Raw genomic sequence first — 67,141 nt, 5'->3', positions numbered from 1 at the left:
AAAAATGCTTTTTTTCAGTTATGATACAAAACCAAACAAAAAAGATGAAAGTTCAAATCCCATTAATTCTGAAACCATAAAATTGAAAAAAAAAAAAAAAAAAAAAAAACCATTCATGAGCCAGCTACTTGTGATTGCTTGATTACTGATCCTTATAATGATCATTTATAATTTAAAAGGGAGGCTACAGATTGGAAATTAAACTTTAAATGTACCCTAGTCTTTATAGTTTCTACATATAATTACTGACATTTGTATGATTTTGCTTTTTGTATGCAATTATTTTAATGGGTGATAATATGTGATATCCTATTAATTCACAAGTATGGTAGATAATTATATATGCATCATGGTGAAAAGTTAACATTAATGTTTCTATCTCTATGTCCCAAGTTTGTTTTGTTATTTTTATGTCATTAGTTTGTTTTATTTTTATGTAGCATTTGTTTAAAGTAGTTTCAATGATTATAAATTATATATATATTTTTTCCATTTGCTTGATAGTATATGGAAGTATATTGTGTAATATTGAAATTCTAAAAGTAGTGGTTAAATCTTTGATAGTAGCAGCAAAGAAATTTTAAAATAATGAAGTTTTATTTTTGTATGCCATCTCTAATCATCTAACTGAGTTATCTGACTTTGAGTGAATATTTTTGGATAATATTCTATTTTTTTATATGAATAACTATAAGTCTTTCTGAATTATGTATTGAATAATGTTCTTGTTATCATTTCAATTATCTGAAATCAGTTTATAAGTGACTGAAATGTAATTTTTACTCATTAATATGCATGGTTATCTTCAATTTTTCCATAAACTAATAAGTACTGAGAAAGAGTAGCAAATTGCTTGAGTTTAAAAACTATAAATAAAACTGATAGTTTAAGAAAATATCAGAATTTACTATTCAAAGTAATTGCGAAACATCATGTGAATGTAGTTCACTTTATATTCACCATACAAAAGGTTGTGATTCATCTTTATAACCTCAATATTATAACAGCTATTCTAGAAATATCTGCCTTGGGCAGCAATATTTTTAGAATTTTGAGAAGCACTAAGTAGCAAAATTTTCAGGAGGAGACAATGGGCTGCAGAATTTAGGATTGCATCGGGCAACGGAATTTAAAACTGGCAGCAAAATGCCTAGTTCCAGCCCATTTTACAACTAATGTAGTTACTAAGGATACTGGGTTTCATATATGCCAGATGAATAATGCATGTCTTATAAATACTGTTTTAATAATGGAATAAATTGCATACAACATTATTAAAATAATTAAAATCTAATTTCATATTAAAAAATTCATATTATTAAAATCTAAATTCATTACTGAAATTAAACTGAAGATTTCATTCAACTTTCAGTCTTGTACTGAAACATTTTGAAGTGTTGAAAATATTTCATCATGCTATCCTTTAGCTTTTCTGATATCTAACTTTAGAGAACATTGTAAATATAAACATCCACTTTCTAATAAAGAAATGTCCTACTTTGATTGTTCTTTCCTAGAATTCAGCAACAGAAAGTATCCTGGTCTTGCCTCAGGGAGTTCATGTAACTATACAAATAAAAGACCACTTGACATAGGTAAAAAAAAATTAATGCTCCATTTTTACTTAACATGTCATTTTTTCCAGAGTTGCAGTTTTCAAATTATAGAGGCATTTTTTAATCTACACTAGCAAAGACTGATACTAAAATTTCTATAGTGAAATATAAGCTTACGTGAAAAATAAGCATAATAAAATTTTAAACTTAATCAGCATGCAATTTTCATAATAGAAAAGGAAAATTATATTCAATTTCATAAGTAATTTTACCTTTTATTTATTTAACAGTAACTTTTCTCCAAATAAGTTATACATTAAAGAGACTATTAAATTTCTCACAATTCTAATTGCACATTTTTTTTTTTTTTTTGGCAAGAATTCAATATTGTAAAAATCTTCATTAAGAGGAAAAATTAATCAAATAATAATAAAATTTCATTTTACATTTATTCATCTTATGTATGAATTTTACTTACATGGTGATAGCTTCATATCCACAGATTCAGTATGACTGGGGGTGGGGAGGGGATTACTAAATGGTTTCATAAATTACAAGTTTCAAAATGTTATCAGAGTAACAATTCATACCATAGCTGAAGTACAGAACTGTAATTTTTACTCATTAATATGCATAGACATGTACACTACTGTCTTCCCATACATCCGCATAATTTTTTGGGACTGATGTAGCTAAAATATAGGAAATTAACATGTTCACTGCCAAACTGTACCTGCATTCTCAGTTTACAGGAAACCTTTGTATTAACATTCCCCCCCCCCAAAAAAAAACCATAAATATGTTAGTAGGCAATTTCAGTTATATGTATTCATTCAAGAGAAAGAAAGTACTTATCTTTATTTGATGACTCATACTTTTTTTACACTCTTCCATTCTTGCTTCTAGTACTCAACCTGCACATAATAGAAATACGCTATTGCAACTGTCTTGTTTTCTAAATTCTAAAAGCCAATGGCTTGAAAACTACTAGCATATTAGAACATGCAAAATAAAATGTTTCTTCTTTTAACACTTTTGCCATGATGGATGAGATGTTTCATCTTCCAAGATTATCCGTTGTGCACTAGAGACAAGATATCTCACCCTCTACCCAATAATTTTTTTTACAAGATGGCACTAATCACAACGTTTTGAGAGCTTTGGCACAATTTTCATATCTGCAGAACTTGTTATGTTTGATACACATTTTACACAATTTTTGCATTTTTTGAAATGAAAAATGAATAAACAAAATCTTCTTTTGATTGACAAGCCAATAAAATATCTCAATTTATTTGATGAAGAGCTTGTTGATGAAATCGATTAAAATGGGAAAAGCAGTTGTAAACTTACTGACTTGTTTCCTTATTCAAGCACCAAAGCTCTATCTTCGAAGCCATGGTGATGACTTTGAAGATAGAGCTTAGACATCGCCTTACACACAAAAATAGTAATGGTGGCTATCCACATTATTGGTCATGTGAACAGTACATCACTGAGATATGTATCCAATGGCATTCTATACTACCAAACCAGATGCTGGGCCCATATGACAAATGCAAGCTATCTACGTTCATTCTCCTCAGTGCTTCCATGTACCATCATGATGCTGTATGCATAACTGTGATTTATCTGACAAGACGATGTGGTACAACTCCTGTATCCAGCGTTGTCATTCACCATACCATTGCAGATGAACCTGTGTCTGCTGTAAGCAACAGCAATGGTTGCTGTGCTGACAGTCCCTGATGCTTCAGATTTCAGCGTGAACACTTGTCATCCTACATAGAAACCACATTCCTTTCCTAGGAAACATGATGTTGCTGTACAATCCTGAAATGCTGAGATGATATATCTGTTCTCATGGGTGCTAGTGGATTAGAGCCACTGAAATCCTGCATGACATTTAGTCTAGCCCTCCTGGACCCATCAATTCCATATTAGCTTAATAATCATAGCATCTCAACCAGTACTATCATGGAACAATAAACCACAATTCTGTGGCAGTCGAAATTTAACAGATGCTGATAGAAGTTTCTTTTTTTTACGTGAGGCATAACATAACCTTAACACAAACCAACCACCAACATTAAAATGAAATTTCTGAATGAGAAACTCACCATGCAGTCTTTCTATTCACACATAATTCCCACACAAGTCTTTCTATTCACATACACACAATGTAGATTACTCATACCTACTTTATGTACATGCACTGGAACGCTTATCATTTGCACCTCCCAGCATACAGTATTTTTCATGCAAATCTCTCATTGGTACATGCAACCTTCATGGTGCAGCAATCTTAATGGCCGCTGTGTATGTGTGTGTGTATATAGAATATATATAAGTAATTCAAAATGTTCAAATCAGACATAAAATTCATAATTTGCACTAATGCTGCAAATTAACTAAATAACATATTTATAAAGATTAAAAATAAGATTAAAGAAAATTATCTCTGAGGAATTAAAGAAAATGAGAATCTTATGCAAAATTTAATATATATAAGCAAAATACATAAAATACATCAATTGTTATTACAATATTATATAATACTGACAATTATTTATTCATTCATTCTTTCATAACAGTGACAACTTTTTTGGCTAATCTTTATTGTATGGCAAATTCTTTAATTCTTTATTGTATTATTAATTTAATTCTTTATTGTATTATATAATACTGACAATTATTCATTCATTCTTTCATAACAGTGACAACTTTTTTGGCTACTCTTTATTGTACGGCACTCCCTGGTTTTTCTTAAAAAATCACCAAGGGTTTGGTTTTTTACCAAATCTGGAAGCTTTGCTGTACCAAACATATTTTTGGAAGCCCTAATGTTGATAATGCTGTGTTAATTTGTTCTGGGTACCATCATTTGAGTATGTGTGCTAACGTTAAGTATGGCTGAAGTAAGTACAAGGATGAATGTTGACGGGTTATAGTATGATGAAATTGTAAATTTGAGATTTTTGTATAGGTTAGATGATGGATGAAAGACATTTTATTTTTGCATGAAAGCTGGTTTAATTGCTGAGAGATATGAATGTCCTATGTGTAGCATGATATGAAATTGTGTGAAAGGAAATATGTTGTTTGAGTTATCGAAACGAAATTTACAGCGCTGTTCCTAGGCCATTGGCTGCCTGTGTACTTTCCTAAGATTGTCGCCCCTCAAATTAAAAAAGTGCTCAATACTTAATAAAATTTTAGAGTCCAGCTGCCCGTCAGGAACGGCCCAGAAAATTTATGTTACAAAAATTAAAATTGTTATTTTATTATCATTCAAAATTTATATTTTTGGTTATTTATTCCTCTCTATCTGTTAAGACAGCATTTTGATGCCATCTTGGATTTGGCAAGTTTTTTTAAAAAATTGCCAAGGGTACAGTACAAGTAAATTTTTAACACTTTTTTTAGAGGAGGTATTTTATAAGCATCATTGCCAAAACAAGTTTATTATTGGTGCCTTTCATTCTAGGTCACACAAAACTAAACTTGATTTAGCAAATTTCTGAAAATGATTCAACCTTGAAAGATCATTAGAAATAAATACAGGCATTTCCTCTGCACTTTTCTTTATACAATTCAGAACTCTTTTTTTTTTTTTTTTTGCTAATATTTAATTTATATGTGAATTCCTTGTAAAATACATTTTAAAGATTTTTTAAGAGATGCTTTAAAATTATCATCAAATGTTAAATCTTATCAGAACAGTCATTACCAACAGAAAGATCTGCTTATCATAAATAGTCATACTGTGGTTTAGAGAAATAGTTGATCATGAAACATGTTACAAATAAGTGAATCATAGCAATATTGGAAAAAAAATACTACACGGTAAATAGCATTTACCTAACTTAAAATATGCAAGCTGTCTGTATATCCAGTCATAAATATTCCAAAATATATAATTAATGTAGATACACTGAAAAAACACACAAAAATGTTTGTCTTCTTAACTTTCAGCATTAATTTCTTGTTTATAACTCTGCTTGAAAAGGAAACATTCAATTTTATTTCTGAGAAGCATAACAGAATGAGAAAAAATTAATATGCAGAATTCAAAATATTCATTTACTTATTTACATTTGACAGAAAATTGCAAATACGTGTCGAAACTGGCTAATACTCAGTCTTTTCATTTTTATTTATTTCCTAAATTATTATTATTAAATCAAACATTAATTATTTATCAGGAAGCAAATTTAAAATAATAAATGCTAGAACAAAAGCATAATAAAATCATTTAAATTATAGTTTAGCTTTACAGATGATGAAAGAAAAATTTCTTATATTATATTGATGAAGGGTGTACAATGTGGTGTGCATTACTCTAATGTAAGTATACCTAACCTAATTTAATTATGCAATATCAAATTTCAATCAAATATAGATTTCTGCAATCTAGATTAAAAACAACTGCTGAACAAAAGACTGAGTGAGTACATTGCAAACCTACACAGCAGTAATAAAATAAAACATTACCCTCTATATCAGGGGTCTCCAAACTACAGCCCGTGGTCCAAATTTGGCCCACGAGCCTTATCAATTCAGCCAACCAATTTGTAAATAGTTTTATAAAATTTAAAAGAAGCAAGATACCATACACAATAACTATTTTATATAACAAATAATCGATAAATATATTTACAGTCATGCATGTTCTTTCTAAAGCATATTATAAATATTATACTACTGTTTCTAAATTTACAATGAGTAAAATACAGCCAACACTCTATTATAAAATTTGTCATATTTTTTTTTATGAGAAAAAAGGTTCCATACCCACTTTCATAGTAGTATTCTAGATTTGTTCATAAAAATTTTTAGCAACAATTTTGTTTAAATATTCAAAAATTTTTTTTTAATGTATATGTTAAAATTTGTCATCGCATTTTGAGCCCCCCACAAATATGAAATGCCTATGAGCGAGTTTTCATCTGATAAAAATGTGATGCTAAATTGTTACAACAAGCAAGGAAATCCACTTATAAGTAAAATTACATCGCAAACCAAAGAAATCTTTGATATGCTGCGACAAGATTGTTTTTGCAAACGTTTAAACAATTTTAAGAAATTCATGTTAGGTGAAACAACATGAAAGTCTAAAAACCTCATTTCTTCGGATTATCATAGCAATATAGATTCAAATTCATTGTATTACATCACCACGGAGTGATGAATTAACTACGTATTGGCCGTCAAAAGATAGTAAAAGAGGTAATATGTCCTGCAGGCTAAAGAAGTTTGGAGACCCCTGCTATATATGAAGCAAATTCATAACATATAGAATGCTTTCATATTATGTAAAAATTACTAAACTGACAGTGCTGATTAATGATAGCTTTCATTTTAATTTTAAATGCTATTTCTGAAAACAAACGTACATTGTGTGCATAGAATAAACACATTTTATAAGAAATAAAAGTTAACAAAAGAACACAAAAAAAATCATGATCTCTCTAATTGATAAATGTCAAATAAACTATGTTATTAAGTGCTTTAAAAATATCGCATCAGTTTACCTAATTTTTAACTATAAATGAACAGAAATTAATGCCTACACATAGCAAGTAAAAATTAATCTGATTATCAAATAATACTGATTACAACCAATCACTACATAACAATGAATTAACAAATAGAAAGAAATATTGTCCAGTTAACAAACAGTTTATGAATAACTAGCTTTTACATTTACATCGCTTTTAAATAGCATTTTTGTAAAACAAACTGCTAGTTTACGAAAACTGCTGGAGACAAGATAATTCTTAAATGCTATAATGATAAAACTTAAATATTCAACAGATAGCATTAACTTCTTGCATGTTAAGAGGCAAATCTTGTTTAATGTCTCCTCCTATATGAAATTATGTAATTTCCTAATTTCAAAATATTCGGTAACTGAAAATGTTTCAACCAAAAATTAAATAACACGTCTAAATATCAGTATAGCGTGAGCACTTTCACTACTAATTGCATTGAACACACATGCTAGGCCAAACGATCTTTACTCACCATAAAAGTTTTATTTATTCGAATTAATATGATTAAAAAATTTTGATGAAAAGTACGTAATATGGACAATATAAAAATACTAACCCCGAATAAAAAGAATCCTTACTTACCAGAATGCGTTTCTTATACTGTCACGTTTGTTTTACTTGCAAATATTTTGTTACATTGCACAAATTCATAATAAAATATGGCGCCAAGAGCTTGTATTTTAACATGAGCGAAAACTTCGCCAAAGATAGCAACACATAATTCTGACGTCAGAAATCCAGGGCAACGGTCAGCGCCATCTATTGTCAAAAAGCAGCATTCGTAATTCTCAAAACTTACTCTTAAATCAAGATATGTGCCGAATACAGAAAGTTAGTTAATATAATCAGTAAGAGAAACTACGTAAAATGCCTTAAATTTCCAGTTTCTTTAAGGAATTGCTTCGATAATGGTGAAAAATTAATCTTGCATTTTTTTATCCTTATTTTCTGAGGAAATACTTTTTAATATACAAAGGGAATTTGTGAGAATTTTTTTCTCTGGTGTTCCAATTTTTCGAATACAAATTATTCGCAACTTATTTTAAATAACGTCATGAATGAAATAGAATGTTAAAAGAGAAATATAAGTATTCATGTTACTTGTCATTTAATTGTGTAACATTTCATTAAACTAGATTTCCTTCCAGATCTCTGGAAGGAACCAGATTTCAACTAAGAAACTCCTGTTTAGATGCAGTACAAATGAAAAATCTTGTCCATGGAGTTGATAATGTAAAAACTACTTTTTTAATTTCTAGTTTCTAGTGAGAAATGTTTGTAAAAGATTGGCCTCGCGTTAGATTCTAGAGCTAAAAGTTTTCAACAAGGTCGTTTTAGACCTCAGTTTCAAACTAATTAACTCTGGCGGGAAGTATGCAAGGATCCTAAGTTTTACTAACGTTTATTTTATTTTAAATCTTTACTATCACTTCTTATTTTCTACTTCCGGCCAGAATTAAAAGCTTTTAACTTATTTATGCAAATTTGTCTTGCTAACGCCAAGTACTTAAGTTGTGGCTTTTTGCCAAGCAAGAGAGAGGAAGGAGTTATTAGAAGCAGGCCGCTTGCCATAGTAGTTTTACTCGGTTGCTGGTTGCCTTCAAGGCCAGAGGTTTAATCCTCTTGATAATTTTAAACGTATCGTAGTTTTAGCAGCTCTCTGTACTACATACGGCTTTTTTGTTAATTTACGGCCAATCTTAAAGTAGGCACTTGTATATTAATCCAAAGTTAGTTTAGTTAGAGTTTTAGTTAGTATTTTTATATTCTTACGTTCAGAGCACAAGTGGTTGGTCTCTGTATTCCGAAGTTCCGGAAAGCTCTGTAAAGATAGAAAAATAAAGGGTTTCGTATACCCTTCCTGTGTGTATTGTCTACTTCACAATTTATCGAACATAGCTTGAGTAAGCTCCCTGTTCCGAGTCAGGACAGTTAATGTTTCCAAAGCAAGTAAAGAGGAATACCAGTCCTGATACAAGTATTGATAAATAATTTTGCGGAAATAAAGGTTAGGAGACGCAAATTTTAAAAGAAGGATTTTTTTTTCTTTATGATGAATTTTGGTCAAAATGTTATCATTACACTTATTGAGGGAGGAAAAAATTAGAGAAAAAGAGCAGTACGGACTGAGGAAAATTAAAATTAAACAGCAAAATACTTTAGCATTTTTTATAAAAATCATGTTTTCAAGTAGTTTAGTGTACCAAAAGGTTTTTTTTGAAAAGACAGAAAAAAACTTTACGATACATATTTTCTACAAAAATTGTATGTTCAAATAGTTTTCTTTATGAAGTTTATGATAAATATGTTTTATATTCAACAAATGTATCATTTACATTATAAAAGTTCTTATTTATTACTTGTATATTATTGCGTGAATCATTTTCGTAAGCTGAGTAAATCACAGAGTACTATACATTAGTGTAATAGCTTTTCTGTATGTTTATCAATTATCTTGTCTATCAGTTTATAATATAACTAATTATTTACAAGTTTGCTAACTTAAGCGAAAAAACTTAGATAGGCGCAGATTTTATATAAAATTTTAAAACATTATTATGTAAAACTTCTTGGATTTTATATAAAAATCTCCTCAAATCTAGGCTTTCTTCCTTTTCTTAATGCTATACGTCGACATGTTCCATTTTTTATATAGATTTATTCATTTATTATCAGTATGCATCTCAGTGAAAGGAGAGAAAATCTGTCTCTCGCACTCACACAAAAAGTCTTATGCAACTGAATTAAAATCACCTGACGTCAAATACCCAAACTAAAGCAAATTTTCATTTCACCAGTTGGTCAAGGGAAATTATTTTCTTTTTTATTCTTTCTTCATGTTACGTACCTTTCAACTGGTTTTCTAAGAACGTGCTTTTATTTTTTAACAATTAATCCAGATGTGATAAACATCATCATGAAAACATTGGCTTCTGGAATCCTTGATTATTTTTTATACTTTTCGCGGTTTTTTTTTTTTTTTTCTAAATTTTTTTATTTTTAAGCACATTAAATTTATTGGGAAAGGGGCCCAGGAAAATTTTTTGCATAGGGGCCCAAGATTTCTAGTTACGCCACTGCATGTTTGGCGGATACTTTGGCTCAGGGTGTTTTACTTATTTACATATTTTCTTGGAACTTTTTACCCTAGTCACATAGTCACTTACAGGTCTGTTTCTAGGATATACCATTCAGAAAAAGTACTTTTTTGATGGATCAGGTACTCTGGTGTTACACTACCTGCATTAATTCCCTTGAAAGTTTCAGTTTTCATGTTGGAAGTTTAACTACACATACAAGTTTACTAATAGATCCAAATAGATGGAACACGGTTTAGCTCAATTTTTAGCAGTGGAATTTTATCTAGGTAATAAAATCGCCAACTCTGAGCATGTAGCTATCTTTTTCCGTAATTCATAGAAGGGTCAACAGTAGATTTTGCGTATCTGGAATATTTGTCCCTGAGAAAGACCTTTCAATTGTTTCCAAGGGTATCGGCTGAATTTCCGATGCGAAATTTCTTGTCCCTGTAAAGGTCGTTTTATTATTTCAGAAGATACGTTAATACATTTTTCGTACAGCGATACGCGATATAAACAACGCTATGGTCTAAAATTCCCTATACTCAAAATTCCTTTTCCCTTTCTCATATCCCAGAGAAGGAAAAAACCGGTTATGAGCAAAAGTGAGGTTTGGGGTCTAGACACTTGTTTTGCGACGAACAGATAAAATAGACAGATGTCATAAATCGACTGAAAATAGAAACGTATCAGGTCGTAAATGTAATTAATTTTTGTTTTATCATTTGCTAATTTTTTGTTGGCTTTAACTGAGTGCATTAGAAATAATCTCTAAAATTAAAAGTTTCCGAGCCCTCTAAAGCGCGCACTGTACAATCAACAGAAATTTATAAGAAATAAAGAATAATTAATGCAACAATAAATAAAGAGTTATTTAATGCATGGGAAAGAGATGAAGTATTAATTAATTAATGATAATTGGGTAAATAATGAATGAACTTACAATTGTTATATAAGTTTACGTTAACTAAAATTGAATAATTAAACATATGATAAAATAGTGTATTTTTGCATAAAAGGAGGGTAAATATTTTAAACGTGTAATCAAATGAAACTTCCATTTTGTTTTGCGTTTTAATCCATTTAAAGTCTAATCAATTGGTTAAATTCAGACAGTACATCCTCATCTTCTGAAACATAATAACATATTGCATTTCAGCTTGGGGTACATTTCCCAAATGTTCCTCTTTACCATATATACTTTGTCTTTTCCTGGAACAGTGACATGTTTAGTAGCTATTATTAATATTAGTTTTACTGATTTCTAAGAAAATGTATTTGTGAAAAAATTTTCTGTTAATACTGTGACTTCCAGACTCATGTTTTGACTGAATTAAGACTTCACTCAAAATATCAGAAGTACTGAAGACTGGCTTCAGCTGCATTTAAAGCCTGAGTTCTACTTTCGTTATCTTGTTAAAAATTAGAATTTGTGCATGAATTAAATATTTCTAATTTGGTAATCTATTTTCTCAGAAAGAATGACTTGATCTCCTTATTGATGACTGTTAGAAATTTAACGCTATTTTTTTTGTGAGAATTTAGATTCAATTCAGTGTATATAATGTAGCTCATTCAAAAATTAATATGTCAGTTTGAATTTTTTTTTTTGGTGTGTGTGTGTGTTTGTAAATCTTTTGTTAAAGTGAACAAATTGTGTGTGCTTTTGTTTTGATATTTTATCAGTGTAGCTTTTATTAGTAATGAATGTATTTATTAGAGATGATATAACAAAAGTTTTGTATTTATTTAACAGAAGTTATGTTATATAGTAATGGTTGATACATAGCTCTTCGATTCATTTTGTTTACTTGAAGCTGTGTACACTATGAAATTTTTTAGATCCTAAAAGTGTTTTGAAACTGATTAACATAATTTTAATAAATTGTATATTTTCAAAGTTAACTTTGAATCTAAGAAATTTAATTTTCTCATTATTTACACCACTGCATACATAACTTCTCATTTCATTAACTTAACCTTTTTGTGTGCTTGATGGATGAAATTCCTGAGATTAGAAGCATTATTTTTGTGATTAACTTCTTTTATTCTCTTTTGGAATGCTAAGCTGATTTGCTTAAGGTATTTTCTGCGGGAAAAGTGCAGAATCGGCCACTGCTTGGCGCGCTTTTAAGAATTGCACATACTCGATATCTATGTACACATCGACCTATTTTCACTTAAAAAAAATCCCAGAATTGCACAAAAATGGTTATTATGCACTCCGTTGACTTTATCCATGTACATATCGACTTATTTTCACTTAAAAAGTCAAAGAAAATTGACAAAAATCCAATTCTTCTTACTCTTGTAAAAAGCGCCAAACAAATAAGTGGGCGATTCTGCTTTTTACCCTTCTCTATTTGTTTTTTCACATTTGCAATGGACATATTTCAACACGATAAAGCCTTGGGTGAATCTTTACATTATGGTAACTTGGCGATTTTTTGGCGAAAATTTGGCGACCAACCCTGCTACAGCAACCTGCTAGTTTTGTTTTGGACGCCATTTTGTTTTCACGAAGTAAAGGCATTTTTTTTTTTAACTCATCATTTTTTTCCAGCAATCTGCTAGCCGAATTACGTTTATACTAGAACTTTTATGGACCATAAATGCTTAATCATGATGAAGATTAGGAGCAAAATTGGGAGAAAGTGCGGAATCGCAAACCGATTGCCGCGTTTTTAAGAATCGCACGTACACGGTATCCATGTACACGTCCACCTATTTTCACTTAAAAAAAATATCCCAGAATTGCACAAAAATGGCATTGCGCACACTCTTGACTTTATCTATGTACACATCGACCTATTTTCACAAAAGAAAATTGACAAAAATCTAATTCTTCTTACTCTTGTAAAAAGCGCCAAACAAATAAGTGGGCGATTCTGCACTTTAGCAGCGAAATTGTTTCTAAGTGCTTATTAGCTACAATCACGATCGGAATTTTCCGGAAAATGTCACATTACATGTCTCATGATCTCTTATTTCTCTAAGACAAAATAATCTGGGATTCGAACTGTGTACTTCTCAGATTATTGCTAAAGTCCTAGCTAGTAACCTTTATCGCCTTACCAAAATGTCACCAAACTACCTGTTACCATGTTCTAAAGATTAGCCGGGCCTTGGAGATGTTTTGTGTCTCCAAGCAAAAACATTTGCAAAGGATATTTTAACACATTACCTGAAAGATTATAAAATAGTATCTTTATGTACTCATACTTTCTCTCATACTATTGCCACTACTATACTGTATGCTGTCTATTGGGGTCTTTTAAAATTTTGCTGTATATTGGCAAATTATACTTTGTTATACTTTAACTTTGTTTGATGTAACATATTGCTGTTAAATTGATAATACACATTAACTTTCAATTAAACATACATATTAAATTTGTATGAACCTTGTATTGAACCCTTTGTTTGTACACTAAGAACACATCCTGAAACTGAAAACTACTTAATTAAACTTGGGTATGCTAATGATATAAATTTTGTCTAATGCATAATGGTTTAAAATAATGATGATGCATTATAAGCCTAAAAGAAACGTTGAAATATTATTGCACATTTTGATTATTAGCAATTTAAGATGCACAACAAATCATTCACTATTCTAAGTATTTTTAAGTGTTCATGAGTCCTTGACATTTATCACATATAGGCATACATGAAGTTCTTACCTCAGTCAGTGTGAAATTTACAATCATTAGTCCTTACACTCAGATCTTTGGAGAAGGTCGTCAAGGAATTGATCATGGTAACTTAGTTCAATCTTGGTAACTTGGTTTATCTTGGTTGTTATTCTCCTCTTCCTGTTTCAAATCAGAACTTGTTCACATTTCCATGATTTTAGGTAACTCACATAAGCTGCAATAGTGAAGTAGCATGCTCACTTTTTTGCTTCTAGTGTGTTACGTTGTAGGTATCATAGGGCAATATTTTTTGGTACTTTTCGTTTTGCTGGCGCAGACGATAAAGTCACCTGTAATGGTACAACTGATGCCAAACAGAATATCTTCGCTGGTAACTTTTTACACCTGATCTTCAAAACAAGTCTCATATTGATTGCTTATCAGATTTTTTTTTTTTTTTTCAATACAACAGAATTTTTACCAGATAGTTAAATTTCATGCCCTAAGACCATTCAGAAAAGTCAATTAGGGTGTAATCACACCAAAGGCAAAAATATAGAAAAGGCAAAGGGTTAAATTCGTGAATTCTAATGAGAATGCACTAGCGAAGTAAAGCACTGCGGTTTTACATAATTTCTGAGTAAGCTATTTGTACGAATTGAAATAATTCTTGCATTTAAACTTGTATTCCAAATTAAGATTTAACTTGAAATTAATGTAGATAATTACTGAGAGAATTATATTTTTGTAGCGTAGTTTACGTGAGATGAGATCACTTGGGATCACGTGATACGAACCAGCGAATCAGGATGTTGAACCATGATAGCATAGAAAAGTCTTAAATTAATGTCTTTTTACAAATTTATTATCTTTATTTATTGCTTTTTACAAAATTTTTAATCATATTAAAATATTTATGCCTTCAAAATAAAAAATTCTTAGAACTAACATTTGTTAAAATTTTTTACGTGTATCTGTATATTGTCGCCAACAAAGTCTGCTTGGTAAGATTTGCGGCGGTGAAACGGAAAAGTACCTATTTTTTTTAACTTTAAATAATTCTTAATTTTTCGGTTGTGTTTTGTTAGATTGGCTTGCAGCTTTTTGAGCATATTTCATCACAGCAATTTCTCCTTGTTCAAATATTACTGTGCAACATCACTTTCTGTTGAATCTTTCCTTCTTCTTCTTTCTTTCTTTCTTAATTATTTTTTTTTATGTTCTGTTCTTGCTTGCATTTGTTCTTGAGTTTCTCGTGGGTTATTCCATGTTTCTGCATCTTCATCTGCTAGCTTGCAAAGGATACCTTTATTAAATCTGAGCAAATAACCAAGTAGCATTTCAAACTAGTATTCTAGTAAGTGTTTTTTTATCATGTTTTTTAAGTTTTTTCTTTAATTTCAGAGTTTCAAACCTTATGCAGTTTATCTGAAAGACTTTTCATTATGTTCCTAAAATTGTTCTGTTCCTCTAGAGTTGGAGCCAGAATGTCTGCAATCAGTGCGGTTACACCGGGAAAGAAAATTTTTAGATTTAATAAGGAACCGGGCAGCAGAATTTTGGTGTCACCAAATTTGCATTGGGCAGCAAAAATCTAGCACTAGGCCTGCCTCTACTATACTATTGGCTTTGGGATGTTTGGTAACATTCAAGATATCATCAGTTCTATCATTTGTACAATATTGCTTAAATTGAAGTAAATTAAAACATGATCCTCTGCTACTTGTTATTTTTTTCCTGTAAACTAAATCATTAACAGAATCATTCAGGCATTTTAAAACATGCTTAGCACTTGTAATTTCCACTGCGAAAAATTCACACAAAGATGTCCTGTCATGGCAGACTCACATGTGCTTATTGCTCTGTGGAAGGTCATTGACAGTGAGAATTGCAAAGGGGCACATGCAGCATTCTCAGGACTATGTTCAAAGTGGAAATTAGAATAAGAGGTATGAACTGTACAAATAAAAAAAAAAAAAAGTGTTTCAAAGGCTAGACAATCAGCAGCAGAGAGAGATCCCTGTAAAAATTTATCTTATGCGGAAGCAGGAAAATTGCTAAAATCCGTGTGCATCCAAACTACTTCAAGCATACTAAAAAATCGGGCAAACAAAATTTACTGGTAGAAAACACGCCAAATAAAAATAAATGTAAAACATCAAAACAGAATATAGAAACCCAAAGAAGAAAATCACAAAATCTTTCATAAGCTTATTTGGTAGCTTTAGTTCTTAAAGTATAGGTTTTATGAATGAAGTGGAACTGAGGATAAATATTCCGAAACATTTATTTCCACACAAAACAAACAAACAACAAAAAAAAAAAAAAGTACTGGAAAATAAACATCATACATAATGGCTACTCTTATTTCATGGAATTGTCATGGTTTCCACCAAAATCTCGTTGGTATCAACAATATCAGTAACTTATGTTGCCCTCTGTGCTAAGCAGTGTAGGAAATTTTACTGAAACCCAAACAAAAAAGGAAGATTCAGAGGTTATCATTTACAAGGAAAAAAAATCTTGTAGATAAGCATGTCTGTAGAGGTGCTGCTCTCCTCACCTCGCCTGACTATTCCTCTAGTTTCTTTAACAATGGACCTCCAAGCTGTTGCTGTATAAGTAAATCTCAGAGCATTAGTTTCAATTTGTTTCCTCTGTTTGCCTCCATATATTCAAATTCATCAATGAGATTTATATAATCTTACAGAGCAGCTGCCAGAACCTTTTTTCATAAAGGGGGACCTTAATGGCCGCACTCTTCTGTGAGGAAGTAAGCCTACAAACCCTCGAGATATGCAAATTGAGCAGCTGGTTGATAATCATTGTTCTCAATAATGGACAGAATATCTGCTTCCATAAGCCCTGCAGGTATCTTACAGTAGTGATCGTTTTACTATTTCTTTATCTCTTGCATGAGAAGGATCAATTTTTATCTCGAGATCCTGTGTTTTATATTTGATAGGGCAGACTGCAAAATTTTCTCACCTGTTGTATAGTTCACAGAGGAAATGGTAAAGATGTGCATATGAATGTTGTAGTGAAACCTCTTATTAATGCTTATATTCAGGCAGTTACACTCCCTATACATTTGATATCAAGAAAGCTGCCAAACTATTCCAAACCAGGGTGGAATCATGAATGCCAAGATATTCTGAAACAGCAGAGAAAAGCTTGGGGAGTTTTTTGCAGCTATCCCACTTTTGTCAAACCTTATTGCCTTAAAAAAAGCCAGACAAAATGCAAGAAGAGTGAGGTGCAAAGGCCAGAGGGATTCTTTTCTCTGTTAAACATACCAAGGGCCGGCACTAGGTAACTGCCTATGGCAGCAAAATTTAGTGGTGGGGAAACCAACTGAGCTAAAAAACTCATATATTCTGATTGCCTGAATCTAGAAAATAAGGGAATAGTAAAATAAGATTAAATACAGCAGGAATTGATAGGTTTCCGGTCATTCTTTTATTTTGAAATGCACAGCAGACAACGATAGACAAGCTTCAAAGTTCTGGATAGTGTGTACTTGTATACTCGACCTTGTGACATGAAGTAAGAGATGCATGTCCACCGCTGACGGGATTTGCACAAACTTTTTTTACCTTCTAATAAAAGAAGGTCAGATTTAAAACAATGTCTTATTTATGCAATAACGTGCACTGGGTCCATTTAGATTGTGGTAGTGATACAGTTTATGCTACACTTACAGTGTAGTGGATGCGAAAAGTACTTTTTAGAGGTTTTTAAGTTAGTACTATTTGTTGTACCTGCACCTTTAATATTCTAAGTTCACTCAGCGATTTTTTCAACTGCTTATCCTTTTTATGTATTTATGTTAAATTTCCATGTTCTAGGGAGCTGTTAAACCGATTTCAATGCAACTTTCTGCTATATTTATTGTTATTAATTTTGAAATTTTAAATAGGACAACTTTCTGGATGGTTGCTGCATAGTGTATCCAAAACGTATAAAATTTTTTTAAATCTATATATTTAGATCCAAGACATCTTAGGTTATATTATACTATTCTTTAGAAGATACCCCCGTATACTCAATGAAGAAAAAGACTGGTAGTTGGTATAAAAGAGAAGAGGATGGAGAAGCAATCAGGAGCATTGCATGTCATATTAAGAAATGCAAGTAGTTCCAAGCAAAACAAAGAACTAAGATCCCAACACTACTATAAATTCAGATTTGGATTATCGACGACAACAACATTAATGATTAAATTGAGTTTTTGCACACAGGAACAGAGCTCAACAGGTTTTAAGGCAACCTGTTACTACCACTGGCAATGAAGAAGGCCTCAAAGAAACTCTTGTCATTAGACCCAGGGTTATGGGCCAATGGTGTAAGTGACTCAGATTGAACATTTCAAAGTAAAAAAGATCCATTACCTCCTTTGTTTGGCTACAATTTTTTGTTGGCCAATCAGATTCCAAATCGAAGATTTAGTGCAAAAATATAAATTTAAAAAATGGAGAACAAGTCAAGAGATTGTAGAGTCATTAGGTTAATTGAAAGCAGAAAAGATGAAAAATATGCAACCGCCCTTGCTGGGAATCGAACCACAGACCTCTGGAATACCGGCCCAGCATGCTACCGTTACACCATGAAGGCACGCTAGGGAAGTGGGAGAAATACCTTATATACTACCCTTTTTAAAGGGCGACTAGTATTTTAGGGAACCTAGTTGCCAAATCCTGGGTGCGGAGAATCATCATCCACAACCCTTTTAGTTTGGGCGCCACTGTAGAGACATTAGGTTAATTGGAAGCAGGCAAGATGAAAAATTAACAACCGCCTTCGCCGGGAATCGAACCACGGACCTCTGGAATACCAGCCCAGCGTGCTACCATTACACCATGAAGGCACGCTAGGGAAGTGGGAGAAATACCTTATAAGATTGGCTGGTAGGTTCAGTGTCTTATTTTTGTTGCAGACATTATAGTAATTCAAAACTGTGTTTGCATATAAAGGAGGGTTTTAGAAACTGGAAAATATTGGTGAGATATTAAGAAAGCATGAAGAATCGAAAACTCGTGTAAATAATTTGGAATCGTGGGTAGAGCTGAAACGAAGGTTAGAAACTTGTCAGACAGTAGATTTAGCTGTGCAAAGATTAACTGAATTAAATATTGGCATGAGGTAATTTTATGCATAATGTCAGTTATTAAATTGCTCGGTGAAAGTTCTCTACTCTTTTGGGGTACAAATGACAAGAGTTTTAAGCATAATAATGAAAATTTTCTGAAGTTAATTTAATTGCAAAATGAATTTGACCAAATAATAGAGGAAGATGTTCGTAGCATAATCAGTAATAAAGAAAAGACGGCAACTTATTCAGTAAAAAACATTCAGAACGAACGAAATTTCTGGGCTTCATAAAGTCTTATACTATAAAACAAGTTCAAAAAGCGAAATATTGTTTGCTTATCCTTGACTGTACTTCTGATGCCAGTAAGGTTAAACAAACGACACTTGTACTAATATATGTTTCCACTGATCGGTTGGAAGCAGGATTCGAATGGAATATTAATGAGAATTTTCTGGCTTTTCTTCTTATTGAAAGTTCTATCGGTAAGGAATTATATCAAGTTTTATTAGAAGAGTTGTAGGAAAATGGATTAAAATTAGAAAATGTGAGGGGTCAAAGTTATGACAATGTTTCAAGTATGAAAGGTGCCTACTTGGGAGTACAATCAAGAATTAAAACTTTAAATGCCAGAGCATTTTACATACCTTGCAACAGCCATTCATTAAATTTAATATTTAACGTTATGGCACAACTTTCCTTTGTGAAAGTGAATTTTTTTAATATGGTTCAAAAGCTGTATGCATTTTTTGCATCGTCAAGTTTTAGGTGGGCCATATTAAGAAAATGCTGTAAAAATCATTAAGCGACACTCGTTGGGAAAGTCATATAGATTCCCTAAAACCTTTGCGCTTTAAAATAGAAAACATCCAGTATTTTTGAATTGTACAGGTACTGTGTTCTGTCATGACAGTTACAAGCCACAAAAATATTTAGTGGTTTGTCAGAAACTAGCGGAGCAGGGATGGGTTAATTAAGACACAATAACACGCCGAATAAATACTAATTCAGAAGTCAAACAACAAAAATCAGCGTTATATTTACAAAATTTTCACAGATTTCACAGATACAAATTTTGTAAATATAATGCTGATTTTTGTTGTTTGACTTCTGAATTAGGGTTGGGTTAACTTACGACATTTACGATAACTTTGGCATTGTATCATCAGACTAGCATTTGTTTTGCATGCTAAGTCAGGTAAAAACCTTCATTTTCGATTACACTGTCAATTCCCAATTTGAAGTTTCTTTTGATAAAATACCGGAAGCTGTTTGAAAGTGGCATCATAAAAGTTCCTGGAAATATTTATCAATTTATTTTGAAATGATTGATAACTGATGATGGTAAATGGAATGTTTACAGCAACAACTGAATGGAAAATCTCATAGTCCAAGCTTGCTGAGACAGCTCAAACACCATCAAAAGCGAATATGCTTCCAAGAACTAAAAAGGGAGTCAAGTTTAATGCAGTTCTTCACAAACTTTTTCCATTAATGAACCTCTTCACATCATTGAGATTGTTTTGTATATTAAGTAATTTCTTTGGTAAAGAGCATATATAAGAAAAGAAGTAGTTATAAGATTTATTTCACGTATAAGAAAATTAATGAAAGAAAATCTTGTTTTAATGATATCGATGCTCTCGTTTTTTGCTGTATAACAAATTAAATCTTGGTGCAATATTTAACACTGCTAAGCATAAATCAAGCATCTTTATTGTTTTTCAGCATTGAAGGACATTTGGATTAAATCAGTGTTAAAACTGGAAAAGTTGTTTCATGTAAGTATGTTGCACTGAATGATAGAAATGGGATATCAGAAATTGTGGGAATTTCAGTTTTAGCTACAATAAAGAATTCAGTCAAGTATTTTTGCAGAAACTCAGGTTTTTAGCCACTCTGTAGCTTAACAAATTCCTTTTGAATTTTATATGGCAGCAATTAATGTCAGTTAATGTAGTTTCTTTTAAAGTCTGCTTAAAGTAATTTCGTTAAATTCATTTATGTAGCTAAATGAAATTTTCGCAGCACCCAATATTTTGTTTTGCGTCACCATCTGGGGGGGGGTCATGATCCACAGTTTAAGAAATGTTGGTTTATGGGGAATTATATTGGTATTTGGGCTGGAATTTGTTCTTATAATCAGAATTTGCTAATTAGGAAGAAACTTTGCCATAATTTGTTTAATATTTCTGAAATGTAACTTTCCAAAAATAGCAAGTGATATGTTTCAAGTAAGTAGTTATCTATGGTCTTAGTATTATCCATGCCCCCTTCCCTTAAAAAAAAAAAAAAAAAAAAAAAAAAAAAAAAAAAAAGATATTATAACATGAAAAAAGCTTGACATCATCTCTCCCAAGAAAGCATTATGCAGCTTCTTTTAAGTTGTAAATTTAGTTTATTTATATTCAAGTACTAGTTGTGTGTTTTATTTTCAGTTTGCAAGTTATAATTTTATTTCTTTTATCATATTTCACTGAAATAATTCTTATTTTCAGTGTAATGTATATAAATTACATTCAGTGTAAATAATGGAATTTTCAGTTTTAGAAAAGGAATCAGAATAAAACATCCTTTTAGTAAAAGAAGTATGAAACTACCACAATCTTTAAATTTTCAAGATGATGCTATATTGAAGAAATATCGTTTAATGGAATTGTACAGTGGAATTGGAGGGATGAGATATGCAATAGAAGGTGAATTTTGTACAGTTTTTCATTTTTGTTCTCCTTTTTGTTTCCACTAGCTTAAGTCTGTAACTGCTCATCTATTAATTTTTTTTTTAAAATTTTGACAAAGAACTGTCTATTGTCTTACTAGAATTTTTCTATCTACTTCTGAATGTCATTAGACGTCTTATATAAGTATAGGCTCATCTTTTGCCAATTTATTGCTGCACAATATGCTTGAAAATAAATTCCTTATATTAACCAGAAACTCATCAAAGCATGTATGTGACTTATTTTGGCTGAATCTCATTTATATATGTCTTTTCTGAATGTATAACTTGCTTTTATGTAAGTTAAAACAAATTTAGAAAATGTATTTAAAACTTGAGTTATTTTTTATAATTGTATTTTTTCTTATAAAGCTGCTGGGATTCCTTTTGAAATTGTAGCTGCTTTTGATATAAATCCCTTCGTTAACAAAATATATTGTCATAACTTTGGATTTCATCATTTGTCAAGAAATATACTGTCTCTCACAGCAGCTGAAGTGGAATGCTTAAAGGTGGATATTATTACTTTAAGTCCACCATGTCAGCCTTTTACTAGGTAAAAGTTATTAATATTTTCTGAATAGATATGTATATTTATGTACATAAACATACAGGTTTATGTAATATATATGCTTATATTTTAGAATCCTGTATTTGATTTAGGAAATGTGAATTGAACCCATGGTAATTATTTACGAATATAAATAACACAATTAAGGAGGCATTTACATTAAATACTTAAAAACAGAAGACTAGATAAATTACTGAAATAGCAATGTAAGAGGTTTCTTAAAATGAATGTATCAGAATTTAGAAAAATTTCTTGATAAAGTGAATTGGGTATGTATTTTTGATAGTCAGGAATTGCCAAATGAATTTGTTGAAAAATTTCAAAATAAGAGTGATTGGGAAATATTTCTGAATATCATGAATTACCAGAAGAATTTTTATAGAAAAATTTCAAGGTAAGGTTTATTGGAAACATATTTTGAAAAATCAAGAATTAACAGAAGAATTCATTGAAAAATTTCAAAATAAGGTCCATTGGAATGATGCCTATAGGAATAAAAAATTCTTAGAAGAATTTAATAGAAAAATTTCAGGATGAAAGTTTGTTAAACATGTATTTGTGAATTTTATGATTTGTCTGTTGATTTACATGATTTGTCTGGATGTTTTATGAAAATTTCAAGATAGGATTAACTGGTAATAAATCTTTACAAAATTTATTAAATGGCAGAAAGTTTTCAGATTAAGGTTTCTAAACATCGAGAGTTATCAAAAAATTTATTAAAAATTTCAAGATAAAGTTGATTGGAAAAGTATGTCTGAATATCAGATATTACCAGAAAAATTTATTGAAAACTTTTAAGGTAGGGTTGATCGGAAATGTATTTGTAAATATAAAGATCTATCAAATGAATTTATGGATAAATTTTATATTTCTAAGATCAGAAATTAGAAGAATCTTTGACAAAAGTTTAAGGAAACTGTACCTTTGGGCTATTTTTGGGGGATTTCTAAGAAATAATTCTAAATGAATGGATGAATCATTAAACTTTACAAATTGTGAAAAAATGTACTCTCTTTGTAATGATTTGTATGAAATATATATTTCTGAAGTTTCTGAAAAAGTATTATCAAAGAATGCTCAAACAATGACTGAAATAATTGAAAAGGAAGAAAATGAAGGTATTAAATTGAAAGGGTTATGAATTTTATATGATATTCAAAAGAATTATTATAAATTTATTACAAAATAAGTGGAACTAATAGATACAGTAATTTACTCACAAAATATAATATTAAATATTTAGAATATTCTAGATCTGTAGATAATGAACATTTTATTTTAAAATATAAAATTAAGAATTTTATTAAAGATCGTTTCTTATTATTTAGAAAAGGATTTAATAATATTAAAAATTATGGTGGATGAGAATACACTTTTGTAGAAGGTAACCACACTGTACCTTTGTTATATTAAATCATATTTCTAAATTCTCGTTTTATATTAATGAACGAAGGTGTGTAGTGTGGGAACAGAAAAGCCTTTAAAAATATCTACCAATAAATGGAAGAAGTCAATAGACTCGGATATTATCCTAAAACTCTAAAATTGAAATATTTAGAGCCTTGGAAATGTAATATGATCTTATTGAAAAAAATTTAAGCTTAATACAGAGATGTATGTATTGTAAAAATAGAAGTAGGTGATGAATAAAAAAAGCATTTTCTTTAAAAAAAGTCCCAGAAGGCTTTCTGATAATCCAGTCAAAAAATTAATAAAGGAAATAGCATATTTAACTATAAAGGTATGATAGATGAAGAATAGTATGATTTGGAAAAGCTTTAGAATATCTTAAATTTCATTCCAAAAACTTAAGATCATTACATTTTTATTTCATTTTTAATACTTATATTTTATTCCTCCCAAAATTAAAGATTTTCATATTTAAAAACATACATTTTTATGTAAATTATTGTATTTTTTAATACTTATACACTACCTGACATTGAAAATGCAGCACCAAGAAGGAGTGGCCTGAAAATTATGCAAATTTCAGAGTAGATGCACATCACCGTGTTATCTAAATGATCTGAAATGTGCAGCTTTCCAGTGAACCTTGAAGAAGATATAAGGAAAGGAACCTGCAGAATGTTAAATTTTAATGCCGTTATTTCTGCTAGGGAAGTTGTAGAAAATTTGTTCTTGTTTCAGAGGACGCATGTAATACCAAAAATGCCAGGCCGTCGTCAACGGAGGCCATTTCAGCATGTAGGCAGTTTTCTGAGGGGTATGGTGATCGGACTGAGAGGGCAGGTTGGTTCATACAGCAAATCTCAGCTGACACATACCTGGATGCATCCACAGTGCATCAGCTGTTGCGACGATGGTCGCAGTTCAAGGGGTGTCAGTGTAGACAGAATGACATCAGCATGCATGGATTGATGCATCTGCTGACAAGCCACTTCTACCTCCAGTCTGCACAATGTTCAAGACCCCCTGGATTTCCCATATTGACCAGAACCATTTGTCATCGATTGGTATCTAGTAACCTGCACTCATGGCATCCATTAAGAAGACTGCCATTGACTCCACATCATGGATGCCAATGTCTGTAATGGTGTCTGGCTGGAGCAATCTGGACGACAAAATGGCACAGGGTTGAGTTCTCAGAGGAGTCGTGCTTCAGTTTCTCCAGTGATAGTCGCTGCATATGAGTGTGGCATCTGTGTGGAGACAGGTGCAATCCTATAGCATTTGTGGAATGCTCCTACGCGTAACAAAGTGGCATCATGGTTTGGGATGCAATTACGTAAGATTCGAAGTCACCTCTAGTTCGTATTCAGGGCACTTCGACATCCCAACGATACATGGATGATGTGCTGCAGCCTTGGACACTCCCCTACTTTCAGGGAGTGCCCAATGCCCATTATCAGCAGGATGACGCCCAACCACACACTTCTCACATCAGCCATTTTGCTCTGCAAGGTGTACAGATGCTTCCGTGATGACGGTTTTCTTCTGATCTCTCACCAAATGAACACATTTGGAATGTGATTAGACGCCAGTGCCATATTCAGAAGATGAACTGTGGAAAATGGTTGACTGTGAATGGAGAGACATTTCTCAGGACACCATCCATAGTCTCATTGACTCTGTACGTAGACGTGTTGCTTCCTGTATCACCATCCAAGATTGTCCTACAACCTACTGAGCTGAAGTTGTTCCCCCTGTGTATTACGTATATAATTTCAAAATAAAGATCACTTATTGTTTGTTGCTGTCTCTGTTTGTTTGGTGAATTTCATCAGTTTCTGGCCACTTCATCTTGGTGTTGCATTTTCAGTGTCGGGTAGTGTATTTTATTCCCAAAACTTAAGATTTATGTATTTTTTAGGATTTTTTCATAAAAATATGTAAAAGACTTACGTTTTATTATAAAAACTTAACATAAGATAGAGTCATTCAGATTTAAGTTATACTGAGCCAGATCGGTCATTATGACGCTAACTTTCTCTCATAATATAATCTTCTCTTTCTTTAACAGAGTTTTGTTCCCTCTTAATCTTATTTTGTGACTTTTTAAATGTTTTCTAACATATATATTGTTCATAAATATCTGGTCTCATTAAAATGAATTTCTTTTTTACTGAACGTAGTCATGCATACTTTGTAGATTATTTTCTCTCTATATTTATGTGAATATTATCTTACTAATATTTCTTATAATATGCCTAAAGTCTACTGTATTAGGTTAATATTTGTCATTCCAGAGTTGGTTTGAAGAGAGACATCGAGGACGAAAGAACAAACTCTTTCCTGCATGTTTTGAATGTAATTTCTGAGTGAGTGTTTTAAAATATAATTTCCAGTTGTATATATATATGCATAAAATGTTAGCGAAAGAAGTATATCATTTAACCCCTTCGCGCCGACTGTCACGTCTACGTGCCAGCAACGAACACACTCTCTTCCAGGCCGACACACAGGCGTGCCAGAGCATTTTCTCATTCAGCCTCGACTGTCACGTATTTGTGCCAATGTCCTGGAACGTTTTAAAAACTATAATTTCTGCCACAAGATGGCACTGTATGTCCATATAGTTTCAGATACATGTACATTAGACCTTCTACTCGAAATGATCGCTAAAGCGTTGGGTATTTCGGTTTGCAGTTCAGTTTTTAGAAAATAATTAGATCTTGTTAGACGTGAATTCTTTCTGTTTTTACTGTTGCAATGTCGAAGCGTCGAAAATGTTTAACAGAGCATGAAATAGCAGAAATGACCCAAAATATTTCAGATATTGATTCTGAAACAGATTCTGATAGTAGTGATAGTGATACTATGATATATTCTGATCATAAAGAATCTGGCGAATCTAATGATGATGAGGACATTTCGGACATCTGTATGCCGAATATGTCGACATACAGATGTCCTCATCCTCATTAATCCTTAATTAATTAATGTCCTCATCGTCAATGTCGTTATTACGAGTGAAAGGAATGTAACGCAGGACTGTGTGTATATCCCTGTTTTCAAATTTTTCATACAAAAAGAGAATTTTAAGTAATATATTTAGTTTTCAGATGTATAATGTTAAAAGTCATAAAATGGTGAGTATTGAAAATAAAATGTGTAAAATATGCATTTAAACAAGAAATAAGGTAATTAAAGTATATATAAAAATATCTATAAAGCATAAGCCGTTTAAATACTCTATAGAGCATTATTAAACAATAAATCGGAAATTTCATGGATTTAGGCTTAATAGCAAAAACGCTCCCAGCCCTGGACAGACGCTCGCGTAAGACTCTGCCGGCCGCCGCGATAAGCGTGCGTTTGCGCTACCCGGCGCGAAGGGGTTAAAATCGCCCCATCAATCTTAGGACTGATGTAAAAGGCAAGCATTGATTTTCTGAGCAGTTAACATATAGTTTGTTTTGAAAAGATAGTTACAGGCTTTATCTCCTTAATCCGAAATATGCATTTCTACTTGCAGAGCCTCAAAAATAAATTTCAAAATTTTATGAGAACAGTGTTAACACTATTGGTGTGGGGGGTTGATCACTACTGTGGGAGTGACTGTCAGGTTACCACTGTGTTGAGTGGCAACAGGTAGCGCATCTGACTCCACATTGGAAGGTTGTGTGCTCTAATAATGTCTGGATCACTGCAGGGTCTTGATCACTACTATGGGAGTGACTGTCAGGTTACCACTGTGTTGAGTGGCGACAGGTAGAGTGCATCTGATTCGTTATAATGATTGCATACGTTTGTGAGGTTGCGTAATTCTTACTGCATTGTTGAACTTAAAACATATTTATTACAATTACAAGAAGATCTTTATAAATATATGTATAATTCATGGATAACATAGACAGTTACTGAAATGAATTATAGTCCTCGTGGTGTGAGGAGTCTGCTAGTGAAGGTCTCTCTAGTCGAGAGTTCAGGAGCCTTCTGATGTGTTACTCCGATGAAAAAAATCTTCAGACTGAATTTTAGCCACTCCTCCTTAATTTTTCAGTAGTATTTTACACCCTGTGATTTGTTATATTTGGAACGATATCAGAGGAAAGGTCAGATCATTGGTTCATCTCCCCTCCTGAAATCTAGAGGATTTGACGAGAGACATGGGGCAGAACACTAAAATCTCCTGACACTAGCTGTGAAGTTATTTCTCTTCCACTGTCAACTGGGACGAATTATTGCATCTGCGATAGTCAGAAACATGTTGTGTGACACATTGTAAAAACTTGGAAACAGTGACTTGTAGAGGCCACACACATGATTTTTCTTATATCTGTATAGGCTGCCGCATGTGGAGGTGTTTGTTAAACACTTAAATTTGTGTGTGGTCCCTGTAAAATAGAAAGTCCAATTAATAAAATAACCATTATGCTTCAAGTTAATTACAAAATGCTATATGTATTAATGTTCAAAATTGGACCACGTGTTAGTAATAAACTGGCTATAAAGTTAAGAACAAGGTTCTGTTTTTGGAACTGTAAACACCAAAATTAAAAAATGTTCTATTTTGTAGTTTTCACTGAAACTCTTTAGTTAATCGGCTCTGAGTGGCTGTGTAAATCAATAAAGTTGTTCTATGTAAGTTTTTTCATGTAAAGGTATAAAATTTTTTAACTTGTTAATGTATCACAAATAACTTACCAATTCCAATTTTTGCTTGTTTTGAAATATTTTTATAAAACATCTTTGAAAAACTGGAATTTTTTCTCTAGGATAAGTATTGAGAAAGTAAAGTGTGCAGCAACATTCTTTAAACAATTTAATTATATTTTTATACTGAAATGCTGGATGTGTTCTTACATGGCTGCATTTGTTATTCCTCTAAATGTATCCTAATTATTTCATAATGTATTTTGACTATTATTTTTAATGCTTAGTCAAATGTTTTAAAATTTCGAATATAACTCTTGTTAAAACAATTGCTAAAATAATTAGTATATTATGTATATTTCCAGTTGAAAAGTTTGTCTTCTTATTTTTCATAATTTTCTTATAAACTCTAGCCGGCAAAGCTGTATATTTACAACTCAAAATCTTTTTCCTATCATCTTTTACATGAGCACATATACATGCTCTAAAATAAAGAGGGTTCACCTGTTTAAACTATTTATTTATGAGCCTAGAATATTATTACAGATCACTGCAACACTAACATAGTTCTATTTCTGTGTATATCCAGACTGTTGCCATTTACAAATTACTAAATGCTTAATTACTAAATACTTACACATGCATCTAGTATTGTGTGCAAACATTTAAGGCAGTACGTCCAAAGACCCAGAACCTCTAGATGTAACTGCTGCTACTACTGATTGTATTTCCAAAAGTGCCTGCAAGGAATGTTATTGAAAAAGTCGCTACAAAGAATTTAGATGTTATAAAAAATATGTATGTTTTTTTTATTTAGGAAATAACAAACATAACTGTTTGCATAAAATTGAACATAGAATTCTGAATAGTTTTTCTAGAAATTATCAAATGTTAATTTTAAATTTTTGTTCACTAATACAGAGTATATTATTTTATATATAAATCATAGTATACGTTATTTTGATTCTTTTCCTTTGTGTGAAATCTTTGGAATACAATTTTAGTTTTTGATGAAGGTTATTGTGCATTTTATTTTGCTTTGTTTAGGTAAAGGACAAAGTTGGTGCAATTTTACTCACTTGTACCAAAAAGGGGCCTAGACTTCCAGTTTACAAGTTATTCTGGATAATAGGCAATTTCCTGTTGGTCTTGAGGGGGGCATTCTCTTAACAAGGTTTGAAAATATTTAGTTTAATAACTGTTTATTTTAAATTCTTAAGTATCAGCTTGTTGTTCTTGGTAAAAATGTTGCCTGTTTTTTGAGACCTTCAACATTCTTTTGTGCCAGAAGCTGGATTGTATACATAGCATTCTGAATAACAGAATGTAACATGTCAGCAGGGATGTTTCTCATAATTCGTGTTAGGTTATCCTTCAAGGCTGAAATTCTGATATTTGAGCTAATATTTTCTATCCACCCAGCTCCCAAATTGACTTCTTAACTCTCTTGTATTTTTTATAATTCATCAAGATCATTAATATTGTAAGTAATTATTCTCAACTAAATATATTTAAGTGTCACCTGATATCAATATCAAATTTTAGTATTTATTCAAATGATAATCATGGATGTACCTGTTAATAATGCTGGATTATACCTGTTAATAAAATATCTTGATGGATAGCAATAAATTTTGATTACTGTCTTAAGTTTGACTGCTGCTCTTCTTATAGTCAAATCATGTCAACTTTTATCCTTCAAGTATTTTTTTTTGGCTATCTATTTTCATCGCAAAGTTATAGACAAACAAAATGCATTGATATCAAAATACCATTGAAGAAGTAAACAAATAATTTTTCTTTACATAAGTGAATACAGTCAAAAGTCGTTAATTCGGACACCCATAATCCGGAATGATCTATAATCTGGACCTCAAAGCTACAAACTTTCTGCGCATGCGTCGTGTTGACGTAAGACCTTTACCGCTATGAATTTGCGTGTGCGCGTGCGCAAAATATGTTTACGAATGCGCGTTTAATGTATAACGGACGGTATAAGCTAAGCTAAAATTATCTAATTCAGTTAATGTTGCAGATTGCGTTGTTCCTTAATCTTTGAATTGGATCCGGCTTATTATTTTTTGCAGATTGTTAGAGCAATTTTATAAAAGTAAGCTTGAACTTTCGATTATGTCAAATAGAATTTCCGATATTTATTTATTAATATGTGAAGGATATACAAAGCGAAAGTATCTTTCGGAGTCCATTAAACAAAAAGTGGAATTGCTGCAAAAAATGGATAAAGGCATATCCTTTGTTTATCTAAACTTTAACGTTTGTTTATCTAAACTTTGTTTATCTTTAACGCCGCGGCGGCGTGCAATGAATTGGAAGTTGATCTGTCAGCACTATCCTTATCTTAAGGGCAGATGTTTTTATTTTATTTGACTTATAATTGCCTACTCAATGTAGTATTTCATCTCGATGTACTCAGTCTTTGATATGATTTAAATCAAATGCCTCGTCATTATAATTCGCTTCCGATAGCGAAGAAAGTGACAGAGGTTATTGAAAAAGAAAAAATTTCGATTGACAAATTAGTCGGTATTCTCGACACAGCAATTATAGGACTTGAACAGCGGAACTTTGTAACTGAACAAGAAATTATGTCTGTTTATAGAATTAAAGAGAATGTATTATCACATAAAAAACGAAGCAACTTAAACGACTTACATTGAAAGAAATGTTTAATAAAGTAAACAAATAAATATTAAGCTTTTTTTTGTAAATTTTGATACCCTTTAGATCATAATTGTTCTTTATTTCATAAATTACGGTTTCATATTTTTAATTTTATAATTTCTGCATGCCATTTTACCAGATTTAAACTGATGATCTATAATCCGGAAAAATCGATAATCCAGAATCGCTGAAGTCCCGACGAGTCCGGATTAACGACTTTTGACTGTACAAATAATAAGTATTCAAAGCCAAGCACTGTGAATGTAGGAAACTGCATTCACAGTACTTGAACATTTGCTGACTCATGTCAGCAAATGACATGCAGCAATATTAAGTGCAGCTTACATGCATGCATTGAACAATATAAAAAAAAAAAGAGATATGAAGATATCTTAAATTTTACTGATACCAGTTTTAGGTAGATTAATAAAAAAGTCATTGAGATCTTCATTTTTGTGTCAAAATATTGGATATCTTAGTCACTATTTCAGCATAGTAAATGTTAATTCTTCAAGTAACTAATAACTAATTCAATAACCGTATCATAAAATGATGTCGGGAGGGGAATCGAGGCAATCCTGTAGTTTTAGAGAATCTCTTGTTTTCTCAAGGATTAAGGGCTAACAAAGAAGCTGCTTAATTTATCATTTACTGTCAAGAGGTGCATAATCTTGCATAAAATTAATTTCATCTCGTCACTGCTGTTGACTGATGTGGCAGAATGATAAAAATGTTCAGCATTACCCAAGCTGGTGATAATTGGGTTGTTAGATCATTACTACAAATGGTTCTGATATCAGTTTGTTTAATTATGACCTCTGTTTATCTGTTTTTCTTCCTGTGTGTATATATGCATGCACATTATACACTTATGTAAAGAGATCCAAAAGTCAGTAAAAATACAGTTGTCAGAGAAATGCATAAAATCCATGTAGGTTGAATGAAGGATTTTATCATGTGCATTTTTTTAATTATGTCTGCCAGACAGTGCTTCTTCCATAAAAGAAGACAAAATACTTCATATAATAAGCTCTGAAAATGACAACCATTGTTGAACACTGTAGGAAGACAAGCAATGAGGTATGGGCTGGAGAAACATTTCTTTAAAACTGTAGATAGAGTGTCTCTGGAGAGTCACCAGTGTCATTCAGTGTTATCTATATACCGCTGACATCAGGTAGTCCTATATCCCCAAACCACATTGTTCTAGATCTAGGATCCCTTATTGTCATTGATACTGAAAGAGGTTTCTTTGCCCTTGGTTCTCTCCGAAAACTAAGGGTAATGGTTGTTTATAAGGCCCACCAGTGGCCGAGTGGTAAAGTCGCTGAATACTGGTAGTGCGGTCCAATGTTCGAATCCTGCGAATGAGCTGGCTGCATGGGCATTTTCATGTTTTTCTCCATGTGTAACGTGTATACAAGTCAGTTTCCCTTAGAGAGTCCTCCACAAAGGCATCCCTTCCCTTAGGCAGACAGCCCTAGTGTGCTTTGCCATAATTAAATAAACCAAACCAATAGTTGTTTATAACAGAAGCAACATGGAGTGATGCTCCATACTACATGCAGTCCAAAATTCTAGGCTTGTCTTTCTTCCACATTAAGTTCTGTTTTCAAAGAGGTTAACATGATGCTTATCATTGGCACTGATATTTTGAGAAGAGAGAAATATATTCAAAATTCCATGGACCAAAAATGGCTGTAATTGTGACCTCCCCCCCCAAAAAAAATCTGAACACCCCATATTTTTCTGAATTTATATGTTAATTGTATAATTGTATTTAGTTAACTCACTGAAATACAAATTTTGCAAACAGACTAGGGATTTTTAAAAAAGAAGGAGCAAATTTTATTTGCTTGCAAAATTGTTATTTTTTGGAGTACAAAAATGTGTCATGCATCACCTGAGAGGGAAACAAGGGAAAATTCTTCTCATGCTAAGTATTTTATTAGGACATAGTTGTCTCTTAATGCTTTTTTGTTGGAAATGTGCAAGTTTACTGCATTTGCTATTGCTTTCTGAGGTATACACGCAGAATGCCTTGTAACATTTCTCTGTGAGGATTTGTTAAGAGATACCTGTATATCCATTACATTGCCAGCACTTTAGCAACAAATTGTTGCAGCAATCCATAATTTTATATTAATCATTCAGCAACATTTCACTAACAAAGGGGTAGTAATGTAAAAGGTAGGCACAACAGTAGCCATCTAGGTCTCCATTGGCAATGTAGAGCAGCTGGAATCTGTGTGATATATGTATGTCAATTTAGATAACTTGGAAGATTAAAAAAAGCGAAGGAAAATTGCAATTTTGTGCTACTTTTTTGGTGTTATGAGGTTATAAAAATTTTCTAAGTGAGTAAAGTAACTTTTTGAAGCATATGTGTGTATATAGAGAGCTTTGCATTTTATTATTATTATTTTTTTACCACAAAGGTTACTATTTGGAAAGCTAAAGAAAAATTTCAATTGTAAAATTAAGAAAGCAATTAGCAAGTACTGTATTAAGCATTTTGAACAAGGTAAAACTATTGAGTTGAAAATGAAAAATGTGTTCAAAATGCCTTAATTATTCATGCCTTAATTAACGTTTTTAATATTACCATCTGACAAGTCTGTTAGAAATTAAAATATGCATAATGAATTTGTAGATTTTCAAAAGCATTTAAAAAATATTGCATATTTTGAAGAATCTTTTGACTAATGCCTGGTTCAAAATGCTTAATATTTTTGCTGATTGTTTTCTTGATCTAATATTACACTTAAAATGTTTTTTAAAATTTGATAATTACCGTAGTTTCCAAAAGAAACGCCGCGGCGTTTACGTGTTTGAAACTTAAATTTTCAGCGGGTGCGGCGTTTCTACCCATGCAGCGTTTAGGTACACTAAAAATAAAATATTTCCTATGATGGTCATTGTACATAGTTTGGATGGCCTTGTCATTGTGCATAGACTAGTGCTGTTCCCTCACAAAAGACCACTCAGTTGCTTTTTGCGAACGTTATTTTGTTTACATTCTTTCCCTTGAACGGACCTACATGCCTTATTCACCCTAAACGAGATCTCAGAACAATAACATTCTTCCCCCTCTCAAATCAACATTCTCATCAGTTCGAATAGTCTCTCTCCTCTGCCATTCGATGAATCTTCCAGGACCCATCCTCTCCCCACCCCTGCCTTTTCTGCAATTTAAAAAAATTTGAAAACAAAGGCGGACACGACTCCAAATGCCTCGCAATAACCGAACTCGGACGTATTTCCTCTTCAGCATAAATGGATTTCTCTTGACATTCTGGCAGATACAGATCCCATCAGTTTGGGTACAAGTACGTGTTGGATAGTTTTTAAGTAAGAAGGGAGCGGAAAATTTTTGAAAATGTCCCTAAACGGCACAGAAGCTTTACTGCTGGTTTTAAGCTTAATGTAATTTCACGTGCTGAACAAATTAGAAATCGAGCAGCAGCTTGAGAGTTTGAAGTGGACGACAGATGTATTCGACGTTGGAGAGCTGAAAAAGAACTTCTTAAAAATATGCCACAACAGAAAAAAGCCAAAAGAAGTGGTACTGTAAGGTGGCCAAATCTAGAGGACGACCTTGCAAACTGGATAAAGGAGCAACGAGGAAAGGAAATGGCAATTTTGACTGTAAAAATTCGCTTACAAGCAAAATTTATAGCAAAACGAATGAACATAAATGATTTCAAAGGAGGTGTAGCAGATTTATGAAAAGAAAAAATATTTCTGTGCATACTAGAACAACAGTCGGGCAACAATTACCAATGGACTGGCAGGATAAAAAGTCATCTTTTCTAAAATATGTGACAGCTATTATTGACAAAAAAAAAAAAAAAAAAACTTCTTCGGTCGCAGATAATAAATATGGATGAAACGCCGTTAGCTTTCGACTCTCCTGCAAACAGAACTGTTGATGAAACTGGTGCAAAAACTGTATCTATGTTTATGACGGGGCATGAAAGAACGTCATTTACATGTGTGTTAGCTTGTGCCGCAAACGGTTACAAGCTAAAGTCGATGATCATTTTTAAACGAAAGACTATTCCGAAGGGAGATGGTATGTCATATATCAGGACTTAGGTTGAGTTTTTGCATCTATACGGCCCACGACGATGTCACGCGCAATTTAATCTATTGCGGCGCTTCTGTGTAATTTTAATTTTTCCCCCGCCATTTTTCTCGAGTGCGGCATTTACGCTGATGCGGCGTTTCTGTGTAATTTTAATTTTTCCCCGCCATTTTTCTCGAGTGCGGCATTTACACTGATGCGGCCTTTCCTCCGGAAATTATGGTAGTTCATATCCACCAATAAATGTTATATACAATTTTGCCACATTTTTCTACAAGTCTTTCCTTCGAGTGTCATCTGTCTAACTATGCAGTAAAGTCTCCTCAGGATATAATGCATAGAACCATCATCAATCTGTTGCAGCTTACTCTAAGTCATCTTATTGCAATGAATTGACCGGGCATGGTAAGTGCGTGTGGAAAATTCCCTATGGAATTATAAAGTGTGTTAAAGAAATGAATTTTTAATTGGAAATTTTTTCGCTTACTGGATTTTGATAAAACATTATCTACAAAAGTTAAATAAATGTGCCTGCTTTGTCTCTAAAAGTTCTAATGTCTATTGAAAGTGAAGTATAGAATTTATTTTGGCCACCTCAATAATGTTTGGAAGGTAAAAAAAAAAAAAAAAATTGTGTTTTTAAATCACCAGTGAATTACCACTTAAGAGATTCTGCATTACAGCTGGTTCAAGGTTGTGATTTGCGTTTTGCATCAAACATGTGTGACTGAAAATTACTTTTTTGAACTTCTACTTTTTCTAACAGCATTTCATCATTCAAAAGCTCGAAATTTTTATCTTCATGTGAATTTAACTCAAGTTTATTTTCCGATGAGACAAAATTATTAATATGCTGAGGACTGTATATTTTGCATTTAAATTTTGCTTAAAATTTCTGAAATTTGATTGGGCTGTTTTGCAAAAGTATGAAATTATTGTTAAAAAAGATTTAACATTTCATAATAATGTGTGAATTAATAACTAAGCAATGAATTTTAAGATATTTAAACTATTTTTAGGGAAGGATATTAAGGTAAATAATTATATTTTAAAATTTATGTTGAAAATTTTGAATTGTTGATAAGAATTTTTAAGTGAATGAAATAATTTTGAAAAATTAGTGTAGAATCTGATAAGCGGATAGTGAGTTTGAGTATTACTATATTAAATATTAAATGCTTTAGTCTAGAATAGGGTAATAATGTATAAAAATATAAGTAATTCAAGAAACTAAATAATTATCATTAAGTAGTATTGAACTGTTAACTAATTTTAAAATATATTGATTATATGTTCAGATTAACTTGAAGGTTCCCCCCTTTTTTTTGTGTGTATAATAATAATTATTATTTTTTTAATATTTGGAGTGTAGATAAATTTTTATATATAAATGGAATGTTATAGTGCAGTTCAAAAAGGCCAGTTGCCTTTAAACAAGGAACGGAGGTCTTTAAAAGTAACTGCGGCAAACTTTTTTTTTTGTGTGAACCATTGATGAAAATTCATACACTAATTCATTAATGTGCATTTACCTAATAGATGGAAATTTGTATTGAGAGAAAGTTGGGGTCTTCTAGTTCGTATAAAATAAGTAAATTAGAAATGTCTATAATAATAGAAAGCGTAATTTCATCTATATTATTTCAAATGATGTTTTGAATAAAAAATTAATTACAGTATAATATTTTGAAATCTCTTGTGATTTTGTTACATAATTAATAGATATATTAAAATTTTTTTATATTTGAAAAGTTTTAAAAGCCTTCTCTGAACAGATATAATTATGAAGTTTATTAATTTCCTTATTGTATATTCACAAAATTATATGGTCCATTTTATTATTATTGTAAGGCAGTGTAGAATTTTACTTATAAAATTTAGAGGACCTAACCTGAATATTCAAGTTATATGTTTTAAATTTAATTTTTTTTGTTTCAATTAGCCAATTAGAAAATTTTTATAATTGTAGGTTATAAATGCAACTTTGATAATTATACAATAGAATATAATAATTATACAATAGAAGGAAAGGAAGATGAATATGTAAGTCTTGAGAGCCAAATTCCTTTCATTGTTTTTAGGGAGATGTCATGCTTCTATTTAAAATTAAATTTTAGCATTTTTATGTAGTATACATGCATCATTAACATAACAGTTTATTTTAATTTCAAATTTAAAGGCTTCAGAAGAAACCACTTTACTTGATATTGGAAAATGTGCAGGGATTTGAAAATTCTCAGACCAGAAAAAAGCTAATTGAAACACTGAAAAAGAGTGGATATAGGTATCAAGAATTTCTTCTTTCTCCTAAAGACTTTGGCATTCCAAATTCTAGACTTCGTTATTATATAATAGCCAAGCAACAGCAACTGCCATTTTCTTTTGATTGTGTTCAACAGGTATGTTCTATAGTGAATATTCCATCCAAAATTTTAGTGATTTAAAATACTTAGTGTTATGCCTAAAGTTTAAAATTTATTGCAAAAAACTGAAAGAAAAGTGCCATAGTAATTAATCAGTGGGAGTAGGAATTATAAGTAAAAATAAATTTACTTTGTTTTTAGGAATGTGATTAAAATATATGCTGTGTAGTTTCTTATATTTTGTTAAGAAATTATTGGATTATTTAATGTAAACTAAGCACCTAAGGGCTGTCTGCTTAAGCTGCATTCCACATTTGGCCAGAAATATTCCAAGAAATGAATCTGAGAATCTTGTCCCTTGTTTCTTGAGACAATTTTTTAGATTGACATATTTAAAGTACCCCCATTCAATGAAGACACTATATGCACAAATATCCATTGAAAAAATTCAAATCTAGGCCTAATCATAAGTGCAGTCAGCTTACACTAACCACCATACCATGAATGACAACTGTAAATGAATTAAAATATATGACACATTCATAAAATTTCACACATTTTAAAGAACTCAAAATTTTTCTGGAAATAAAAGAGTATAGAGTGAATTAAACTATCCTTTCCCTAATTAGAATATTTCATGTTTAAGATTTAGAAAAGTGCATAATGTTATGTGGAGGGTTTCAAAAAAAAAAAAAAAAAAAAAAAAAAAAAAAAAAAAAAACTGAAAACGCTTTTGTTTTCTGTAACCTCTGTATGAATTAAAACTAATATTGAATGTCATTAATGGCAGAAAGCACTACCTGTTGAAAGGACATGATGGTGGCTTCTGAAATATTGCTAAAAATATGTTAATAAAAATGGAAGTATATGATTCATAGATTTAAAATAATTTTTTGCAGAAACACCATGATGCAGTTAGTATTTTTATATTGCTATTTCTTCAGAGCACAGTGGTATATAATGTGGTTGTAAATGGACTATTAGTGCTGTGTTATTTCTTTATCCCAGGTGATCCAGTTGAGCATTAACTGTTCTTTGAATTAATTATATGAACACAATTTTTTGAGTGGTAGAACATCTGTTTTATGTTTTGGTATCAGCAGTTATCTGATCATAATGAGTATAAATCACACCACTACTCATGATGTTATTTATTTGCTTAATCATCTACAAAAACTCTTGTAATGAAACCAAATACAAAATTTTCTGCAGATTTTTTTTATGATCACTAAGAGGAACTGTCATTTCAATAATTTTTACTAGAGTTGAAATTTCTATAAATGCAATCTGTTTGTGTTTAATACTAATCTGTTCAAATTATGGCTGACATCTATTTCTAAGAGTATCTGATAAGTATAGCATTGGTAATTCTGTGTAATATTCACTAAATCTGTGATGGTTTTTGGTTTATTTGTTTAAGTTTTCAGATGTTAATTCCATTATTTGTCATTTGCCATTTCTGCAATGTTTTCGATTACTTGGCTACATAATTAGTTTTAATAGTCTGTTTGCTTTTGTTTAATCTTCCCATGCTCAACTAATTTCTGTCATATCAATAAAAAGAAATCTACCTAAACGTCCGTAACAAAGGCAAGAGGTAAAACTAATAGAAAAAATTATGTCTTGTGGTGTAGCTAAAAATTAACAATCCAAATATTAGCCATTGCTACCTTTGAGGTTTCTGTAAATCATATATATTAATAAATGCAACACACTGTAGAGACATTAGGTATTTTGGAAGCAGGTGTAAAGAAAAATGAACAATGCCTTCAACAGGAATCAAACCACAGACCTCTGGAATATGCGTCCAGCAGTCAGACCACCACACCACGAAGGCATGCTAGGAAGGTGGGAGAAATACCTTATATATTTTATATACCTTATATACTTCCATAACACCAGATCACTAATGCATATAACATATACAGTCATAAATGTATAAATTTAAACAGATTAATATTTAAAAATTTGCATGAAAATACCAAGTTTGATCAAAATCAATTTGATCTAATTATTTACCTGTATTCAGTGGTGGAAATAAATTTAATTTCTAAATATGATGAGTAAACCTTTGTTTGTATAAGTGGTAATTTATTCTTTTTTAATATATATAATGCTCAAATACATTTAGGTGACTTCACCTTTTAAAGTGCGACTGGGGTTTTTAGGGGACCCAGTTGCCAAATCCTGGGTGTGGAGAATCATCATCCACCACCCATTTAGTTCGGGTGCCACTGTAGAGACATTAGATAGTTTAGAAGCAGGAGTGATGAAAAATGAGAAACGCCTTCGCCTGGAATTCCAAGGACCTCTGCAATATGCGCCCAGCGGGCAGACCACCACACCATGAAGGCATGTTAGGAAGGTGGGAGAAATACCTTATAACAATTCTTAACTTTTAACAAGTAATAACTTTGCTTTAACTAACAGAGACTTTAATCCTGTGCACCAGCAGAAACTAAAACCCACTTATCAAATGCATAAATCGGCGTGCTGGACATTTCAAGTACAGCACTCTTTCAAACTACAAGTCTGTTCATAATTTACATTCAGTCTAATTTGCTTTTTGATGACTCTTGATAAGAGAAATTGAAATCATTGAAAATATCCTTACCAGAATAATTCTTACAGCTGAATGAAGAAATAACGGAATTAATAGACAAATTAACTGCAATAAATTTCTTTGGGGGAGGGGGAGAATTCCAGCCTGAGTTCATGTATTACATGCTCTTTTTCTTGAGATTTTTTGAGTAACATTCAGAATGGCAGTCATGCATATATACCTTAACATATGGTGATTTGTGCCTTACCAGGAAAACCATATTGTTTGTTTCAGTTTCTGGAACATTTTATGAAAGATAAAATGTGCATAACCCTTTGACTCATTCTGTTTTAGTATATTTTTATAGGTATACTATTAGGTGTAATGGTAGACTGCAACATTAGAGGTTTATTAAGTTTGTTCTGATCTGATTGGGCATTGCGTCCAGGACCTTCTCTCTTTAGGCAAGTACTGTTACAAACTGAGCTTTCTAAAATGATCAACCAATTTCTGATAATTTTATGTCAGCATAAAACTCATATGAATTGTGTAATTGATCCTTGTGATCTAACCGCATGTGTTTGTAACTGCCTGTCATAAATAATATGATCAAGAGATTTTAAAATTATGCAAAGCTTTCATTTACAGTTGTTTGTATTACTGTAGCAATCTATGCCATAACACCAGATCACTAATGCATATAACATATACAGATAAATGTATAAATTTAAACAGATTAATATTTAAAAATTTGCATGAAAATACCAAGTTTTTTGTAAAATCAATTTGATCTGATTATTTACCTGTATTCAGTGGTGGAAATAAATTTAATTTCTAAATATGATGAGTAAACTTTTGTTTGTATAAGTGGTAATTTATTCTTTTTTAATATATATAATGCTCAAATACATTTAGGTAACTTCACCTTTTTTCATTTACATTACTCCACAGAAGCATAAGATGTAGAGCAATATTTAGATGACTTCAGCCTTTTTCATTTGTATTACTTTACAGAAGCATAAAACATAGAGCAATATAACTTTTGAAAGGGAATGTATTACGTTATGCTTCGTATCTAATAAAATATTCAATTAATGCATATAATCATACTCTATACACTTACCATATTGATTGCTTTGTTGAATAAAGCATAGTATGTACTTCATAAGTAAGAGGTTTAAATAGCAAAATTTATCTTTACTTTTAGTCAAGAAGCTTGGTTTCTTGTTATTTTTTAAGCCAGTTAATGTTGAGCTGGGTGGAACTTGTTACTCATCATGGGTTAAACTGTTGCACAGGCAGAATGCAGGGGGTTTTTGTACTTTTTCTCATGTGTGACATAAATGTAAACCTTGAAAGTCCACTGGATAGACCATTCGTGGTAATCTATGACACATTAACCTATTTTGGGTGACATGTATCACACATTTCCAGAGCTATCAATGGAGTCAAAAAATTTACAAAATACAAAAATATTTATTAAGTTATCAAATACGTAAATCGTAAACAGACATGATTAAAACGGCCTCATCATTTTCAACATTTGCTGTGCTTTGGATGCATTTGAGTGCATTCTTGGCAAACAGATGTTTCTTATGTGACACAGAATTAGAGTTAAGCTAAGGTTTTTCTGGATCTAGACATGCCAATCTCAAAAGGTTTGCCATCACTGGCATAGCCAGTCCTCTCTTAATCAGTCAGCCTTTGCCATAATTATGTAATCCAATCTTAATTATTTGCAGTATTGGTTGTGAGAGAAATGCACTAATTTCATCAAACTGTACCCTAATGGTGAATGTAGGTGATACATACCAACTTCAATAAATAACAGAATTCATCTTGATGTTGTTAATTTGGGTGAAAGAGATGTTATTTGTATTTCATTGAGAAACATGGTTTTTTTTTTCCATTACTGGCGTAGAGGAACTATGCTTTTCTTTAAAATTACTTTTATTGGTACTGAAGTGATAAATCAATATGCAATTCAGTTTTGCTCTTTACATCAAAAGTTCAAATTTTGCTAGCACTGTTTCAGAAGTAAAAGTACATTTATAATAATGTACGATATAATAAATGTATATATTGATATAAATGTAGTTAGTTATCATTCATGTCATTACTTCTGTGGAAATTTTATCCTTCTAATGAAAAGGGCTTTATGCTTGATTGGCTTTGAAATTGATTGACTTTTATTCTGAATTAGTGCAGTTTAAGGTGGTCTCCCCCTTCCTTTTGGCTTTAGATTTACCCCTTTTCTTCCTGTTTTAGAATACAAATTAGCGTGTTATGCTACTAAGAAAGAAATTACAGATTTTGGATGAGCATTTTTAATAATGCTAAAGTTAAGTTTTTTTATTAATGATTTCCTTTATTCGTATAAATATTTTTATTTATAATTTAGCCACCAACTGTGTGCTTATGTGGTTAAATAATATCCCTTTTCCTTCTGCAATCAAAAGTGATGAGGGTAAAGAAAAATATTGCCAAAATATTCTTAAATGTAGTCAAAATTATGCTTGTTTGAAATTTAATGTTATCATTTTAAGATATATTTTCAAATGACAGGCAATGTCTTTTATGTAAATGCTACCAGTTGTCAGGCAGATGAAATTTTTAACATGGATATCGTGTCTGATTTATTTATAATTAATATTTTTGTGTGCTTACTTAGCACTAAAAGCATGAATTTAACCCGTTCGCGCCGGGCATTTCCGTTAACGAAGCATTCTCTTGGGACGGCGCGTCAACCGGATACGTCGCCTTGTGCAGACGGGCAATTCGTGCTGCTAAGCCTAACTTTGGAAAAAAATTCGTATAAATTAAATATGTCATCCAATTGTTCCAATTTTTGGTACATTATGAGAAGAACATTCAGGTAGTTGTCAGAATTAATTTTAAACCTTTATTGGTATGTTTTCCTTAAAAATGTTATAAAATAGTCATTCTAGAATAATATAATTTTTCCTTTATCCCACAATTAAATATATATGGAAAAATATCCAAACAATCGCAGATTTTATTTAAAACAACACATGATTAAAATTAAAAAATATTAAAACTGTCTTTCATAAAAATTCAATGTGCAAACAATGAAAAGGAAGCAACATTTCAAAAAAGAGTCAGTGTATGATATTCTTTAAAACATGGGTGTAAGCAAAGTCCAACGTTGCAAATGTCACAGGAATAGAACATCAGCAAATTTGACTCATTTAGCATTTGTGTATCTTCTACAGTCAGATAGCGTTTTCGTTTTGCCATTAAAAAAATAGAACATTTAAAAAAACAACTTTCGCTAAGCCATACAAAATATTCGTCTCAATGCTGGAAAAATGTAAGAGTAATAAAAAAGTCTCTAATGATAGAACATGTACTCCACTAGACGGGGATAAAAAAATAAAAATAAATAAAATAAATAAATTAAATTAAAAAGTATTCCAGAGCATCGAGAACATGTTCATTTGTTTATATGAAATGGCACAGTAAGAGCCATCACGTTACTCAACACTAACGAATTAGCATTTGTGTATATTCTTCTACGTTCAGATACCTATATCGCAAAAATAAAAATAAAAAGTACCTCAAAGCATCGAGAACACGTGCATTTGTTTATATCAAATGATGCAGTTAAAGAGACATTACATTGCTCAGCACCCGCCCACAAATCTCCCTCTCGTTCCGAAACAAAATACCCAAAATAAAAAACATTACATAGGAATGAAGGTACACATACTTAACTTTCGATATATTTCCCCATAACAGACATACAGCTACATCTAGTGGCAACAAAAAATACTAATTAAGCATTCTATCTAAAAGTCAAATGTGGTACGCCCGGCCATAGAGTGAATTAAATGGTGATTCAAATATGACACACCCGGCCGTGAGGTAATGTTCACTGCTGATGCACATATGACATGCCCATACTGAACGGTTAATAAAGGTAAATGCAGTGTGTGCAACAAGTTAGAGGTTTGGTCTTGGGGCCTCAAATCCTTATATGGAATGCTGGAAGTGAAAATTTAACTGTAGTTAGAAGCTGTATATGTCATTCCCAAAGGGAAAAGAACCTAATTAAATAAAAATTTTGAAAATAATGACAATTTGAAGTAGAATAATGGTATAATTTGAAGCATATAAAATATATTTTTAATTTTTTTTTTTAAAGCTGTGTTTTCTTAAACCTGAAACTTTCCATATGTATTTAATAGTATTAAACCCAGTTATTCAAGTAATAGAGTGCAGTAAGCAGGCTGGAAACTATGAATTATAATCGAGGAAATATTTTTTTCAATATTGGAATTTGGAAGTTTCAGGGGCAAGCCTTTGGTTAGTTAGAGGTAACCATTGGTTTATAAGTAACAACATCTTATATTTTATGTTAATCAAAAGAACATGTAAGTCATTATTAGTCTGTTAAAAATCTCAACCAAAAAATATAATATAATATTATGTAAAATTAAACATAATACTCTAGAATGTAGTATTAATTTTCTCATTCCCCTTCCCCAAGTTACCGGCCATGAACATTTTATGATTGGCTGTTTTCTTTTTAAGCTTACTTTTTTCATCTGTATACATTTGCTGCGCTTTTTATAACCTTTTTTTAAAGCAATTGTTCCCAACCTTTTTTGTTCACCACATCTTAGGAAATGCTTCACTAGTGTTTGTGCTTGCTATAAGAGCAGTATCACACTAGAGTCTGCAAACACTTACCTTAAATATACAAGCTGCTATCATATTCCAGGTTGGGAATCCTGTTTTTAAATCATCGTATTCTTATTAGACAAAATATTGGTGCATATTTTATTTATAAGTTCTGTAATTATTTATAAGGTTCTTTTTAAAATGCCAAAAGAAGCATACTCTTGGACAGCAGTGTGTGAAAAGTGTTGTCAGCAACAATACTCTGCAAGCATTCCTAGGTGTTCTGTAGGACACTTTTTAGAAGAAAAACCAGAAGAATATTTTAGTAGTTTCTTAATCTCTGATGATGCATTATTAAAGCATTGGACCGTCTTTGACATGGTAAACAAGTCTGGCACTAATTCTTGCTGCTTCACTAAAGCGTAAGTTTTAACTTGATTTTTTTGACTCTTTTAGAATTGTTAGTAAATAATTATTAGTGTTTTTTTAATGCTTCTTTTCTGAGATTGTTGTAAAATTAATTTTTATTTCTGTCTAACTACAGTTACAGACATTATGCTCAAGGAACTGGATCAGTTTTATTTTCAGTTGAAGACTCAGAAGTTAGTTTTTTTTATTAATTATATTTTTGGTTGTTGATTATTTAATATCTGTTGGCAAGCACTTATATTGCAGTGCAGATGAATTTGCTTCAGATTTATTCATGTTTTATTGTACAATATTATTGTGACAATAAATCAATTTGTTGTCTAAATGCTTTTTATAAAATTTATTTATGTCTGCTAAACTTTCTTACAAACAAAATAATGTTTTTGCAACTCCTTCAATTAAAAATCAAATTGGTAAATAATCTTCTTATGATTATGCGTCTGCTCAGAAAAACAGTAGGTTTGCAAATTTGATATATTCTAAATGACTTTTTGCTCATCTCCCAACTTTTATGTGATTCTTTCTTACCGTCTAGCAGCTTTTAAATGATATTTATTTAGTTTGTTGACCATTGGCAGAGTTGCTAAAGCCATGAAGTGCTAATAGTTACCTCACATTCTGTTCCTGATTTTTAAATGTGTTACCATACTATAATCAGTTTTCCTTATGCATAATGCAGTTAAAATTATTATGACAATAGTAAATTATTATTCCTCTTAAAAAGTCATCCATGAAGGCATGCCTTCCCATAATCAGATGGCCGTAGTCTGCTTTTAATATGGAATAAAGTAAGCCAATCTAATTGTACTTAGTCTGTGCAGGTATCAATGAGTCAAATATATATATACCACTCCTGCAACTTAATGCAACTATAGCTGCTCACCCTTATTTAGCTGTTGCATTACGTGGGAAAGCGGGCTCACAAACTTTCTGAGCTTCCTAATAAGTCTCTTACACTGCATCATTCTGGGAACCCCATTCCCAGAGCATATATATTAAATTTTGAGTGTATCATAAAACCTACTCGACTAAATCCCTGTGTGCTAGAATTTCCCCTCAGAGACAACACGAAGGGTGTGGTGCTTATGAAACTGATGAATAGACTGGGGGTGACGCTACCCACTGTTATGGCTGATGCTACTACTCTTCAGGATAGCACAAATTACCTATTTAGATAGTAGGAATGGGACTTGTGTATTTTATGTCCCTATAGCCAAGCCTGTGAAAGTATAATACTAAGCCAGCATATATGATCCTAGGGGATATTATGCAAAGCTATTACTTTTTATGTGTCCATAAGCAATTTTGAAATTTGAATATGTGAAAGAAATAATTGGGAAAAGAGGCAGAGAAAGCAACTGCTTTTCTCCACTGTGGCATTAACAAATAAGTATATTGTAAAATGTACATTTGGAAAAAAAAAAAAGTCTAAAGTATTGCAAAATTTTTTCAGAATGCTGTGATTTGCCAATCTTGCTAAATCATGACTTCATCAGACTAAAAGTTCGTAAAATCCATTTTATTGTGAAATTTCTCTAATTGTAATACTCAGATATAATTTTTGGGGGAGGATATGAACTTTCCATATAAAATTGTTCTAGTTACAATAGCGTAAGTGCTTAGTATTCTATAAAAAGCTGAAAGTATGTCAATCATATTGGGATATCTTTAAACATAATAAGCTATGTATGTGTGATTTTTTTTGTCTCATAATGCAGCAAATAAGAAAGAAAAAATTCGAATAGAAGTTCAAAAGAATAAAATGCTGTAAAGCTCTTATTTTTTTTAGTGTATGTTTGGAATTAAGCATTTACCTGTTGTTTACTTTGATTTAAGTGACATAGATTGGTTTTTTAATGACATTCATATTCAGAATGAAGGAGGAAAACTTTAATTTCATCGTGCTGTGTTAACACCTTGTAACATTCCTTTATGTTAACTTAACCTTTTATTATGATATTATGATTTAGTTCTTTACTCTTGCCTCTCCCTTCCTTTGCTTACTAGAGTGCAATTAGTTTCAGAGTATTTAAGCTGAGGTTTTGGGATGTAAGTCAGAGCATGTTTCTGCGTCTTGAGGTATCCTTACTAGGCTTTAATAAGATTATATTTTTTCTTCTTTGCATTATAGTTGCCGACATTTAAATTGTTATGCTGGTGAAAAGTTTTGATCCAACTTCTTGTTTAATCAGTTGTGTAGCCTTTTACTATTTAATTTAAATTTGGAACTGGTTGATTTTGAAACTTTAAGTTACATTGCCACAAGTGGTTGGTGGATTATTGTCAACAGTTCTTTAAAGACATAGCAATAATTCACTGTATGTCTGCACAGAGTTTGGACTTAGTTTATGCTACGAAAGAGCGCCAAACCCTATAACCTATCAAGAAAAGGAGATAATATTTGAATTACTACATAGAAACTGAAAGGAAGTTTAATATCTGGTGAATTAAAATATAAGTAAGAGGATTATATGATATATCTCATTAGCCTAACTCTGTAGTCATTGCCTTCTCTAGGAATGAGATTGTGAACTTTGATACTTTTTGCAATAATCTGTTTTTACTGATTCAAGGGCAGCATTCCCATATATTGATTATATGATTTAAACCTCTCATGGTGTTAGTAATAGTAACTTTAGACTCTGACTTGTTAAAACAGTATTTTTCAATTTTTTTTCTCTTTCAGTAGCTGCAGTGTTTCTTATTACAAGTCATACTCTGAGCTAATTCACTTGTTTGCCTTTGTCTTATCATTTGTTAGTTTTTCTATAGACATTCCTCTTGTAGGAGTATGCTTTTAATAGGCTATAGTTTTTCTAGCAATTCATCAATTTACTAAATCAGTACTAAAAATCCTATAAATACCTTAAGTTTTCCTTTTTATTTAATATGTGGAAAATGTTAAAAAAATTCACAGTTTTGTGATATGCAGTAATTTTGTATCCATAATGTGATGTGTTTTATATATGACTGTTGAAATATAGAAATAGATAGAATTGAGTACTGCATCCTCCATGGCATTCACATTTTATTTTCAGGTGTCTGACATTTTATCTCGTGTTACTTCAACAAATGTGAGTGAAGATAAGCTTGCCTTACTGAAAAAATTGCAGCTTCGATATTTTACACCAAAAGAAATTGCAAATATTATGTGCTTTCCTAAACAGTTTGGTGAGCATTTTTAGTAGTCTTCCATTTTAAGTTCAATTAATATATTGTAAAAAAAATTATGCACTTATATTTTTACATAAAATAGTTTTTAGTATTAAAGGTAATGTTTCTAGGAAAACGTGTATTTTAGTAATGACCCAAGTCATTAAAAAAATTACCTTATTACCCAAATTGAAAATTTCGTGATTTTAGTGACTTCTAAAAACATCCAGCAACCTGAGTAGCAGTAGCTGTATTGTTTCTCACACATTTGAAAGATACAGATATGATACCACTAGAAAATGTTTCTTCTGCAACATTTATTTTTGAAGTTTCTTTTTGTTCTGGAAGTATTTCTGTCATGAGTATGAAATTTATTGTGGGCAAAACGCTAGATAATCTTAAATGGCAGTGGCAGAAGCTTTACATTTTTCAAATTATCCTCAGTGTGTTTTGCCACATGGTAACTTGCCTCCATGTTATCTAAATGTATTAAAGTTTAGTCTTCTGCAAATATTACATTATGCCTGTATTATCCGAATTTAGCCGAGTTGTCCCTTGTACACAGTCAATGATATCCAAATTAATCCTTTTTGCTTACTAACCAAACAGTCAGGTTACGTACACTTCGTTCAAAATCAGTATTAATCAGAATAAAATTGTTGATTATACTCATTCCACTGAGCATTCAGCCTCTTCCACTGAAAGCCAGTTCATAACTAACTCTCTCCTCCAGTTAGGGTGCACTAGCTACTTGCTTTTATGGCTAATGTTTAGGAGGACCAGGCGCTACACCTTTTCCCTAAAATTATGGTTAGACAGAAGTGTCCAAACTGAATCTCATAATATAAAGCCTGGGGTTCACAATCCATCATTATATCTGCTAATCTGACACTTGATTACTAAATTAAAAAAAAAATACAATATTTACATAGCAAAATAGTTAACTCTTATAAGTAAATATTTTTAAAGCAAGATTTAGAACAAAATAGTTAAGCATGTTTCTTCTAAACCATCTAATTGCTCTAACTGTCTAGTTTCTGTAACATCACAAATATTATTTAGTAAAGAAATCGATTGCAATACGTAAGCTTTAACCTTTTGAAGATGGGATGGCCATTGTAGTGGCCATAGAGTCCTCTCTTTGAAAAGACGGGGTTGTCCACTTTAGTGGCCATGTCTTTTTTCCCCATTTTCCAGGCTGAAAAGTGGGGTGAAATGTCAAATTTGACATCCCTGGGGTTTTAACCACTTATCTCTTTCAAAGGTCTTCCTTTTGCGACATAGATGCACCCCTCTGAGAATCCATTAAACTACACACGAGAATCTTTGTTGCAAATAGGAGATTTCTTAAAGGGGGGGAAAGCATTCGGTTCAAGATTTGCCGTCCTTTGGTAGCTTTTACTGCTACCAAAGCCCCGGCCTCAAAAGGTTACTTTAACCATGAAAATTAGCAAATCACCTAAATCACTAAAATTAAAATCTTTATAAATTTGTCCATATGATCAAGAATTTAAAAGTTTTACTATCCATGTATGACAAAGGATATTCACTCTTCTACCAGTCTGGATACAGCATTTGCATTACCCATTTGACTCCTGGGTAGTGTTTCATGTTGATATTGTATCTTTGCAAAGCAAAAGCCTGATGCTGTAGTCTAGATCAGTGGTCACCAACCCTTAGGAACTACACGGACCACTACATATATAATTTTATATTTGATGGAGCACTAATATGAATTAAAAAAAGGTAAAATACATTTATACAATAATAATCAGCAAACTGCACATATTTCATTCACACTGAAAAATTACACGAAAAGTACAAAAATTTTACCTTCTTGTACAGGAAGCTTCACATTTCCATATCACTGAAAAGCAACTTCACGAAAAGCAAGGACAAACCAGCAAACGCAAAGCAATATGAATAAACTGACAGTGTTATGCCGCCAGTTTTTAATTATTGTAAACATAGTAATCATTGCTTACTTAGCAATGGCGGCATCGATTAACAGTTAGACAAAACAAAAGCAGAAACTTCCAGTGATGCAATTATAAACAAGAATGCAGATAGTTCTCATAAAAATCCATCAAGGTGCCTATTGACATGGAGAAAAACTGTCTTATTAACGACCACAATAGCATATATTTGTAATTTGAAAGGGAAGAGAATTCCAATTCATGCTGTTATTGATAACAGCAGTATATCCATGGATGCCAACTTTCAGTTTCAAATGTCGCTAGATACACCTGCAAAAGTAGATAAAAAGTCACTAATTTCAGAAGTAATTTCGGTAAAAGTAGTAGCTAAAATTAAAAAAAGAAGTATAATCCATATTTCATGATAGATTTGTTTCTCATCATTTTTTAAACTGAATCTTCATAAAAATATAAATAATGTCCCAATTTTTCTGCGGACCTTCAAAAAGTTTTCACGGACCACCCGTTGGCAACCACTGATCTAGATTATTGTGGTGCACATTTCATTAAATAAGATAGTGGATTATGCTCAGTGTATAGTTTAACTTTGGATCTGAAAATCTATGCCTCAAATTTCTTTCAACTCCATATGGTAGTGTATGTTTCTTTCTATAATACCTTGAGTTAACTTGCTTAGGCTATGGAGTAAATGTGTTCTTTGAATTTTTGAGATAAACATGTTACAATTTCTATTTGAGAGGCATCATATATGAATGCTTGTCCCCAAATGTGTATACAATGATGGATCTTTGATTAGAGCATCCTTAATTTTCTCAAAAGCTATATTGTACTTTTCCCTCCATGGTGTTTAATCAGTTATCTTCTTCTTTGTCAGTTCACTAATCCCAAATATTTTGGAATATAGTCTCTATAGTAATTACATAGACCTAATAAAACTTCTAAGCTGCTATTTGGTCTTTGGCTTCGACAATCTGGAAATAGCTTTTATTTTCATGGGATCCACTTGATGCTTCCTAGAACCAATTACTTGACCCAAATATTTACTTTGTGGTTTGGCAAAATCACATCTCCTGATATTTACCACAAAGCACAGCTTTTCCAATGTATTAAGTGTCATATCTAAATGAATAATATAAGATTTCCATTCCTTTGAGAAAACTGCAATGTCATCATTGTATGCTGAGGCAAAATCTCTGTATTCATAAAGTGCTTTATTGATTTCTTTTTGAAGTTTTGCTGCAGCATGTTTTAAGACCAAAACTCTTAACATATGTACTGTTGTTATGAATTTTAAAGCAAGCATAATCATGATTTTCAGGATGCATGGGAATAGCCTAATATAGTTGTAGTAAATTCAATGTTGAATATTGTAATAGCTTGTTCTACTGAATATATGAGTTCTACTGCATTTTGCATAGAAAAATCATCAGTAATCGTTACAACATTTAATACCTGATTATCAATGCAGGCAAATTCCTTCATCTTTCTTGTTTACACAAACTGCAGGATATGCAATTTCAGATCTACCATCTTCTATTAAATCAAGCTCTAACAGCTCTTCAGTTCATCAACTTTGACCATTAAATTCTGGAATATGATAGATATGTGGGTTTTCTTTTCGTCATTTAATTTAAATTTTATTTTATGACTGCCACTTGTGAAATTTTCTCTTTACCTGTAGATAATGATTCTTATGCTGCTGTTGATCATTTGATAATTGTTTCATTTTCTGAAGAACACTTTCTGTATCTTGAGATGAATCTTGTAGATTTGGATGAATATCTTCAAATGTTTTGTTTTCAAAAATGTTAACCACAGCATGTACTCTAGCAACAAACTGTCAGATTTTATTCACATGACCATGTCTTGTTTTTTTCATCAGAGAATTTGACTTTATGTGGATAAGAACAATAATTCATGAACCAATTCATCTTGCATTAAGTTTATTTGGATGAGTTTGGAATATGCAAATAAACTTTATATCCTATTTTAATCTCTTTAGGAATAGCTTGGTGATTAAGGTAATTTGAATAAGCTGCTTATATCTCAGATGCTTTCAACGATGCTTGATCAGCTGCGCATTCCAAGTTTATTTTGCATAAATAATCAACATGCGGTTGCTTCATATTTAAAGGTTTCTGTATCTCACCTCTCCAGGATGACTTTGGAACACTTTGTGGACCATTTATCTCTTGACCATATATTAACCTGATTTTCCTGACTCTTAAAAATCAAATCTATCACAGGCAAATGCATTAAAAAACTCATCGAATGTTTTGTTGTTGCTCAGATCACATCCATTGCCATGCTATTCATTACCTTTCATAGAATCAGGGATTTCCCTAAACTCTTTATTCAGTTCTATGCCTGAAAAATATATTGCAGCTATACAATTTTCATATAGGCACAGTTTTATTTTAGGCTGCAGGTATAACTTGCCGTGGTTACTAGGGAGAATGTTATTGAGGAAACAATGCAAAGAGTGGTAAATGTCATTCAGTCATTGCAGAAATGAAAGCAGGGAGAGCATAAAATAATGGAAAAAATTTCCATGTTTAAGAGAAAGGAACAGTAGCTGTAAAACATTGCAAAAATGTGGATTTTTTTATTGCAATACAGAATTCTATAAAATATATTGTGTGTTCCATCGTTCGTGAATATAGACTGTAAATTGACTTGCGATTTCCTTAGTAGAACTTTAGTAACTTCAGAGTCATAATCTTGACCGAATCTCTTTACTGGCCTTCAAACATCATGTTGGCTGTGGAACGGCGACAGAACATGGCAAAACTCTAGTTTCAGAAGCATATCTCAAAAGAACCTCTGTGTCGTTGGAACTCCCGTAATTCTCGGCAACTTTGAAGCTCCAAATGCACACTTGAAAACCCTAACAAATTTGTGTCCTTCCCGCTCCTCGGCTCAACAACTAGGAAACAATTTGCAGAACAACAAGCATATCCTCAACCTTGAAGTCCCGAGGGGGTTCAAACAATAATCTGTAAATTATCAAAACTGAATAGACCGAAAAATAAAAAATTAGTCTCTAATATCTTGAATTTAATGGCAAAGGACATAGCTTTGCTATAGGTCTAGACCAGGGTACACTTCTACCTATTTCTATAACAATTCTACCTATTTCCAGCATAGTGGAGTTAGATTCTCGTTCTTAATGAGGATCATATCACCGACTTTCAGATCTTGCTGCAACCTATGTAAATGCTCACTACTCCATCTCTTCCAGAAGTGTCAAAATAGCCTTTGTAAGGTCTTCCAGCCATCATTGCAACTAAGGGTTTCTTGAATTTGGTTAAGTTCTGCAAGCGCGCTTAAAGCCGCCTTTGTTAAGAATTGTCCTGGTGCTATGGCCTCCAGGTCATGGCAATCACTTGAAACTGGTACCAAAGGACTAGAATTAAGACAGGATTCAGTGTGGATTATTAATGTCAAAAATTCCTTGTATGTTAAGTGTTCCTAAACATCTTTTTAAGTAATGTTTCATGGACTTTATCCCTGCTTCCCAAAGTCCTCCAAAATGAGATGCAATGGGTGAATTAAATTACCACTTAATATTCTCTGAAGAAATATAACACTGAAGCTGTTCATCATGTTGAAAAGTAGAAAAAAGTTTTCTTTAATTCTGTATCAGCTCCTATAAAGTTCGTTGCACAATCACCATGAATTTCACATGGTTTGCCTCTACATGCTATATAAACCTCTTAGGTATCACAAGGAATGATTTTGTTGAAAGATCTCCAACTAATTCTAAATGTATTGCTCTGGTAGTAAAACAAACAAATAGACATATATAATACTTAAAGATTTAACTCCTCTACCGAAACAACATTTGATGTTAAACAGTCCTGCAACATCAATTCTTCTACAAGAAAAAGCTTTACTCTGAGTAACTCTTGAAGCAGATAAATCTGGCATTAGCTGAGTTGCATTTGGGGCTGTAAATCTATGGCAGATAACACATTGGTTTAAACACTTTCTGATAATATCTCTAGCACTCACAATCCAAAATCTATGTCATATGAGAGACGTGAGAAGTTGGGTACCTGTGTGAAGACACATTTCGTGATAATGCTTAATAATCAAATGCATATTACGATTCTTAGGTAAAATCATTGGGTGTTTCTGATTATTTAAAATTGTAGTGTTTCTGAGGCTTTTCCTACACGCATTATCTCTGTTGAACCTAAGATAGGGTTTAAAGAGAATAGCTTGCTTAATGTCTTCAAAGGTTTATGATTCTAAATTCTTTTGAAAATTCAGCTCTTTGTACAATCCTAACAATCCTAAAAGTAACTTCACAGAGTTCTTCAGTAGATAAATGACCCTTTGTACGCTCTGCAGGTAACTTACTGCAATTATTTCTGCATGTCATACATCACGCTAATACTTGACATAGCTTTAACCATGATGAAAACTTCCCAAATACACTAGGCTTTTCAAAATTGAAAACGTTTCAAATAAAACCCTTTTTCAATTGCCTTAACATAATCTCATTCTGTAATTCTGCACTTAAATTTTGCCGTACATGAATTATAGATTTGTTTAACCACTGTGGTCCCTTCATCTATAGCTCACATTGTAAGAATTCTGATGGAATAAGACCTCTGGTCCCACAGTCTGCAGGATTTTCTTTTCCAGCGACATAATAACATTGAATAACTGGAACAGTTTCCTGAATCTTCGCAACCCAATTTGCTAAAAAAAGTACCCAATGGTGAGGCTCGTATGAAATCCATGTTAGTGTAACCCGTGAGTCGGTCCATGCGTAAATATTGTTAATCAGCATTTCTATGCAAGATAATACTGCATTTAAGAGGGTAGATAAAAGTAACGCATATCGGGTAAGAGACTGGGTTTTTCAAGAGGGCAACTCTGCTTTTTGATGTCAGAAGGCTAACCTTGATTGAAGAATCATAGCTGATTGTTCTGAGATAGATGACTGCACAATAAGCTTTTTCTGAAGCATCACAAAAAGCATGAATTTCTATAATTATTTCTTTCAGACTCAACACATACCTCGGAATTTGTAAGGGTAATTCTAAGTAGAATCGTTTCCACTTTCTACTTATTCTCTTGTCAACAATTTCAACCCAATCAAGCTGTAAACTCCACAACTCTTGTAATAATGTTTTCACATATATCATTGTTGTCGCTTGTAGGGTTTATATTTATTTTAACTAACATTTATTTTAAGTTTAAACTATCTTTCCTGTCAAGCCTTACTTTCCCCTGGAACTGCCAATGCCAGAGTATGTAAATTTTAGTAGAACGCGCAAGGATTCAAATTATCAGCGGAAGTATTCTGAGTTAAATAGAAAGGAAACGAGTTCGAGGTGTGCTGTTCGTACTTCCCGAGCGCGGAGGTAGTTAGACAGAAATTGAAGAACCCCGTGTTTCGGCCTGTGTGCTTGCCTAGGAGAATTGTTAATTGTTCAACGTGATATTCAAAGTTTGCTGAATTAGCAGCGGTATTGTAAAACGCGGTGAGGGCAGTTACTTTTAGAGAGCCTCGTAGTTAGAGTCTTGTTATTATTTCTTTTCAGGTTCTTATTTTTATTTTACCGCCGGGTAGGCGTAGTTTGTGAGCGTCAAGAGCACGCAATTGTAATTTCTTAAGTTGAATAAAAAGGGACTTAAACCCTTAGCAAGACTCTGTCATTTTTCCAGTTTCAACAGTCACCTCTTGGTTGCGAGCAAGTTGGAGGCGCGCAACTCTACACGCTAATCATCCGAGTGGATCAAAGATTTTGGCTACCTCTGATAAACCTCTCATTTATGCATTTTGAAAAATGAAATGTATCACTTGAGGTATTCCAATTAATGCCCAATACCTTCACTTTCTTATCACTGGTTATATCCAGAGAACTACTGGCTTTTCATAATCACCCGGGAATATTCTCTAAAATAGTTGAACTCTTCAAAATCCACTTCCTAAAATGGAATGAACACCTTTCCATCATTTCACTCAACTGCTCAACTAAAACATTCACTTCCTCTTCACTTTGTGCCCATGAAAGCAAATCATCAACATAAAAGTCACAAAGGGCAATTTTTAATGCCAAAGAGAATCTGGCTTGTTCATCTAATGCAAGTTGTTTCATTACTCTAGTAGACAGGGGGCACAAGCAGTCCCATACGTAACTGTTACTAATCTGAATATACTCAAAGGCTCACTGGGACTATTCCTCCATAGTATTCGTATCTTCTGAGTGGACACGAATTTGTCTGAACATCTTCTCTACATCAATCAGCACATATAGTAATTTTGTAAGTTCTCAACTGTAGAAGAATTGGAAGTAGTTCTTGTTGAACTCTTGGACCAACCATCAAAAGTTCATTTAATGAAAGTCCTGATGTTGTTTTAGCTGAAGCATCGAAAATGACTCTCAGCGTAGTAGTAGTACTTGATTCCTTCAACTTGGTATGTTACATGTGGACTCAATAAAAATCTCTCACTCATGCACCCCTTCCATATGCCTCAGCTCTAGGTACTCCCTCAAGAAATCCTTATATTATTCGTATATCTGAGGCCTTTTTAAAAGCAAATTCTCTAAAGACTTGAATCTATGCATAGCTGTCTCAAATCTCCAAGCTGAGAAGGTGGAGAATGAAACTGTAATTTCATAGTATATACACCACTTTCCTCTTTCGTAAATGTAGATTTGAAGTAATCCTCACATGCACTCTTAAAATTAGTAAGCATATCAAATGTAGGTACAGCATTCTAATTTCCACAGTTAGACAGCAATTGCTCAGTGTCCACTTGTATATTATTCACAGATATTCACTATACCTGAAATAATCCATCCTAGTTCAGAATGAGTGGCTACTGGTTTACCTTTGCATTTAATGATTTCCCCCTTCAAAAGAGGTAAAGAGATATCTAAGCCTAAAAGTATATCAACAGGCCCACTCTTGTAGAATGTTGGATCAGCCAACATTAATTCATTATATTCTTCAATGTACTTATGTAATGTAAAATGTGGCAATGTTCCAATAATTATGTTGACAATAAATACAGGGTTGCCACGCTACCTGGAAAACCAGGAAAAGTCAGGGAATTTTAATATTTTAGTAAAATTCTGGAAAGGTCAGGAAATTTCATACAGCGATCCCCAAAAAAGCAAGTTTTGCGCCAACGTTGGAAGCGATCACTTTCTTGCCGAATTATATTTCGCATGAAAATCATTCAGACAGCTGGCATAGAGCCAATTTTCACAGCTCCAATCAGATTATCTTTTAGAAAGTGAGAGCGAGTTTCCAGTAACCTTGAGAATCGAGACTCGCATGTGCAGTTCATGCTGAATGAAAGAAAATACCTTCCCATTCTCGTACAAAACAAAATTGGTTTAATTCTAGTAACGGAACACATGGGATTTGGCTGCAGTGCATGTTAACGAAGAAAAATACCTTCCCATTCTCGTCAATACGAAGGAATCCTCTAAATACCCCAGGAATTCATATCCAGAATGGAGTCCATTATTTTGCTATTGACAGGGGATTTTCACTCAACAGTATTAACTGTGCAGTTAAAAAATTCTCATCGGAATGCATCAAAAGGTACAGTCCTGTTTTAGGTGATTATAAGAATTCTGTTATCATTCCTTTCTTTCCATCAATTAGCTATAAAATTGCATGTATTTTGCAGAAATTTAACTTTCGAGTTGTTTTCTCTCCTATCAATAAAATTCCTAGTTCCATGCTTAAGGACTCCATTCCAGGTATAAATTCCTGGGGTATATACAAGATTCCTTGTTACTGTGTTTTAATTTACATTGGTCAAACAAAAAGAGCCTTAAAATTTCGTGTTAAAGAACATGAGGCATATGTTAGGGAAAAGGGACCACAGAAATCTGCTGTTGCTCAGAATTGTTGGAATGAAAATCATGCTTTCCATTTTTCTGCTGCCAAAATTATTCAAAAAATATCCTCCATTGGTGAATTAGATTTTTTAGAAGCATTTCATATAAAAAACAAATTCTGTTCTCGTTAATGGCCCCAATTGCAATCCATCTTTACCTTCAGCCTTTAAAGATATTTTGTTTTAGTTTTTCTTGTTTCATCAATAGATGGCCACAGTAGCTTAACTTCTGTCCAACTTTTCTTAGCTAATCTCTAACTTATCTTCTCTTTCTTCACCCTTTATTTGGTACATTTGCACTTAAGCAGCTGAAGAAGGTAGTTCAGAAAACTATAGAAACTAGTACTGCAATATTTAAAAAAAAATTATGCTGATTCTTAATGTTGGACTTTGATTTTGATTACTTCTAACACACTTTAAACTAACTTTAGTATTTTTATTTATTTCTAAAAAATAGAAATAAAAAGAAAATAAGGAATGGAAATCGCTATTGTTCTCCCATCCAAAGGTTTCCTTGTCTTCCTTTTCTTCATCAGATAATTCTTGAAGAATGCGAGCAAAATCAGCTGGTTGCACATATTTTTTTTGCCATGAAAACTGATATAAAATTTACAGAGCCAAATGTATTCAAATTAAAATAATATATGGCAATTAATAACACAAAATTACGAAGTATTTGAGAAAAAACATATTTTCCGGATTTTCACCCACGAACATGCCACGCGTGTCGCAACTTTTACGAAAAAGCTGCCACGTAGCACAAATGCCCATAAAAAAAATAGTCAAATGACTTCCTGTTGGCACATTCCATGATGTGGGGAAGGGTAGAAAGGATGAATAGAAATGACATTCAGACATCTCAGCTTCGATATGTGAAAAATGTGCATTAAAACCTGAATTTGTTGTAAATTTTGTGCATACGTGCATGCTGGAAAGTTAAGGCTCGTGGCACAAGGTTCCAAGTTTTCAACTTTACACAGAGTTTGGGATAAGCGTCGACCAATCAGAGCGAATCTAAAATGAAGCGGCTTTCTTTAGACTATTTCGCTGTTACATCGAAGGCGACATTTTTTTTTTAATATGGAGCAGTTTGTATCAGAACGAAATAATGAGTTGATCTCTCAAGAAATCTATGATGATGACATGTATTTTTTAATGAGATTTCTCAATAAATTGAAAAATATGGATGAAACTCCTAAAGAAGTTAAGCTCAGGATCATGCATGCTGTGAATGATCCTGTAGATGATTGATCCCATCCATTATTTTTCATTTTATTATGAAAATTCTTTAAAAATGCATGCTTGCAAAAATTTTATTTTTTCTGTGTAAATTATTATTATTACTTTCTTTCTGTTTATATATTTTTTAAAATTATTACTATCATTTTTTTTCCTGTTTAATTATTTTTGTATTTAAGAATAAATTTATTGAAAAAGGCTGGTATTACTATTGGCTTCAAATGCTGATTTTCTTTCCAAACAAAATTCATGAATTACTTTTACTAAAACATTAATTCAATATCAAGAATCTGCTGTTTTTTTCTAAAGTAAAAATATTATTTAAAAAAAAAAAAAGAAAAAAAAAATATTTTTACTTATTTAAGAATAGTCACAATAGTCAATTCAATGGTGTAAGCTTTATATAAGTAATAAAAGATTAATCTTTTGAGAAAATGCTCTTATGAATTCCAAGAAGGAAAAAATGTAGTGAAATATCCCTAAAACAACAGTCAACAGTCTAGACAGTTTTGTCTCCTGTTTATGTTCTCTTTTTTAATTACATTCTCCATGAAAGGAATTTACTTTTAATGAAACTGAGCAACATAATTCATAACATGGACTATAATTTAATGAATAGTATTTGTTATTATTATCCACTCTTTATTAGTATCATTTGAATGGAATTTTGATAATTAAATTCATGCTATTTCTCTGGTAGAAATTCCTGGATAAGGTATGAATGTTTATAATTTTGTTGTTTTTGAAGACTTCGGTACCTAAAATTTGTCAATGTGAAATTACTTTTCAGATAAAAGTGGTAAATAGAAATGACAGCATATGTTGAAATTAAACTCTTTTTGGTGCTTTAATATGCATGTCTGCCAGTGAGTGAAGAATTGTCATAATCTGTCAGCAAATGAAAAATTATTGAAAGTAATTACTTCTAACAACACACGTGGATGAAACTTAACATCTATGACATCTCATGGCAGAGCAGAGTTTAATTTGAATTACACATATGATGTAAACATACCAGTTTGCACAATTATCCACAAAAATTCCTGAAAGTTAGTATGTACTGTAGTCTCTCAAGTGTAACCCCCCTTTTTTTCCCAGAAAAAGCAAATAAAATTCAGGGATGCGGCTTATACATGCAAATTATTAGAAATAGATGTATACAAACAGCTGGCAACACAGCAAAATGTATTTAATAATTGAGCATAAAATACATTGTTGGGTAAACGTTTCATAGTATTGTACTAGTTGTGGTTGCTGGTTATGGTGACCAGTTGTGGGATACTAGTGCTAGTGATAATTGATAGTGGTAGTGCAGCCAACTACTGCAGTGATTGACAGTGACAGTGAATAAGGAGTGCTAAGCACAGAAACGTGTTCCTTTTGATTGAAAATTTAAAAAATAAGTAAATAATGTATGGTAAGTACTCTTTTCCACTTAACTGCTTTCACACCTGCAAAATGGAAAAATATTATATACAGGCTATCTGTCACTTATCCTCAAGGTTTTTTTTTTCTTTAATTAGGCATATTTAGAATATTGTATTTCTCCTAAGAGAAATTATATATAAAAATTAAAGAAGGTTTTACATACAAGGTCCGGCTATTAATTTCCAGGACTGACTGAACTATAGAAGAACGAAAAGTCGGAAGATGGCGCTAATGATTGCATATTAAAGAGAGTTTTCTTGCGCATGTGCAGTGCAATCGACACCATTCTAAAGTAAGTGGTTCTCGTGGAAAGGGCATTAAAATGTAGCTCTTAAAAATTCCTATTGTCGAAGTGAAAATGGAGCAAAGACTTAACATTAAATTTTGCTTCAGATTGGGCAAGACAGCTGCGGAAACCTACGGAATGTTAAAGCAAGTTTATGGCGAGGAAGCATTATTCCACTCAAGAACTTTTGAATTGTTTAAGCGCTTTTGGGACTGGCGCGAAAGCATTGAAGATGATTTACACGCAGGTCAGCCGCAGTCCCTATGCACGCCAGAAGCAATTGCAAAGTTCGCGATATGGTGAAATGTGATCTTCGATTGACTATTCGAGTACTCGCCAATGAATTGAAAAGAGACGGTTCAGCGAATTTTGATGTAAGACCTAGGCAAACACAAGATTTGTTCCAGATGAACAAAAGCAATTGAGATCAAGAAAAATGTAACGTCACTATTAAAGAGCATTCCAAAAGAAGACTTTAAAACTTCTTTCCCAAATTTGTACAGCCAAGCACAGACGTGCATTACGGCTGATGGGGATTACTTTGAATCATATTAAATGGCTATGTGTTTAATCTTTATTTCTTCTGAGTTATTCCATGAGTCCTGGAAATTAATAGCCAGACCTTGTATATAAATATGCATGTGCATGTTTATAGTATAGAGAGTCCTACAGTACAATGCACAAATATTCCATACTGCTTTGCACAGAAATATATGCCAACCAAGTATTTGTCTTTCCAAAGAAATATCTCTAGACCATTTCTTTCTTTTTCTTTTTTTACCTTCTTTCATTGCCTCTTGGCTGATAAGAAGGGCAGATAAAAGAGCATTCTGTTGAACTAGTAAAACTTTGTGGTGAGTTGAAAAAGCCATGATACAAAATAACAGCAGCAAGCAGAGCAAGCGCGGGAAATCAATCAAGCTAGAAAACAGCGCACGAAAAGTGTAGACACATCCACGCATATGCAAATTTTGCTTCTCTCATTGGCCACAGCTTAGACCCCTGTCTCGCAGGTGTTAACGGAACTCCCGTATTTTATGCCCTTATGACTATGCCTCTATGCTCTTTATGCCGCTGTCTGATCCTCACACTTTAATGTTCTTTCCCACCATCCTCTCATAGAACAATCTAATTTAAATTGTACTATTAGCATTAAAATAATATGCATGATTGTTCTACTTTGAAATTCAAATTTCTCAAATGAACATACACATTCTCTCATGGTGTCTACTAATGCTAATAACCGGCTGCGATTGTCAGTTTGTAATTTTGATAAATACAAGATTTTCTTTAATAATGATGAAAATAACTCTCTCTTATGTAAAAATCTTTGACACAGTAAACTTCATGTCATTTCAAAATTTCTTTGACAAATCTTTAAAGCCTGAACAATCCGTTATGCACCTCTCTTAAAAAAAAACATTTTAAATATTGTAATTTTTGGTCATCCGATAATCTGTCATTATCTAATATCGCTGTTTTAAATAAAGCTAAAAATGATAACCATTCTTCAGCACCACCACTAATTATAGAAAGAGTTTGCTTAAGTGAGCGAATACTCGCTATTTTACAAGATTTAGCTTCCAGACTGATATTTTTAGCATTCTTAACATTAACTTTGGTTAGCATTAAAAGTAACTCATCAACAGTATCTTGAATATCTTCTTGTTCTTCAATAAACAGGTCAATATTTTTGTCTTCGCATACTACAAAAATGTTACTAAATATATCCGAAATTTCAGTCATTACATTACTTAATCTGGAATTAAAAAGTTCTAACTAAGCATACTCAGCAGAGTCATAAGTCACTGTAATTTTCTCCTTTAGTTAACTGAGCTTTAGCTACATGCTTTTTTTCTCTTAAGCATTGGAAATTCCATTATTTAATAAGAAAGATATGGAAATACACTGACTCAGCAATTTTACTGTAGCTCCGTAATCGACAAATCAAAAACCATGTGTGTTCTCTTGTTTATGAATAGAATAGTGGTCTGTTAACTGACTTGTGATTACCTTAGTAGAACTTTAGTAAATTCATAGTCATAATCTTGAAATCTCTTTATTGGCCTTCAGACATCATGTTGGCTGAGGAATGGCGACAGAACACTGCAAAACTCTAGCTTCAGAAGCGCATCTCAAAAGAACATCTGCGTCATTGGAACTGCAGTAATTGTCAGTCCTTCCCGCTCCTTGGCTCACCAACTAGAAAACAATTTGCATAACAACAAACACGTGGTTTTGCCAGCATAAAATTATTTTCAATTTTTTACCTCAGAAAAAGTTAGGGTGAAGGGAGCTGAATGGTTTGTAAAATACTGACAGTTGTTCCGGCATTTATTATCAGCAATCAAGTAGAGCTTATTGTCGTTTTTCTCGTATGTGTGACATGAATTTATGAAAGTTGCCTTTAAAAAGTCATCTTTAAAAGCATCTTTTCTCATGCTCTTAATCTGCTGTTCTTTTATAAGACATTCTGATTTATCCCCTAAAAATGCATAAATCTGCTTTAAAAGTTTGAATTTTGCTTAATTTAAATGTCAAATTAGCATGTTTCTTTTCTACATATATGTGTTTACTACTGATTAATCATATTGTATTTTTTTAACTAAACGAATGTCTTTTAATTTATGTGTTAAATTGTGAATAACTTTTTTATATGCCAGAAAATGCACCATTCCTGCATCAAGGTTGCAAAAAACAAATTTCTCCAAATATTTTAATCTGGTTTTTTACTATGCTATATAGTTTTTATCCTGTTCTTCCACTCTTTTCCAATGTTCTGTGAGCTTTCCATAATGCCTTGTTAAAAATAGGATGGTAACTTGCTGTTAAAGAGATTTGCCAGGTAGACTTTTACCTTCTGAAGAGAATTTCTCATTCAGATGGTATTTCATTTTAGGAATTTTCAGGAATGGAATAAGCAATAGTTTTGCTGTGCAGAGATTGGAGAATGCAGTGGATGCAAGAGGGCATTTGAATGAAACTAGGGACTTTCTTAACTCCTCTAATAAAACATGAGGTCTAGTATTGTCATTGTGAAACACAATAATCTCATGGTTTGTAAGTTTGCTGTGTTCCGAATTGACAACAATATGTAGTTTAGTTTACCATCTGTCCATAAGGAAGTAGCTCAACGAAGAAAACTTTTTTTGAATGGATCCCTGTTTTCCCTGCCACCTGTGACCTGCTTCTTGCAAGTTTATTTGTCATATGGCATCCAGAATTCATCACTTGTTATTCTTCTTCTGAGAAATAGGTCACTTTCTTTTCTGTGCAACAGCTAATTCAATCACGATGTACAGAGATCCTATGAAATTCATACTTAAAAATCAGATTTAGATTTAAGTTAAATATTATTGGGCTCAGTCAGCTGTTGTGTCACTTAAACATTGTATCTGCTTTTGTAACCATTGACTTTGAGTGTTTCTAATCTGTAAATTTGGAAAGGCTAAGAGTCTTTGCAGTTTCTTGAACAGTGCAACAGGGGTTTGGGTCAATGAAGCCTTTGATTTGGTCGTCATCTGCTGTGGATGCTTGTCCAGAGCTTCTTGTCTTAAAGTTACACTCCTCCTCCAAATCTTTGGAACCGTCTGTTCATTGCTCAGTTTGTAATAGCATTATTCCCATAGATGGAGCAGACTTCCTTTATGATGCCAGCAATGCTTTCTTGCTTCTTTTTAAGCAATAGAGCACATATCGCAGGTACTCATTCAAATCATTCATTTTTAGTGCTTGTCTAAAGAAATTAGTTGGCTAGCATGGCAAAGAGGGAATGTGTGGGGAGGAGGAGCTTGTCATTTTATGATAAAAGGTGGTTGTGAGAAATATTGGCACATTATGACCTTGGAATGCACGAGCTAGCATGAACCCAAGTGGTGCAAGGCTTAAGTTAACTCACCAAATTGGCTTTTGTTATTTTTGAGCAGAGAATATGTTTGTTGTGTGCTTGTATGTATAGGTTCTTTGCTTTATAAGAAAAATAAAATAGAATAAAAAACTTGTATTATATTTTTCCTTTTTAAATAGTTATTTTATGTAATTTATGTTAAAAAAATTAATTTCTTTAAATTGTGAATCTGTTCTAGACTTCCCAGAAGATGTTACCATCAGACAAAGGTACAAAGCTTTGGGGAACAGCTTAAATGTGTTTGTTGCTGCTTGTGTTATACAGCTGTTATTTGAAACTTAACAATGGCATATCAGATGTATATGTTTGTTTTTATATAAATGTGTAAGTGAAGCTAATTCAAATAACATTGGCCAACTAAATGTAGCTTTTTGCTTGTCAAGTGGAAGTAAAAGTGTGATTCTTATGTGCATTTTCCTGATCATTTCAAATTGGTGTATAAAACTGTAACATGACCCATATTATACAATGAAAGGGGGAAATAATAACAATTTTAAGTATGAGGAAAAATTAATTTCATATTAAAGAAATAGTCATAGAAAAAATCTGCTTTGATTTTGTAAGTGGCATATGAAAGTGTGTAAGAATCAGCATAAATTATACAGGTAATGAAGTCACTATTATAATTTTGACTTATATCAGCATTAGAAGTACATGAGAATTAGTATATGTAAATTACACTGTGAGTTATAGAAAAAAGTTGATTTTATTTTAGTAATCAGCTCTCTGAAATGCAGAAGTATCAGCACAAATTATGTATTATCAAATCACTTGAATAATGTGTACAATTAGGAAATCACCAATGTAATAAATAATAAAAATTTTATTTTTTTCCCTTGTTAAATGGACATGAAAAAACAACTCTTTATGTAAGTAATGCATTTTTTGCTGATTTGAAACTTGTGTATAAAACTTTTCCATGACACATGTTATTAGAATAATTATATGAGGACAAACAACGATAATAGACACAAGATAAAGGTGATTTCATTTTTATAATCAACATAAATTTTACGTATAGCAAAACCTTATTCACCATTGTAATTATAAACTGTCCCAAATATTTTTATTCTCTATGATTACTTCTTAGCATAGAAAGTAATAGCCTAGCATTTTAAGTAAGGAAAAGTCAAATTTGAATTCTCAGTATTACTCCCTTGAAGAATTTATTGTTGGTTTTAAGAATCCCAAAATAATAATAATAATAATAATTCTGTCAAATAGCATTTACTTCAATATATCCTCTTTTATCCTCTGAATATCACAACTGAAGGTGACAGCCTTATGTAGTAAACTTACATGATCTTTTCCAAGATTCTTTTTCCAAGAAAATCATGTTTCTCCAAGGAAAGGAAATAAAGGTAGATGCATTAGGCAATTATCCGCGATTATAGTTGGTCTCAGTTACTTATTCATTGGAGTGTTGTTTTAAAAACTCAGTGAAAAAAAGGTTGTTTTGATTCATTAAACATGTTTAATATGGTACTGTAACAAGTCACGTGTGCTTTTGCTTTTCTATGTGATTTAGTGGCTACAGTGAAATGATATTTTGTTCTTAAGAGTTTAATTTAAAGAGCCGGTTTGATTTTTGGATGTATAATTGCAATGGAATGTTGTATGGTGATGCTTAAATAAATGTTCTTATTTCATGTATCTTTTATATGTAGCACCCAGAAGTATGAGTTAACAGATTATTTTGTAAAGCATTACACTGTGTTGTTTGTTGAGAAAGCCAGAAAGGTCGACCTCGTAATCCTGGGCTCAGATTGTGGACTAATGATAAACAATGAAGCTCAAATGTTTGAATTAAAAGACTTAATAGTTAACTTGAATGAATTTAAGAGAGATAAAAGCTATGTGAAAAATTACCTTGAGACCATTATGTGAAGTTGTATCCAAGATGAGCATCGACGGAATAAGGGGGGAAGAAGAAGAAAAAATCAGGATTATGAACTGACAAAGTTATGTTTGACGCTGGATCTTCAAAAGGAAAGAGAGCCTGTTTCTCTCTAAAGTGTTTGTACCAGAAGATTTTGCTAAATTTTAAGAAAGAAGAAAGTTAATGAAAGAAAAGATGTCAGTATATTTCTAGTTCTGTTCAAGAGATAAATAAAACTGTTGAAGTTCAAAAAAGGTTTGTGCAATTCATCTTCTTGGGACTTTACTATCAGAGGTATCTAAGGTAATTGCTAGGGAATCAGAGGAAATATTTCAGAATCAAGCTCATATAGAAAGCATCCTCCTTGAACAATTCAAGATGACTGTGGAAAAACTCAGGAGGTTGTTCACTGAAACAAAAAAGA

At 32.1% G+C, this 67,141-nt stretch overlaps 1 protein-coding gene across 3 annotated transcripts; it reads left to right on the top strand.

Moving 5' to 3' along the window:
• The first annotated feature begins 10,345 nt into the window (after positions 1–10,345).
• Positions 10,346–65,244, top strand: Mt2 (tRNA (cytosine(38)-C(5))-methyltransferase). 3 transcript variants are annotated; one of them, XM_035354178.2, is made up of 10 exons: positions 10,792–10,893; positions 20,644–20,696; positions 21,460–21,611; positions 22,007–22,190; positions 25,916–25,987; positions 37,214–37,433; positions 44,773–45,005; positions 45,128–45,185; positions 48,051–48,183; positions 65,017–65,244. In XM_035354178.2, exons 3-10 carry the CDS (start codon positions 21,506–21,508, stop codon positions 65,118–65,120), a joined length of 1,110 nt encoding a protein of 369 aa, XP_035210069.1. In that variant the 5' UTR covers positions 10,792–10,893; positions 20,644–20,696; positions 21,460–21,505; the 3' UTR covers positions 65,121–65,244. The 3 variants fall into 3 exon arrangements, with proteins under 3 accessions (XP_035210067.2, XP_035210068.1, XP_035210069.1); XM_035354176.2 differs by lacking the exons at positions 10,792–10,893; positions 20,644–20,696 and adding an exon at positions 10,346–10,478; XM_035354177.2 differs by lacking the exon at positions 20,644–20,696 and having other exon boundaries at positions 10,754–10,893.
• Positions 65,245–67,141: the final 1,897 nt, after the last annotated feature.

The sequence above is a fragment of the Stegodyphus dumicola genome, chromosome X2 (assembly GCF_044657685.1).
Source record: "Stegodyphus dumicola isolate Sdum_Otavi_A_Nest chromosome X2, ASM4465768v1".
NCBI classification, from domain to species: Eukaryota; Metazoa; Arthropoda; class Arachnida; order Araneae; family Eresidae; genus Stegodyphus; species Stegodyphus dumicola.
The sequence above is the reverse complement of the archived record's forward strand: the minus strand, read 5'-3'. Positions and strand labels throughout refer to the sequence as shown.

What these genes read in the sequence shown, in the direction of transcription:
- Mt2 (XM_035354176.2), top strand. Translation starts at nt 21,506, where the DNA reads ATGAAACTACCACAATCTTTAAATTTTCAAGATGATGCTATATTGAAG. An exon ending in GTTTTGAATGTAATTTCTGA is followed by an intron (nt 25,988 to 37,213) that starts GTGAGTGTTTTA and finishes TCAAATTTAAAG; the next exon opens with GCTTCAGAAGAAACCACTTT. An exon ending in TTTCAGTTGAAGACTCAGAA is followed by an intron (nt 45,186 to 48,050) that starts GTTAGTTTTTTT and finishes TTTTATTTTCAG; the next exon opens with GTGTCTGACATTTTATCTCG.